The following is a 72,089-nucleotide window of genomic DNA, read 5'->3' as shown; positions in this document are numbered from 1 at the left end:
GAGAGAAGGGATGGGGTTACAATAGAGTCATAAAGTGAATAAAAATTTTTAAAGGAAAAAAGAAAAAAGAGTAGTGGGGCTTACTTTCAGAAAGAAACATCTTTTTGAAGGTATTCAAAATGAGCCACATGGAATATGAGGCCAGGACCATGAGTTAACTTACAGCCAATGAGAGCTTTCTTATCTTACACTTGTCTGTATGAATTGATGACTTTATGGACAACATGAAACACTTTTTGAAATGTGATGTTAGGGTTCCATATGTGGACACGGTTTCTTCTCAAATCAATAGAGAAAAAAGTCAGAGGTACATTACATGAAACTACAATTATTATTACAGATGCACTCAGAGCTCCTGTTCAAAGACAACTATAGAGGGATACACAAGACTTTTTCTATATTCTCTGCAGGAGTGTATATCTTCCAACAAAGCAAGTCCAGCACTCTGCGGTATATGGATAAGGGCTTTTTTATTTTAACTTTATTATAAACATTATTGCTTTAGGAACATGCAATGTTCAATTAACAAGGAATTTATTAGCATTTAAATTATCTTCATTGTAATTTTTATATAAATTACCTCAATGACTTTCTGTTTCCTATAACATCCACTGCCAGTTTTTAAAAGGTCTAATTCTATCAACTGTGTTTCTAAATAGACTATGTTTATATGTGTGATTACAATGCAAGTCATAAAAGTTATTCATGTCATCAGCAAATGGATATGACTCTATTCTATATGGCTTTAATATTCTCTCTTACATAATAGGGTAAAATTAAAGAAAACCAACAAAGATATAGACCAAGATTCACTTATTTTTAAATGATATGAAAAGTTTCTTTTTAAAAATAACAGTTTTCAATAGTGGAAGATAATTTGGTATATTTGCAAAGAATCACTACAGGCTTAATACAATTCCAAATTTAATGAACATGGTTAATATATTTTCATTATTTTTAAGCATAGACAAGAAAAATACAACCATTTATAGCATTTGTGACTTTCTATACAAAAAACAAGTTCATCAAAGTCAATTTCAAACTACCTACATAGGACATAAGAGCAAACACTTCAATGGCATTTTCAGAACATAGAAGCCTGAGTTCTAAAGGGGCCTTGATAGCACAGATGTGCTGAAATAATTAGGAAATGAGAAGTCTGAGAATTTATGTATTTATTCCCTTTGATTTTTAGCATAACGTTTAATTAAAAGTTGGTTCAAAATACACTTTTACATGTTTATTATTATTCATTGTGTGTGTGTGTGTGTGCATGCGTGTGTGTGTGTGTGTGTGTGTGTGTGTGTGTGTGTGTGTGTGTGTGTGTGTGTGTGTACTAGTTGACAAGTGCCTCTACCTGGTGGATGGTCTCATTGCTATTTAACAGTGGAATTCCAGTAAATAAGCAGTCACTTCTTGCAAGCCTATACAAGTTGCTCCATTTCTCATAGCTTCTAGAATTCATTTCCCCTTAATTGTTATCATTAGATATCAATAGTCCTCAATTTCAGAATAATTCTAGAACTTGTATTCAGTAAGTCCTTTGACCTTTAAATTCCTGTCAACATTTCCTGAACTGTAGCTAACCATTCAAGCTTAGTTCTGTGACAGTGAAAGAAACCCTTTTTGATTGGAAAGCTGAGGACATGCACAGGGCACTTGGCTGAGCCATCTTACATGCAGATTTTACACTTCTTTTTAATTCTTTACAATTTTCACACATGTATACAATGTATCTGGTCATATCTATCCCTTACTTCCTCCTCTAATCTCCTGGCCACCGCCCCCCCCCCAACATGCACAAAATCCTTTAAAATTTTAAATTAAGTTTTCACATCTTCTAAGGCAGCTGAGGGCTCCTGCTTCCCAGGTGTTTGTGACAATATTGAAGAAAATATAGATGGAAATGTTTTATCGTTAACATTAGGATACAAAATAAACAAACTCCCAGAATTCATCTCCGTGAGTTGAACCTTTCCCAGTTTCTTTAACTGAGAGAAGAAAGTTCTTGTATTTTACTTGCCAGCTACTTTGTTACAAGTGAGAATTTACGGTTAAAAGTGTATCTAGTTTGTAACACCAATTAGAGCCACCTACCTCCTGTTGGTGTTGCAAAATGGTAATTTTGTCCTGAATGGTCATACTCTAGAAGATACAAAATCCCAGGGCTAGCATTCTGGAAACTAGGGTGTCATAAGTAGCTCACTGAACAGATATTCACCAGTCTTTAATTTCTCTGGATTTCATTTTATCTACACATTGCAATGCTTCAGCAAGACGGTCTGATAAGTTTTCTAAGACCACACTTCACAACTGCATCTTTACAAATGTTCCAACTGATTCCCTTAAATATTAGGATACATTAACTAGTAGAGCTACCATGTCTAGTTTTCAGATTCCTAATCTCTCAAGAAGCCCTTAAGAATGGTTTTGTCTGTGAGTGCTGCTACAATAAAACACAATAAATGAAGAAGCTTATAAGCAAGGGAAATTTCTTTCTTCTATTTCTTTCTTTCTATAATACAAGAAACAAAGGGGAGAGCGCTGACAGTTTCTTTGTGCAACAAAGGCTTGTTTTCTGGTTTATATGTTGCACTTTCTTGTTGTGTCTTCATGTGTCTCTCATTACCCTTCATAGAAGGGCAAAGGGTCTCTTTTTGGCCTTATTTGCAAAAGTGTCTAATCCTATTTGTGAGCACTTGCTTCCCCCATCACATAATTGCTGCCTAGTGTGTACACCATTGCCTTGAGAATTCAGATTGTGTCTATGTGAAACATGTGCGTGTAGGTATACACAGATGTTACCTTTGGTTTTACTCCTCAACTACTTCCCTTGTTGTTGTGGTGGTGGTGGTGGTAGTGGTGGTGCTGGTGCTGCTGGTGGTGGTGCTGGTGGTGGTGGTGGTGGTGGTGGTTCTGGTAGTGGTGGTGGTGGTTGTGGTGATGGTAGTGGTGGTGGTGATGGCGATGTTGATGGTGGTAGTGCTGGTGCTGGTGATGGTGGTAGTGGTGCTGGTGCTGGTGGTGGTGGTAGTGGTGGTGGTGGTGGTGGTGGTTGTGGTGATGGTTGTGGTGGTAGTGGTGGTGATGATGATGGTGGTAGTAGTGGTAGTGCTGGTGATGGTGGTAGTGGTGATGGCAATGGTGATGGTGGTGGTAGTGGTGGTGATGTTGGCAGTGGTGATGACGGCAGTGGTAATGGTGGTGGTGGTGATGATGGCAGCAGTGATGGTGCTGGTGGTTGTGATGGCAGTGGTAGTGGTGGAGGGGATGGTGGTAGTGGTGGTAGTGGGGGTCAGTGGTGACAATGGCAGTGGTGATAGTGTGTTTACTGGACTGGCTGAGTGGCAAATCTTAGGAGTACTTCTGCCTACCTCTTCAGAAACGTAGTTCAGAAGCAGGTGCACTTTGCTGTGCAGGTATTCTACATGGGTGCCATCCTCACGCAGATGCACTATGCACTTTGGTGACTGAGCCATCTCCCAGGCTTAGCATTTCAACACAGTGGATTCAGGAAAACACATTCATTCAAACCATACCACATAGGAATATTCTTTGAAATGAACCACTTCCTGGTCCTAGAATGCACCAACTCCATTTACTACTAAAGCCACACAGTTTGGATCCCACTATTTTTTGTCACGGGAGTACATAGAGAAAAGATGTGAAAGGAGACAGAACAATTCAAACCCAAAAGATGAGAAAGTTATTTTTTAGATATAAGAAAAACAATAAAATCTAAACGTTGGAGTTTATGACTTTGGAATTCTCATCTTGTGAGGCCTTCATGCTTTGGGAGGAAGAAATAAATCCTAAAATTCTCACACATGCTGTGGAGCATTTAGAAACATCTCTCTTGTTCCCTTTTAATACATATTTTCCTTTTATTTTTTCTCAAGTTGTGGTTCCTCCCCCCTTTACTGGTGCTCAAACTTAGGGCTGCCAATGTCTGGGTCTGTCCCTAGCCCCTTATCTCCAGTTCTTTATGTGCATACAATTCAAGCAAAAAAAAAAAAAAAAAAAAAAAAAAAAAATTAAGGCAAACTCCATCCAACTCAAAGCAAACAAAAATACATTTTTTACAAAAAAAAAAAAAAAAAAAACTATTATGCATACAAATGAGTGTGATAGCCTCCTGACTCATGCAGAGTTTGATGAGGAAACAAAGGGACCCCCTGGGTAGGGCCTTGATGAGAAGAATCCTTTCTAGAACTTACTTATTGCTCAGAAAGCTGAGTAGGATGTTCCTTCTGAACACTGTTTCTTGAGAACTTAAAATGTAACCCTCTCCCGCTGACAAGGTGGCATTTTTAGATTAAGCCACAGGAAATCTAGCATGATTTACCAACACAACAGTCTACGAATAACAGTTTTCCCACCATCTGTGATTGGCACTATTATTACAGTCTCTATTATAATCGTATTTCACTGTCCAACAAAGCTATTCCTTCAACAACTAAGCTCTCGTTAAAGACAAGGTAGGGCCTACTTATTTGCAGGAAAACACTTTTGAAAACTAATCTCATTGCTCAGACGGAAGCAAGAGTGGACCCGGTATGGTGCAAGGTGCTTCTGCTATCGGGGGAGGAAATGAAGTTGAAACAGAAAAGCCAGCTGAGAAGGTGTTTAATCTTTGAGGTGTGAGGCATTACAGTCTATCACTCTCCCTGCAAAAACATCGGCAACATGGCGGAGGGGGAAGGACACTAAGAGGCCTTTGATGTCTGTGTTGGCAAAGCACTTCAGCATTCATGGGCATCTTTATATAAAACAACGAAGTGCCTGGTTTGGAAATATAGGACGCTAGAAAAGACCTCAGTAAGAGTGGGATCCACAGCCTACTCAAAACTCCCATTCCATGACACTGTGCACCTGAAAAACTCACTGCAACATGCGACATGCACACACACACACACACACACACACACACACACACACACACACACACATGCTTGCTTGCTCACCTTACAATTATTTGATGGTATATTTTACACTTGTATCCACTAAAGATCTGTTTTAACTAATTTTTGGATAATTTAACCATGAAAAGCTAGTAAATTGCTAAAACCCTGTAAGCCACCTTTTTCTTTTCTACCATGAGGGGAAGAAGAAAAACAAAAAACAAACAAACAAACAAACAAAACCAGTAGAGTGATCATATATTTAAAATACCAAAGGAAGTTGGATAACCCATCTTTTCCTGTAAGGTAGAGGCAGGAAGCCATAAACACGTTGCCAATCAAGCCAGTGCTCGTTTCTCCAGAAGGATCAATAAAACACATCCGGGCTTTTCAGCAGAAGTCATGAATTGACAGATTAGCCTCAAGTGGGGAAAAGGAAGTGTTCTGTAAATGAGTCAGGGACTTCACCAAGTGTCCAGAGCTCCAAATCTTTCAGAGCAGCAAGGCTCTGGAAATAACCAAATGTCAAGAACGGAAACAACCTTGGAAACCCTATAGCTTTGCACCATGGTGATGATGTCAAAGCTTAGGGCTTAAAGACGGAAATCCCTCCGCCTTGGTCAGTGATGGTTGCCATATGCATCCACACTCCACCTCAGACCATGACTGGAACCTAGGACCCATTCTCTGAAATGTGTGCCATTTAGCAGATCTCTTGCATTAACTCGAGACAGGTATGTTGAGTTTCTAGAAATAAAAATTGAAAAAGAACTCTGGGATCAAGTAATCCCTACCTCATCCTGTGTGAGGATCTTGTCAGGGCCCCCTTGGCAGTTGGTGGCCGGCATTTGGATTCAGCACACTGCGTACATTGGGGCTGGCAGTTGCAATGATGGTTCAAATCTGGGCCACTTAAGTGTTAAGAAAACACATCTTATTTTGAGCTTATTCCTTAAGGTTTGAACATTTCTGGCTGATCTCTGCAGAGGGCAACAGAAAGGATTTTTCTTAGACAACATTAGTCAAATATTTATTGCACTTTTTAGTTTTTAAATGATTAAATGATTGAAGTTATGAATAGGACAGTGTCTAAGATCTACGGATACATATGTACATCGCCCTCTTCTCTCCCGCTGCTATATATAATATGTATATTATCACATTATAATGGGTATATATAGGATATATCTACTACATACACACACATATGTTAAATATATATGAGAAAATTATCAGACACTTAAGTACAGTGCCTCCCAGCTAGTTAATCTTGTATGTCCTAAATATTACTGATGGTCAGTTTATGAGTGGGCTTGTAAATCTTTGTAGTAAACGCCAGGATGATTTAATTAAAATTGTAATGATTTTATGTAATAAGAGATTAGTGTCTCCTATTGATCCCTTGAAGTTTTTAGACTCTCTGACTTTCTAGTAGAAACCCTGGCTCTTGAGTCTGGAAGGAAAATAATCTACTGGAGAAACATCTACCTGCACATTGTACAAAATGGGGAAGCCACAGAGCTCTCTAACCTTTGCACAAATTCCTCATCAAATAAGCCTTATGATGTTTGATACTGTTCCAGGCTTCTGGCTTTATTTAGTGGACATGTGGTAAAGCATTCCTCATCTTAACTTTTACTCCTTCAATACCAAGCATCGTAGCATTTTCTGTAATACCTACAGGAGTTCTGGCAGCTCTTCTGTTTATTTTCCTTTAAAAGGGAACTATTTATTCTAGGAACTACTCCATCCTTACAAGTATCGAAACTGCAATGTTTTACCTTTTATTCTCAACTTTTGGAGTCCAGACTCTTTAACATGAGAGGTGAGTTTGTCTAGGGCTGATGTTTCTTTTATTCATTCTAAGATATTGACAGAACTGAAATTTTACTTTAGCATCAGAACAATAAACTCGTGTCTGGGCTCTGTGTGATGGCTGCCTTAGGACTAGAATCCGAGTGCAAGAGAGGTTCATAAAGACATTTATTAATGAGTGTACTTAAACTAAGATAAAAAGTGACATTGTCTAGCAGACAGTAAATCTGATTTGCATGATTGGCTCACAAAAGCAACAGTCTGTCAAGTAAATAGTATGTATTTCCTATAAACTAGCTAATTCTCTGGTTCTAAGATCTTTATCAGTAGTGCATACAAAGTCATAAAAAATATTTATTCAAAATTATTGATTGTATTAATAAATGCATTTTAAAATTAACAATAATAGCTACTTATTTTTGGGTAATACTTTCTTTTATATATTTCACATAAACAAGAGGAGAAACCCACTAAAGACAAAGTGACAAATATTACTGCAAGCTAGGATAAAGACTGAAGGGAAATGAATTGATGAATGGTAATTACTTTAAAATGTTTAATGACAAAGTGCTATAAGGTTTTACATCTAATTTGGAAGGAGTTAAAGAATTGAGCAGCATTGCTCTATGAGAATTCTCCCAATTCTATTCACTTATTGACAATAATTAATGTTCTAGTACTTACACATGCATAAAAGTATAAATATCAATATAATTAAAGAGAAATATCAGCACTCTATTAATATTCACTACAAATAATAATTAGCATATCATTTTTATTAAGAAATAAATTTTAATTATTTTACCTGATTATTATTCAATAATCATCAAGATTCATATTATGTGGCTTTGATCAGTTGAGTGTTAAAAAACAATGATGACAGGCAAACTAAAGAAAATTTTAACACTCAGAACCTTAAAAGAAGAAAATAAAGATTTTAAAATTTTAAGTTATAGAAGTATTTTTATCATCAGGAAATGTGATAGGTGGTAATAAAAGATATTCAGAAATTTTCTAGTGCATTGTATTAGGACAAATTTATGGAATATATGAATATAACTGAATTCCAGATAATACGTTTCTGTTAAATAAATTAATTTATGTATTTTTTACTATGTTTCTTGAAGCACAACCATTTAAAACTGGAAGGGAAATGAAAGTTTATCTATTAAACTGTTTTTGATACCTTGATACCTAAGTGAGTATGAATAATTTTATACATTTTCCAACAGTGGGATGATTTTAATGTTTTTACTCTAGGTTCAAATAAGTACCCAAACTGTAATTGTTAGCTTTGTACAAATATTAACTCATTCTTTTTAAATAAATATAATAATGAAATAATATTACTATAACAATGCACTATTGATGACATCATATTGGTGTGATATATTAAGATGTCTTCTATATTGTACTAACTTATTTTTTCCTTGTGCTTATCTGAGTCAGGAACCATCTAAATAGCCCTAGCTGGCTGGAATACACATTGGTCCTTCTGCCGCTGTGTCAAAAGTGCTAGTGGTTTAGATGTGTACCATCACACTCAGCATTAATCCTCCATGTTGTGATGATGTGAGAAAATGCAATGCCTACATGGTCGCGTGAAGTAGGCAGTGTTGCCTTTGTTACACAAGATCAGCTACGGAACTTTCTGGTAATATGTCAGCTAGTCCCATGCTTCTCAACCTTCCTGATGCCACAACCTTTTAACATCTTTTCTCACATTGTGGTGATCCCCAACCATTTTGTTGCTACTTCGTAACTGTAGTTTGCTACTGTTATAAATGATAATGTAAACGTTTTTGAAGATAGAGAACCCACAGATTGAGAAACACTGAACTGTAGCATCATGGAAACATGCATGATCATAATGGTTGACAGTGAGGACGGGAAATTACAGAAACAGACCACATCAAGGGGACGGTTGCGTATTTTGTAATCAGTCATTTATATATTGTGCCATGTATGTCAAATGTCCAATACAGCTTCTAGCTTCCTCTCAAACTGTAGCCAGTTTAAGAGATTATAATTTTTATTCAAATATTTTTGTCTATACTTCCAATTGCTGCACAGCATATTTGGACCTATGATATGTCCTACATAATCTTTAATAGTTATTCTATACATAAAATGTTATCACAGTATGATAGTTCACACAAGGAGCTTATTATGAATGGCCCATGGATTCTATCAAGAATTTAAGATGGATGACATTAGTGTCTGGTTCTAGAAAATGTCACTGCCCCTGCCCTATTCCCTCCAGGTCTTCAATCTCCCAGCTCCTTTCTAAATAAACACATGATTTTCCATCATAAAAGCTTATAATATTCAGATTTTTATCTTATAATTGTTAATACATAGTCTAATGTAAGTAAAATCACATTTTCACTCTGAAGGCTAAAATCTATTAATATGATTAATACATGAGTAAAATTCACTGCAGAACCAGTTATAATGAGTGGACAAGTGGAGAGAGAAGTGTAATTTTATTTTGCATCTCATGCTTCTTGAGGGAGAGAATACTGAAGATGCCTGAGCGGATGAGTAACTTATCCTAAACTCTCAGTTGTTGTCTGTATTTCATGCTATCTTGAGTGTTTGCAGCTGCCTGGTCTGTCTGCATTCCCTCCAGACTCTAATATCCACTCTCTTCCCCATATTTACGTTCTTGTTGACAAAAGAAATATCTGCCTCCTTGGCCAAGTAGCCAAGTCGTGCAGTTCTTAATCAATAACCCGCTGAATGGGCGATCTTTTCCTCTTGTAAGCAGTGCTCTTGGAGGCCTGCTGCTCTACTTTCTAAACTCGCGTGTTTTTTCATACTGACATCTCTTTTCACAGACTTTCAAGTTCAATCCCGTGTTCTCCTGATTTCCCTGGTGCCCTGTTGTTTACTCTCTACTTATATTCTGTTGGAGAATGCCCTTCTGAAAAAATCTCCCAAGGTGTGCTGGAGGTAAAATGGTGAATTCTTTTGTGCTTAAGTACACGTTCTTCTCCTGCCTTCATAACTGATAGGCAGACTGGATGTGGTAAGATACTTACATATTTTTCCTTAATGACAGATTTTTGTTCAAATATTTGTTTATCTTTGAACTATTAATTTTACTTACGAAATAAAGAAGATGGTTTTTGTACAGGCACAAACCAAACTATGACTTACAGAATGCTTTCATAGTTCTACTAAGTGTCTCTCACTGAACTTAAGGGCCCATTCAGGGATGCTCATTTCTCAGAAAAGAGGTACTGTGGTGGGTGTGGTTTACAAATGCTGATTCTAACGGCCCTGGATGGTTGTACAATAGTGAACAAACAGCTTTGTTCGTGCACTGTGAATGAGAAAGCAGTCAATCCTGTTCCATTTAGAAACAAAGGAGAACACATAGTAATTACAGTACTCTTCAAAATGCAGATTCCTATAACTTCTTGAGGTTGAGAGCATCATTTTCTCCCTTTGCAAATGAGATTTACCTATATTGCTTCTTCCAAAAAATCAAATGAGTATGATATATATATATATATATATATATGATATTAACTAAATATAAAGCATTTTCCACTTAATCATGTACAAATAAATGTCAAAATATGGAGGAATCATATGTAGTTTGGGTGATGACTTTAAAATTACTGACATGGTTCAACAGATGAGAAAATATTGGCAATCAGATGTACCTTGTATCCTTGAGTAATGCAATTTATTTGTCAATTGGAATTCATTTAATTCACTCATAAAGTTTTGTTGCTTCTTCAATACTTCCTGACATTCAGTTGCGGTCAGAAAAACACACTGGATATAGTGCCGCATCCCTATAATGCTAGCACTGGAGGTTGAGAAGGCAGGAGTTCAAGTCTATCCTAGACTAACTGCATAGTGACTTTGAAGCCAGCTTTATAAAAGGAGACTCTTTTCAACCCCTAGCTCCATACCTTTGAAAGAAAGATAAAGGAAAAGAGAAACATTCCTCATTTTCTCTCCGTATAAGTCCAATAATAACTTATAACCAACTCCCAATAAAAATAAGCATCTGTATCCCAAGAGAGCAAACAAAAACTCACCAAACCTCCCTTAGGGGAAATGGGGCATCATTCTCTTAAGGCTTTTCCAGCTGATTTGGGACAAATAATACTTTTGCAGGAGACCAAATAAAATTGGGAAAAATGGTTAAACAAGCCAGGAATAGCATTTGTGGTACAGGTTCTAAATGTTGAGAAATCCCAGGCTTAATAGAAGTCATGTGTGGACAGTCTGAAATGCTGGACCAATTGGGATCAGAAGCTTTCCTTCAAAGCTGTCTTGTTCTGATGAGTAACAGCAACTGAAGTGCCTGGGGCTGGAACAGGAAGGATGCAGAATGTCAGTGTCCTGTGTGCTGAGAGAAATGAATTCCGTCAGGTCTGATCCGATGTCAATTTCCTCTCTTTTCCTTTATCTTTCTTTTGTAGGTATAGAGATAGGAGTTGAAAAGAAAGAAAGGGAAATATAGAAATATATAGGGATGATAGAACAAAACGTAGATTATTGAATCTATTCTTCAACTTAAGGCCTTAATTGTTACTCACAAATAAGGCTATTTTTAATTCATTAGTATAGAATTTTGTATGTTGATGTAACATAAGTTCAATTTAGATACATTGATATAGAATTCACATTTAAGATTATTCTTCACAAACATTATATATATTTCTACTCTAATATGAGATTTTGTACCCATACAACTCAATTATAATACAAGGTTTATTTCCAATACCTTGAAAGTGGTGTTGTAGGTTGTTTAGGATAATTAAGTAATATAAGCTAATTGTTAGTTGATCAAATTATGGTCATGTCAATTACTACTCTATTTTTGTTACAAGAATAGATATTCTTGGTTTAACAGATAGATATGATTCTATAATGACAAAGTAAAATAGTTAGGTAGGTAAGGTCTTAAAAGCCTCAGAAACATACAGAATATGGCATCTAAAGATATTTTTATTATTTTAAAGATTCTTTGGCAAGACAGGTTAACTCCTGGCAACACCTATCCTACCTCAAAGAAGATGGTGATCATCAAATAATCTCCTCATAGAGATGGCATCAAATGTGGCAAACCAGCCACTGGGCAAATGTCCTCATTTCTGTCACAGACAGAATTCTGCCTTAAAATGGACAAGCTTGGATGCAGGCAGAGTAAACAGCCAAACTCTGCCAAGACAGGGTAAGCAAGTCCTCAACAGCTCCTGCCTCACAAATATGTCTGTCAGATTAATTGGGCCAGAAGGCTGAAGATGATGCTCCAACATCATAGAGAGTTTTGGATGATTATTCAGTCAGCAAACTGTCTCTGTCATCTTCTCATTTTGGAAGCTGCAACCTGCACTTCCTGTTCACTCAGGTAATTAAGTTTTATTCCTTCTAAAGTATCTGAAGACCCAGATTAAAGACCAGATAATTTATTTTTACAATTAAGCTTAGCTGTTTAAGGGTTAAGATGTTTTTAGATCTAGATAGATGTTTTAAGTTAATAGAGATGAGATATGATAGTTATTGATTTTCATTCAGAATTTTGGACTCACTAACATAAGAAAAATGTTTTCTTCAAGTTTGCCAAATACAAATAGTCAAGTCACTATGAATGTAACATTTATATAGTTCCTGATTGTTTCATGGTTCTTCCTGCTGTATGTAGTTTATTTTATTTATGTGTAATAACATAAATGTATATGTAAAAAAGAATTACAATGAAAAATTTAAATTAAAAAAAGAAGACCCTATCACAACAGCAACTAAATCCGTAGAAATGAGGAATCAAGGACTTCTAGACAGTGCCCACGTCCTCGTGCCGAAATCTTTCTCAGTTAACGTTCCCCATTGCATATTAACCATAGGCGCCCTAAGCCTCAAAGAGATAAATTAGAGCTAGGAATCATAGAATCTGACCAGGTGCCCATCAGCAGTGTCCAGTAGAAGGTACCATAAACAAACCTCTGGAAATAGAGCTAGAGACTAACATAGATGAGGTGGAATTTATAAGACAAAGCAACTTGAGTTACCTTCTTCCTCCACAAAGAATACTTATTACCTGTAGCTCCTCTATTTTTTTTTTCTTTTTACTGAAAATATTCTTTATTTAGTAATGGACATAGTGGATAAGGAAAGCCAAGTTAGGAAAGGAAATCTCAAGTTCTGTTTTTGCCGTGGAAGACATCTAGCGGAGTTGTACCGTTCTTGAATTACTCCACCATAAGGCTAGAGTATAACTCAAGGGGTCTGTGGTGATAAACACCATCAGACGGACAGGATCCAGTGTTATACAGAACTAACCTCCCCATGTATTTCTGAGAGGATTTCTGAGTTGGTTTATTGACTTGGGAAGAAGCAACATAAATGTGAATGCCAGTAGAGAGTGAGCTGTAGTCCTAGTCTGAATCACAAGAGAAAACAAGCTGAGCAATAAGATTCCTTGTTTCCTGCTTCCTAATTGTGCTGACAACATAACTAGCTGCCTTCTACTCCCGCCACTGTGTCCTCCCCTCTGTGATGGTCTATTCCTCCACCTGTAAACCCAGGTAAGCTTTCCTTTGCTTAATCTGTTTGTCTCATAGCAATGAGACAAAGAACAGAAGCATCCTTCACACTAAAAATTCTATAATATGTGTTATTTAAGCACACTTAAGTGATTTCTTTTACTCCTGGGACTGTATAGCCAAATCAAACATTAAGGCAGTAGGAATCATATCAATGCAAATAATACATCGACATATACATTTTATTAAACAAACACAATGTTTAACACTAATACCTATCTTTCTCCTCTCTGTCACACTACAATTCTTCTCCACATGAAGATTTTTATCTCATACATTCTATACCTGAGTGTTTAGGAACATAACATTCAAGGAGACCTAAGTCAAATTCTATAATACAATTAGCTATATAAGATACTGTTACTTTTAAATGCAAGAGCTAATCTTATACACATCTTTATGTTCTTTCTATACAAATCTGCCATCACATCATATTAGTAATTTCACCTTCACCATCTTATCAGTTAACTCAGACCTATTGTCTTAATAATTTCTGATGGCACTCGCTGTATCAGCTGCTATCTAACCTTACTGTCGAGTAACGCCATATTTCTTTCTAATGAAGCAAAAGGCTTCTATTTTCCATAAAATTGCAATGCCTTTCACATTCTTAATAATCACAAATGAAAATTACTTTAATAACCAACAGGTATGTATGTAGTCACAGACAGAAATAAAGGAACATCACGACTTTTTGTGTTTTCTCGGTCTCTTTATGATTTCATGAGTAACAGAAAGAATGAATATTTACTTTTGGTGATTTAATAAAGGCAGTTTATAATAACACAAAATTTGCAGAGCTTTTGCAAATTGCTCTGCTAATTTGAGCCTTTGAATTAGTCTGGAGTATCAAATGGCAAATGTCACCATTTTACAATGAGAGTAAAATGAAAGAAAGGTTCTCTGCCTTGTGTTGGTATGTCCATGTATGCAAAAAAAAAAAAAAAAAAAAAAAGACAAACAAAACAATACACCAGTCCTACAGGCTGCACTGCACTGCTAGTACTAAATAGCAAGAGGTACTTTTCTTGTTCCTTTCTAATATTGTCCCTACTACAAATCCCTTTACTCCACATTTCTGTCATGTTCAATACTCAATATAGGGTCACAATGACACACAAAGCCAGACATAACTCCTATCACCAAAATCACAATCATGAGGGGGGAAACGTTGATTAATTAATTATGGGAAAACAGATATTCTCACTACAGTAATGCTTCAGAACAGAAGAAACTGATAGCATCAGACCATGTACTGGGAAGACTAGAACTAGTCAGAGGAACTGGGAAACACTACCTCCTACCCTATTTCTGCTTCTCCCCTTAGGGTATCCAGTCTCACTGAGCTGGACTGGAGGGAATGAAGCTTAATCTGGGTGGGTGGGTACAATCAGAATCTTGTTCTTCACTGAGTGCAGGAGAAACAGCTTTCTTGGGAGACATCTTCAGTGAGACAGCTCATTTAACTGGAGAGAATAAAGTCCACTTAAATCTTCGGGGAGTGGGTAGAGTCTTTCTGAGGAAGTGTACATCATTAGCCACAGCCAAGGTGCTGGGGCTGTTTTTCTTACATGAAGAGGAATTCCAGGTGCTTGTTGGACATGACCTTATAAGGAGAGAGCAAGTTTAACCTGTAACCTGGCTGCCAGGCTTCATGATGATCTCAAGGGTAGCAGAGGTAGGGGCCAGGACTGAAGACCTAAGGCAGCAAGGGAATGGTCCTACTCTTGCCTATCTCAGGAAAATATTTTAGCTGTTTGGACACACCTGACCTCACTCTTACTCCAGGCCAGCATCCTTGGTTGCACAGCTCCATGGGCCTATAAGTATCTTTTATTTATTATTTATTTATTTATTTGTCCTTTTTAATTTATTTAGATTATATCCCAATTGTTATCTACTCACATGTATCTTCCCATTTCCCCCTCCCTCTTTAGCTTTATTCTCCTCCCCTAGACCTCTGACAGAAGGGGGACTTCCTCTCACATTATATGACCAGAGCCTGTCAGGTCTCTTCTGGATACAAGTATCTTCTAAAAGCAATAATTAGGCAAGCAGATTTTTTTAAATGGGGCAGAGTTTAGAAGAGAGAGAGTGACAGACAGACACACACACACACAGAGACACAGAGAGGGGGGGAGGGAGGGAGAGAGAGAGAGAGAGAGACTCTAAAAGAAGGACTGCTGGTGAGGAAGGAAGTCCAATGTGAATGAAAGCAAGAAAATAAGGAAGGACCCCAGGATGAGAAGTGAAACGACGGAGCTAGGGACAAGTTTTGTACTTGCACAATTTCAGATTTAACGCTAGAGCTTGGTGTTTATCTACAGAGAATGTAGTTTTATAATTTGATTTATATGACATATAAAAAAAAAGTACACAAATTCATTGAGGCATAAAGGAGATTAGTGGTGATCAGGAGCTCTGGTGAAAGAAGAGTGGGGAACCATCCTAGTGAACGTCCATTCTGGTGGAAAAGAGGTGTCGACAATGTCCTGAAACGGTACTAATGCTGCTCCTGCGTGCCTGCGGATACACTGAAAGCTCTGAAGTTTAAAGGAGGGAACCACAGCCAGGAAGCAGCACACTCCTTTAACCTCAGCACTTGGGAGAGAGAGGCAGGTGGACCTGTGCCTTTGGGGCCAGCCTGGTGTACAGAGCAAGTTTCAGGACAGTCAAGGCTATACAAGGAAAGCTTATCTTGAAAAGAGAAAATAGGTGGTGAATTTCATATTTTTCAGATTGTATATTAATAAAGGTCTTATTAAAACAAGTAGTTGGGCATTGTGAGACATATTAAATGTGGAATTCTATTAATCAAAATCTAAACAAAATGCTCTGTTTTCCAAGTGGATGATAAATCTAAGGATGACGAAAGGGGAAAACTACTCCAATAATCTAATAACAGAGATGTAGAAAGGAAAACAAGTGGAAATTCAGGGTGGAGTGCGGAAGTTGAATGAATAGGCATTTTCAAAGAGTGGCTCCAGCTCTCAGACTCTACCAGAGGAATGAGTATACTACACACCAAAACTAAAGGATTTGAAGAAAACCAGGTTTTGGAAAAGAATGGGCAATGCCAGAATTAATCATTTATTTCATGCTAAGTTTTGGTTTCTCTGGAGGAACAGCAAATAGAAAGTGAATACATGGGTCCGGGCCTCATGATACCATTCTTAGTAGAGAGAAAATAGTCATGTCTGTATGTAAAAACAATCTGTGAATAAGAGTATTGGTCCCTTTTAGCCAACCTGGTGGCCATGTTGATATGTGTAGCACGTGTTGTGATTTGGGGCCTTGTCAATGTCCATGGCCCATGGCCTGTGTTACCAGCAAAGGTCACATGGATGCCTATGGTTGATGCTGCCCCCTGAAGCCATGTTCTTGTCCCTAGGTCATGCTGCCACCAGAGGCTATGTTGATGTGCCTGGCCTGTGCTTCCCCCCAAGACTGAGATGGTACCCATGGTCCATACCAAGGGCCATGAAGATGTCTGTGGTCTATGTTCTTTCAGGAGGCCATAATGATGTCCATGGTCTGTGTTATCACTGAAGGCTATGTGGATGCCCATGATCTGTGCTGTCACCAAAGACCATGCTGAGGTTTGTGGTCCATGCTGCTCTCAGGGGATATGCTGGTGTCCGTGGCCTAGCTGTGTCCAGGGGCCATGTTGATGTCTAAGGCCCATATTATCATGGAAGCCCATGGGGATATTAATGGTCTATGCTGTGAACTGAAGCCATGTTGATGTCCAGGACACCAGAAACTATGTGGACATCTATGATGTGTGTTCCTGCCAATTGTAAAGGGAAAGGAAGCTTTGTTTGCAGCACTGTCAGTGGCAGGACTCACAGTTGAGAATGACGCACAGAAGGCTTCAGTGACATTCTCTTTCCCCAAACCACCCCCTGCACAACCCATTCCCCCCCAAAAAAACTTATAAAATGTGATAAGGATGCTGAAGTGCAGTTCTTCACAGTCAATGGCTTCTGATGAGGGTGGGGGTGGGGAAAGACTCGGTTTTCTTTAAGGGGCTGGTTATTGGGAGTATGACCATGCTCCAGTGAGTATATGAGGAACACAAACTTGAATTTTTTTTCATCTGAAAACAGAGGAGGCTTTCTTTTTTTCTTTTTTTTTATTAAATATTTTTTGCATTTACACTTATATTATTACACACATAGACAATAATCTACCTACAGCAAGAAGAACCACGAAACAATCAGGAATTATATTAATGTTACACTCACGGGGTTTTGACTATTTGTATTTGGCAATCTTGAAGAAATCATCTTTCCTATCTTGGTGAGTCTAAAGTTCTGAATGTAAATCAGTATCTGTCATATCCATCATTATCCACTTAAAGCATCTATCTAGACCTAGACCTCAACGCATCTTAGCCCCTAAACTAAGCTTAATTGTAAAACTAAACTTCTTATGTGTGTGTGAAGAGGAGTCAAAACTGTAGGAGAATAGTCGTTGGAGGACTGGTAAGTAAGTGTGATCGGAGATGTTACGTGAAATTCCCCATATATTCAATTAAAATATTATGTTGATGGAAAAGTGCTCACAGCTCTTCCAGAGGGCCCTGGCTCAGTTTCCAGCACCTACATAGTGACTAACAGATGTCTGTAACTGCATCTCCAGGGGATCCGATGTCCTCTTCTGAACTCTGCAGGCTCCTGTGTGCACATGATATACATAGATGCACTTACACACACACACATCTGCACAGTCATTCAAGCAGGGTCTTTTAATGCCTATATTATAACGCATGCTGCAGTAGACTCAGGGTCGGCTGCAGGTCCGTTGTGTGACAGATAGAAGAAGAGCTTCTCTGGCAGGTTTCACACTCACATCTGCATTAAAATGGTAATACCTAAGCTCACACATGTACGTATATGTCTAAATTATATGAGGCACCATACATGAAATATCTTCCTAGTTGCAATGTAAAAATGTAAATTCATGAGGAATCGGTTTTGAGATTTCAAATGACCATTCAGAATACCGGGAGTCATGGATGATTTAACGCAAGCCATCAAATTGCTGTTCGTAGAGAGCCAATCCAATTCATTTTTCTAAAGCAATGATTAATTTGGTGGCCTTAGGACTTTCGTTCTTTTGCATGAATGTCATAATCACTTTGTTTCTCCATTGGGTGGGCTAGCCAGGGCAGTGCTGGAAGCTTGGCCTGGTAGTGTGGGTGCAGGAGAGCTGGCAGGCTGACCAAATCAGTTACCACCCAGGCACAGATCAAGGACTTTGAGTTGGCTCACCCCAACATTTATCCCCATCTACGGATTTCTGCAGCACAGGAAGGGTTCCAAGCTTGCATATCCAAAGCTGCAGGAACACCACAATCCAGGGCAACAACAAGATAACTAAGAGGAGTCCTGGTTAGGATTCAGTATGGACAGTGTAGCAGAAGCCAGAGGCTTCAAACCAGATCAATGACTCCTTGCAATGAACATTTGCAAGTAGAGATGTGTGGATAAACTGTGTGACACACTGTGGTATGTACACTCCAGCTTCCACAATATGATTTTTGTTTTGTTTTGGAGGGGAGGTTTCAAGGGTTGAGGCTAAACATGAAAGGACAGGGAGATTGGTGGAATTGGGGGTGCATGATCTGAAATTCACAAAGAATCAATAAAAAGTTTTTGAAAATGGCATTAGCAGCCAGGCATGGTGGTGTCTACCTTTAATCACAGTACTGGAGAGGCAGTGGCAGGCAGATCTTTTGATTTCCAGGCCAGCCTAGTCTATAGGGCCAGCTCCAGGACAGCCAGGACTATGCAGAGAAACCCTGTCTCACAAAGCCAAGCAACTGGCTGGAGAGGTGGCTCAGAGGTTAAGAGCACTGGCTGCTCTTGCTCAGGTTCTGAGTTCAATTCCCAGCAACCAGAAGGTGGCTCAAAAACCATCTATAGTCGTCTTGCTATCTCTGATGTTGGGTGGTAGCTTCTAGTGTCCTTCACTGGAAATATAATTCAGTGGTAGAGCATGAGACTAAATGTCTGAGGCTCCATGTTCAATCCTTAGCACCACAAAAATAAAGTTTACTTTTACAATCCAATCATTTCCCATGAGTCTCCACCTCCTCGTTCTATCACACTGAAAAATAGTATTTTAAAATATTACATTTGCAAGACATGAATATTTAAACTGCGGCAGAAGAGAAATGAACTAGGACCAATGTTGCGCACCTAAAATCATGACTGGCCAGATCTCTCCTGACAAGCCTACAATGGGGAAAGAAACAGAAGGCTGAGTGCCCATCAAAGAGCCACTGGAAAGCATTACAAAAACAACAGCTTTTCTGGGTGGATATATTGGTCTTAAGAAGCCAGATGAACTAAAGAATAGATAAGTTATGTGTCAAGCTGATAACAGTATCAAAAGCTATTTGTCTTTGGAGCAGCCCAGCCAGAGCCACATTATGGCAGGTTAACCCATGAATGGGTAGCAGCGAAGGAGACGCGAGCTCTCGCTGCTGTTGCTATTGTTTCCACAGTGTGTAAATTACATGAAGGAAGGTACTATGTGGTTACAACTGGTGTTCTTATTGGAGTGAATATAATAAACACAATAGAATGTCTTCACCTGATTGCTAGAAACTAAAACTAGCTAAGCAAACAGAAGAGTCCAGGATATATATGTCCAGAAAAAGTGAGACTTATGAGTCCAACATCCAAAGGAAGAGATCAAGCCAGTGCTCTAAGAAGGGAGACCAAGACAAGAGGTGTAGGTCCAAGTTGTGTTGTGTGGTGTCTGCCTGAGGCTGGTCCCATTGGATGTCAGCTTTGTAATAATTTGTTTAGGGTGTTGAGAATGGAAGAGGATCAAAGAAAAAGCTGTTCTCCTGAATATCACTAAAGGTTCATGGTACCGTTTATGGCTGTCTTAGAGAACTGTTAAGTGGTGGATGCTTAGTCACAGGTCAAAGGTCTTATCTCCTAGACTTCTTAGAGAACCTCAATTTGATTCTGGGATAGTAAAAAATAATAATCACAAACTACAGTCAGCCAATACTTATTAAAATTTCACATTGTAAATTTCCCACATTTAATGATGAAGTGTAGTCACAGGGAAAATCAGAAAATAACATGCAAAAAAATCGAAGTATTTGAATGTTAGTTTTCATTGTATTTCATTGTTATGTTGGTGTTATGTTCAATGTATAAAAAAAGAGGCATACATATAATAAATTATTATTTCTTAGACTTTATGCTTGTAGATCAGCAATATGACAAATGAAATTGTCATCAAGATTGCCTTGTAACTTGATAGAAATTATATGAACTATCACAAAATAAATGCTACTATATTTCTAGTAATCAAAAGGGCAATATATGTTAATGAAAGTCATAAGTAAAAAGTATATAGCCTATGAAAATGTTAAATGGAATGTGATTTTCAAATGTCTAATGATAAAGAATAAAAAATTATAAAAAGTATAAATAATTTTAGTCAATAAGCATATAAAATTATAATTAATATCATCCATTTTGGAAAATTATTTGAAAATGAAACCTTTTTTAAAAAGAAAAATATTGAAGTAAAAATGATGCAAAATAATCACCTTGCTATCTTTCTTAGCTATATATTATTATTTCTCTTATTTTTAATATATCACTTTTCCCTTTCTTTTTTCTAAAGCCTCTTGCATACCTTCTTTTGTTTTTTTTATGGTCTTTTTTTCTTTTTCATTAATTATATGTGAAACTAAGGAATGCTGAGAGTAAGAGAGCTTATCTTCAATTGGTTATAAAACATCAAATGGTCAGTTCTGAAAAAATGCAGAAAGTAACATACAAACTGAGCAAGCTATACTAAATTTACATTGTGAAATTTCAATAACTGCTGGGCTACTATGGTTTACGATTATTTTGTGTTTGTTGATTTTGGCTTTGGATTGCTGATGGTGCTGGTGCTGGTGGTGGTGGTGGTGGTGGTTTGCTTTGGTTTTGGGTTTTTTTTAATCCCAGAATCAAAATGAGTTTCTCTAAGTAGGCAATGAGACAAGAGCTGTGCTTTATTTCTTTGACCTGTTACTAAGTGTCTACCACTTAACAGTATACATATTTAGAAATATGTATACATACTTATATCTAATAACCTTTATTTTAAAAAGGAAAAGGAAAAACAGAAAAGCTCTCTCTGTGGGCTCCTTTAGTTGGTGAGAGTTTTTTGAAAATTGTGATTTAGTCTTGTGTATGTTTGATCACTCTTTTGTATAGGCTTGATATATGTAAACTTTAATCTTTTGAAATTAACATGCTACACAGGAAAATATGTGGGCCATGAAGAAAAAAATTATTGGTGATCAGAAAAGTGATATCTAAATGTGTCCTTTCTAATAATATATGGCTCTAAGACTAAACTAAAACATTATCCTTGTAAAACCTTCCCTGATTCCTGCCTTCATAATTTTTATCCAAGTTCTCAAAATAACAATTTTTTTTTTAAAAATCTATTAAAGTGCAGTGTATGTTCGTGATATATTTAGGAGATTTAAATAAAAAGGATGGCGCTTTTCTACATTCAAAAAAAATCTATGTAAACCTCATACTACAATATTAAATAATTTTTAAAATTTGTTATTTGAGAAAAACCTTAATTTTAACCTGCCTTAATCTGCAATCTACTCGCTTGTTATATCAAAACACTTGAGGCTGGAAAACCTATAAAGAAATAGATTCATGTTTATGGTATCTGGATAGTCCAAACATCACAGTGCTAGTATCCTGGCAAAAGTTACCTGACTGCAGGACCACATAATAGAAAGTAGAAAGTCAAGTGGCAGAGAAGAAGCCAAGCATGCAGAGGGTTTGCATTATGTAACAGCGTACTCTCAGAAAACTAACCAGATTTTGTAAGAACTGTGTAAATGCCTACCTAGGGTGGTACACCCAAACCTACTCGTACCTTTTCCCTACGCTCCAACCACGACTGTCCATGTCTCAGTGCAACCACTATGGGGAGCAGTCTAAGCCGCAAGTGTAACCCCATCCAAGGATGCATCTGTCAAAGACCTACCACAATGCCCTATGCCAGAAAAAACGTTGCTACAGTGGAAGAAAGAAAGAAAAAGTCACCTTTTCTGACTAAATAGAAAAGTGTCCACCTGCGCAGAAGAGAGTGAATGCACAGTGAACAAAAAACGGTGGTGGTTGAGGGGCTAATGGCAGTGACAGGCCAGTGACGGCAGTGACTGTGGGAAAGGCCAGCGTGCTTGGACGATAAGTTTGGAGCTCAAATGAAAAGAAGAAGGAGTCCAATGGGTCAAAAAGCCACACCAGAACCAGTTCAGGAAAATGAAAAGGACATCAGTTGGTAAAGCTGCGGCCGCGATCTGGCTTGCGTTCCTAGGATTCACGTAGAAGGGAGCATCCCCAAGTGACTAGGAGGGTTCCTAAATAAGCTTATCTGCAAAAGGCATATGGAAGAGGCACTCACGTGTTCGTAATCACAGAGAAACACACCCAGAGTTATATATGTATGTATTTAATTTGCAATTCATTTACATTGTTCTTTTTATATAATTCCTTTCAATTCCAAAGAGTCCCAGGCTTGTGGGAAAGTCTGCAGATTCCTCCCAAGATTAGGTGCCTACAACCAGAAGACAGCTTCAAAAATGCCACCACCGCGAGGTTGCTGCGTGTGACGGGGCTGAGTTTTACAAATTCCCCCCAGCAAGCTTGCCTTAGGGTAGCAGTGAACGCTGCAGAGACCGTCAGGAGATGGCTGGAGAACGCATGGCGTTAAACATTTGCCTAATCCAAAGAATATTTTACTTTGACAAATATGACCCCAGCAAAGATTCTGCCACTTCTCTCTGCTACTTCTATACATGAGAATGTCTGGAATCTATTTATAGCTGGGCTGAAAAGCTCACCCTAGCCAGACTTGCTTGCACAGTCCTTGTCAGCTACAGCTTGCAACTTAAAACAAACAAAAAAACTATGTGCTGCCATTTTTAAAAAACTCACTACGTCCCCTTCTCTCACTTTAACCCTGTCTCAAACTTTTACACATTGTGCATCACGATATGCACTTTGAGGTGAGAGCCCCTAACTCTGATCCTTTTATCTCTCTTTGCTGTCTCACCACTTCACCTGTTTCTTTGACTCATTTCTTTTGCTCTATAATCCTGCAACATCCACCTACCTACCTCTAGATGCCCTGTGTTAAGAGCTTGGAGGAAAACTATGATGCATTTTTTAAAAATGTGTTTATCTTATCCAAAAATTAGTCACTATTCTCCCATTTATGTTCTTTCAAGAGCCCTTTCTCCCTGCCACACAGGAAGTAATAACATGCTCTAAATTTTTCTTGTTTTCCACAGCAGTAACACTCTTCTAATATACTCACTTTCTGTTCCGTAATTTTCTTGTCACTCAAGCTGTGCATGTTTTGTTTTTGGGCCTACTGGCCTATAGACACAGACACTCTATGATTTTTCATTTCTTTCTCCTGCTGAAATAGGGCCACGTTTATCTGGATTATTGTCACCTCTCCTATTTTTCCCAAAGCAAGAATGTAAAAGGCCAGGCACTGCCTTTCTATTTATTTTCCAATTACGAGTGAAAGTTCAGAATGCTAACTCATAAAGGTGGGCACTCTGGAATTTCAGTCAAACCCGTTCTGTTGCTCTCAGGACACTGGGTGTAAAGGGAAAACTAGTGCTGTGGAGGCTGAGCGCTGCTGAAAAGTCTTCACTTTGCTTGCCAGAAGCCAAAGTTCTAGTCAGACATTCGACCCAGCACTTTCAGTTAGTCTGGGTCAGACAATGCAGCTGACAGACCATTCCCTTCCACTTCCTCTAGAAGAAAAATACATTAGTCCATCTTTCGTTATTATAATTAAATACCTGTGGCAGATTGTAAAGAAAGGAAAGGTATTTAGCTCACAGATTTGGAGCTGAGGGCTCAAACAATATTATGTAGCTTCTGGTGAAACCCATCACTTCCCCTGGTTGTAACCTATTGTGATTAGGACAAGTGTATGTCTCTTAGTGACCTCTCTCCTCTATATAAAACCATTATATTGAAAAAAGTGAGCTCAGCCCTATCTAATCTAACCTAGCCACTACCAAATGACTCAGCCTCTAAATAGCATAGGCAGGTTAAGTTTATCCCACTAAGACTGAGGGAGTAGTTCAGCAGTAGAGTACAAACTTAGCTTAAGTAATTCACAGCACCACCCAAATTAACATGAATTGAAAAAGAGCTCCCACCCTCCCAATGCCATTAACAAATGGTTCTGGGAATTACATAGCTGTATGAGTTTGCCAGGGAACAAATACCAAGGCACAGCAAAATGTTAGCAGAAACAGCTAGGTGGCATTATTTCTAATCCATGCTAAAGACAAATCAATAATCAAAGAGTCTAGGGAACTCTGCTTATTACTTCCTTCATAGATGTACAGAAAGACAAATCTAAGACTTCAGGGAGATCTGCTAGGGAAAAAAAGGACTTATTCTGGTTTGTTTCACTGTGGCATTTTGTTTTTAACTTTGAGAAGTGTGTGTGTGTGTGTGTGTGTGTGTGTGTGTGTGTGTGTGTGTATTTTCTGTACATGTATAAATGTAAAACTATTGGCCAAACAAGCTTGAAGAAAAACCTGAAATATTTGGACTAAGAATTAGAGCTACTAGTTTAGATTAAGAATTTCTCTATATTTTATGACATAAGGAAGTTGTGTCTTCAGCAATAGTCTATTACCATCAAGTTAGTAACTAATAGCAATGGCAATATTCCTAGTATTGGGGGCGTCCATGCGATGTTTGACCAATGACTTATTAAGAGGTAACATGGTCTTGGTACTGGAGGTACACACGGTAGCATAAGATTTCTAGTTGGGTATTGTCCCCTCCATTATATTATGATTGCATTTAACTCATTTCATATATGAAACCTCTAACATAGTAGGTTTCAATATGGCTTCTGCAAAGGCTTCTAGTGTTACTTGTCCCCTCCCATACTCTCTCCTTTTCCAATCCTCCGATCACCTTCCCCATTTAATCCTCCTCTTCTATTTCCCCTATTCTCTCATTATGACATTATATCCTCTTTCTCTTTCCTAGAGAGATCTCTCTCTCTCTCCCCTGATGCCTTACTAACTTCCTAACCTAAAGTGGTTTTTTTTTTTCAAATTGAAACATACATAACTAAAGTTTAAAATCTAATATCCACATCTGAGAGAAAACATGCCCTACTTGGGCTGAAGGTTCCTAGCTCTATCCACTTACCTGAAAATTTGATAATCTAATTTTTCTTAACAGCTGAATAATATCTCACTCTGTAAATGTACCGTATTTTAATTATCCATTCACCAGTTGATGGTCTCTGATTATTATGACAAGAGTACAATGAACACAGTTCATCTTTACTGCCCCCTTATGGTGTTGGAAGGTAATTACACTCTACTGGAGGAGAAAAGAAGTCATCGATTTCACTCAGCTACAAACACTAAAGCCTATACAGAGACCTGCCTGCAAGACAAACTGATATGGTAGTGGCACAGATGTTATGGAGTAACCAACCATTTCACTACTGCCACTATTACTATTATTATTGTTGTTGTTGTTGTTGTTATCATTATCATTATCATTATCCATTCTATGAGACTGAACCCTTGTTTGACTCTGTTAAAGTGGCCAAGAACTGAAAAGTAGTTAAATCATAAGCCTAGGGGGAACCATACTATTATTATTCTGCCAAAGAAACATAGCAATAAAATGACTCCTAATTACATATTGGCCGCTATACATCATAGAGTAGAGCATTACTCAGGTCTCATCAAAGAAGCATCATCTTCCACTAGGTGGTAAATAACAAAGAGATCCATAACTGGAGAACACGCAGAGTGAGAGACTTTGGAGAATTCAATCCTAAATGGGATGCCTTATCAAACCCACTCCCTCAATGCACAGAGATACATGAGAGAAAGGAAACAGAAGGATTGTAAGAGAGAAGGGTGATAGGTGACTCCACGAGAGCAGCGTCTTCAGATACAACAAGGCTGGTACACAAACGAACTCACACAGGTTGCATTAGCATGCATAGCACCAACACAAGTTCAAACCACAAAATACTCCAACACAGAAAAGGAGACCAGGGTACAAAGACCCACTCCTGATCAGGAAGCTGTTTCCAACTGATATCCATTAGGACACAGAAAATCAGTACTGTACAGAGGAGTGTCTCTGGGTATACTAACTGCACCACAGGGCAGGCTCTGTCCAGGAACAATTGGCCAATACAAAACAGACTCTATGTTTTGTACTCCTCCCAGTTAACCCCTCCCTGTGCCCTAAGTCTGGATCTACTCCCTTTCTGTCTCTTAGATACTCTCTACGTACCAAGAAGGAACTGGGTGATGTGAGCTCCTATCTATCCCAGGAGTTTAGTCTTCATGTGTCCCATAATTTATATCTAACCGCAGCCACCTGAGAGACTCGCCATACAAATGTGGGCAAGCAGTGATGGGTTCAGTTTCCTTCTGAACTCTCAGACCAGCCACTGTCCTTTATCCTGTGTTTGTAGGGTTGTCATGTCTTGAGCCTCTCAAGTAGAAGTTATAATAGTTGTTCCAGAAGCAGATGACAATGTGAAAATAACTAACAAGAATAATTAGGGAAGAGGGCTTTGGTTCTATCATCTCATTTTATCTGATTAAGCGCCCAGATAGAAAAGTTACCCTGGGGTAGCACTATGGAGGAAATGGATTTTTCATCTTCACTTTGTTTTACTGCCCTTTTTTCCACCAACAGGAAGCAGACATGGTTCACCTGGCCACTGCTTCCCTGTAGTGGAAAGCCACCTAGTATCTCTTACGGCACATCTCCATCTGACTGAAGACAGAACACACATCAAATAAAGCACAGAAATGGTACATCCGTTTCTGGCAGCACAACACTCCCAAGAGCTGAGTAGTCAGCGATTACCATGGCACCACCTAGGAATGGGAGGAGAAGAAAGACAAGGCAGCCCACAGCTCAGGATTTTTCAGCTCACTGCCGCTTATCACTCAACTTGCCTAAGAGCAAGAAGAAAACACGCTGGTAATAGAACTGAGGCCCTAACTCTCACTTCCAGCCTGTAAGGTGTTGCAGCACTGATTGCTTTATAATTGGACAAGACAGGATACAATTTTATCCAGTAATTTCCCTGTTACAGGGAAGCCATACACACTCAAGATTGGTCCCCTGTTGAGAGAAAAGCCCTTAGTTAAACAAGTCAGCCAGACAGGAGGAGCACACACTCCGCAGTTAGTATCAGGCTGTAATCCTTGTCTCTGCCTCACACTGATAGTAGGAGAGTCATCTGGGAAAGATAATTTCTCTTTATGAACTAAATTCAGCATATCTGCAAAATGTGGGCAATCCCTCCTGGGCCTGGTATTCACATGGCCAGGTCTTTGAATAAAGCTCTCCTCTTTGACAATGGCAATGACCTACTGTCAACCTACTTTTTCTATCTAAACCTGTCCCTTGACTTGCAAGGTGAAGGTCACACTTCTCTACTGGGTGCACTACAGATTAAAATGGGGTCCTCAAAAAAGACAATACCCTACACTTTTATCCATACTCACTAAATGAAAAGTACTGGAGAGTTGAAAGGTAGCGGAATCTTGAAGTCGGCTTACAAAGATTTAAAAACGTAGCCAAGAAGAGACTTTATACCCTATGAGAATATACAGGGGGAGGTAATCCCCCTCAGGAACAGTCATAGGGGAGGGGAATAATGGGAAAATGGCGGGGGGGAGGAGGGAGGAATGGGAGGATATAAGGGATGGGATAAACATTGAGATGTAACAAGAATAAATTAATAAAAAAAAAAAAGGAAAGTGCAAATAAAAAAAAAACAAAAAAAAAAAAAAAAAAAAAAAGGAAATGTTCCTAGAAAATTTGAAGGTATTTTCCTTTTAAAATTGATTCTCATTTAAAAAAAAAAAAATCTGAAGGCACAGAATAATCACAGACACAGGCTTTTGCATATTCTAAGGATCTGCAGATAGTGATTGGCAACAGAAAATAGTTTGTGACAATGTGCAATCTTTGGATGAGTTTTTCAGGTTCAGTTGATCTAGAGGACATTTGCAATGGAATTTACTGAAGACAGCAACCAATGGCCTGGGAAAAAAATAGGAACATGGTCAACTTGTTTGATGCCAACAGGACAGAAAGACTCTCTTGGTAATTTGTCATCTATCAGGAAGATCTCGTGACTGTAAGCATGCTGCTCTTGCAGTCTGATATGTAAATATTCTATATCCAACTATATCTTGAAGAGAAAGGGCTTGTAATCCAACAGGAGAAAAGGCATCCCTCTCAAAGAAAAATTAAGAGGGATTCATGTAGAATATCACTCAGTTGCCATACCTACCACCATCTTATCATAAATAGTACATATACTCTCAGAGAGACTGAGAGTGCAAGAGTCTTTTCCCTCTAAGTCAGTGGTTCTCAATCTGTGGTTCATAATCCCTTTGGGAGTTGCATATCAAATATCCTGCAGATCAGATATTTACATTATGATTCATAACAGTGAGAAAACTTCAGTTATAAATTAGCAATTAAATAAATTTATGGTTGGGGAGTCACCAAAACGTGAGGAACTATATGAAACGATTGTTCTATTAGGAGGGTTGAGAATCACAGCTTGAAGTAGTAGAGTTTGCCCTGGGTGTTATGCAACATAATTCATTAACCCTGAAGAAATTGTAGAAAATTCTGATTTATCCCAACATAGTAAAAATAAAAATAATTATCAAAGATCTTCCTGTCCTAAATTCTAAAACTAAACATCCCAGATCAGATGAGCTCACCAAACTTTCATTCCAGTGCCTAAAACATTACACATACAGATTATCAATTTAATAAATAAACACCAAAAGGCCTAATGATAGGAGAGAAGATGGAAAGACTGAAGAGGACAAAATGTTCACTGCAAAAACAGGAGAAACTCAAGTCAGGCAGACAGGTTGCTTCTCTAAACCAAGTATTTTTCAGACTTGGGTTCAACTCCACCTGAGATCATCCCTTTCAGAACAGCCGCAACTATTAAATTAGCTCAAGGCTGGAGGCTACTAAAGCCCATTGCTAATCGATTAGAGCAACACTCAAAGCCAGGGGGAGAGGCTGGAGTGTGTTAACATGGTAGTCTGGTAGCTGGTGTGCTGCTCATGATTCTGAACCTGTAAAAGCTAATCCCTTCCTTAACCAGCCTTCACAATGCAAAACACTGAAAGTTTTATTTGTCATTACAATTTTCACCGTGACCTCTTCTCATGACAAATCCCCAGGCCTACCCTTGTACCCATCCCACCAAACAGCCGAACCCTACTTTCTTAGTCTACCACAACTCATCAAGTACTCTGGCAGGAATTGTTTTGTTTTGTTTTACTGATATCATTATAAAGCGATGACTTCCTGTCCTTCAGATCTATAATACTGACAAATTGTCCTTCTGACAAACCTCTAACTCTCATTTTCTTCAACTATTAGCTCCAAGTCTCATTTATGCACTGTTTCCTAGAGGTTTTTTTTTTTTTTTTTTTTTTTTCTTATTCTTAATGATCAAATTCACAAGTTAAGTTAGATCTAAAAATATTCTGTTTAGTTGCTCATCCTGGTATCATAGATGATTCCCACCATGCTATGCTTTCTCATTTCCTAACAGATTAAACATCTCTTGTTCTGCCTATGGCGCCTATCAGCTGGCAACCCACCTCCTGGTTTTTCACTTCACAAATCATCTCATCCATTTGAGTCAACCTTCCATCAGTATAACTAAATACCTGAGATAACCTACTTAGAACAGGAAAAGATTTATTTGGCTCATAGTCCCTGTCCAGAGATGGCTGGCTCTATGAGTGACTGGTCCCATTGCACTTGTCCTGTGGCAAGGCAATACCATGGCAGAGATACATAGATCTGGAAAGCAAACAATAGGAATAATAATTGACTGTGGTCCTATGATCCCTGCCAATGGCAAATCCCTACTAACCTAAGGACCTTTCACTAGGCCCCATGTCCCAGAACTTTTCAATCTCAAACTGCTAAACTGAAAACTAAGCCTTTGGCACATAGATCCTTGGGCTTCCTTTAACACTCAGACTACAGCACTATTCTCTGTATTGCAGACTTTTCCTATGTAGTGATTATTGAGAAGTACGATCAAGGTTCACATAGTGAAAAAAAGGCAATAACCTTATATTTCTTTAGATATCTTAACATATATTACAACATTTGATTTCCAGAAATATTATGATATTTTAAACAAGATTTTCTTAGGTCATATCCTCCCAAACCTGCTACTGTAGCATATAGAATCTCAAAGCACTATGTAATACTTGGCATCATTGTATTCTTAAAAATCTTTCCTCCCGGAAGAGTGTAGTAGCTGGGCCCTGGCAACACTGTGCTGGCTTCTAATTGACCACCCCGTCTTCTAGTTGATCTTGGGCATAGACAGGGTTGGAAAAGTTCATGATCTGGGGCCAACTGATGGTCTTAAGGAAGAACAGAAGGAAATAAATTCTCCAATGCTGAATGAAATCACTCACATAAACTAAATAATCAAGTGCTGCGTTGGAACATCAATTCAATCCTGGAAAAATTCGAAGTCATACTTATTTGAAAAATTAACTCAGCTGTTTGTAAAGTAGTTCTTTGTAAGAATCGGAGGAAAGAAATGTTTACTTAGTTTCACAGAAATGATTTGGACATTTTGAGTTCTCAATCACAGTCCATGGAGGGACAAGACTTGGAAATTCTGAGTTAGTGGTGACACTGGCAACAATGGCTTCCCCTTCCATTCTGCCTAAACAACCTAAAACACAAACTCATCACTGCCTGTTCCTAAGATGGACTGATTTTAAAAAGAAGAGGCACACTATCCTCATTCAATCCTAGATTTTTCAGATATCTTAGGGAAAGCTGATTGTGGTATTCTGGCTTATTTCCATAACTAAAGCAATGTGATTAAGTTCCTATAGGCTTTAGATAATCACCCAAGCTTTTTGGTTCTCATGATCAAGTCAGAGGTTCAATCAATGAAGCTCTTATACTATTGAGTGAATAAGGAATATCATCACCAAAAGGCAAGTAGTACAGTGAGGCCGACTCACAGCCTTTGTGATTCTATACTAATAAGGCAGAAGAATCTAGCATGACATGAGCTTTCCTGCAGTCATGCTTGAAGGACAGGGGAAGAGTTGGTGGTGTTGATGGGCAAAACAGAAGGAGTCTACATGTTACTTTATTTCCTACTAATTGTAATGTTCTTTCTTTGAGACAGATTCCTTCCTCATCCTAATTAAGCTGTCTGAGCTTTAACAGCTTCTAGTCTAGCCAAAATTTGCTAGGTGAGTTATTTGGCCAATTTAAATCATGTTCAAAGTACCACTAATTACCCATAAAACTAAGTCTATCAAGGTATCTTTCTGCTATAAAAAGCAAAAAGAATGAAACAGAAGTGAAAGCAGCCTGGGTAATGCGCTCTTCATCTACCCACTCACCATCAATGAGAATATCGTATTTGGGGCAGAGAAAAGAGGGAGATAATTGGAGGCAAAGATTAGCAATGTGAGAGTTAAAAAAAAAAAAAAAAAGTTCTAGTGCCTGTCAGGGGAGACACTGAAGACATTAACTCCTCTCTAAGACTATTGTGCTGGGTGGCTCTGGGGAAAAGCTCTAGGCAGCCTTTCTCTGCTGCACAGGGAAGAAAAAATGGAAATAGAAGAGAAATGTGTTGGGAAACAAAGAAGTGAGAGGGGTGGGAGGAACAGGCAAACAACAAATAAATCTTCTGGTAGTGTTTTAGATTGATAGATAGCACTCCATGCGAAAGCATTTCTCAAAATCCCACACATACAGTTTTACCAAAGAAATGTAAGCCCGTCAGGAATAGAAGAAAAATTCGACAGGAGGAGGAACAGAACTCCTTTAGTGAGCATGGAAAAGGGGGTAATTCAGACCAATTTCTGTTGGCCAAAACCTTATAGGAAAGATTTGGACTCTTGAATTCTCCCAAAGTCTAAGCAAAACCCTATTTTTTTTTTTTTTAATTGAATCATCTGGCTAGCACTCCATTTGTTTGCTTGAAAGGTTGAGTCACAGGCCTTCTGGGAATAGACTCTGTCCCAGAAAACCATGCTATAACAAATGTTATGGTCTGTTAGCTAAATCACATGTTAGGAAAACCTTGACTTGTACTAAAACCGTATTTCCGCAATGCTCATTATCTGAACCTGGTTCCAAGCATCCATTTTATGGTGACTTATTGTCGTAAGATCCTCCCCAGGAGCAGGGAGCCCTTGGAACATTTCAAGAGTTCCTGTTCCAAGGGGGATAAGACACCAAGATCACAATGTATGGCTAAACATTTCACTGCAACCAGAATAACATGCTTGCTCCCACCTACATGACTTTGTATGGCATCTCTGTATGCTACTCCTTATTCCTTGTGCGGAGAAGAGCTTGGGTGTGTAAGCCCTTTGTACTGCTCTGCAGCACTTTTGCATAGCTTCATATTTATATGCTTTGTCACGTTTAAGAGCTGAAGCATTATTTTTCAGGCTACCCAAGCACATACCCACAAAACAAATGTTTCTACTCCTCTCCCACTCATTCATTGAGAACACAATGCATCCTCCAAGTTTCTTGGAAAATGTTCTAAGCAGAAGCGGAGGATTTCCCCAAATGCAAACCAAGACATAATCAATTCTCCTCACCACTATCCCACTTTTAATCTCTGCCGCTTTTATGTTTTGTAACCAGCACCAACAGTGGGATCTCTGTTACTTCACGTCCATCACCAAAGATGGAATATGCCATGGGTAGTTCTTACTGAGATGCTTTTGTTGGCACTGAATAGGATACCAATGACTACACCATGTCTGATACATGAATTTCCATCCCAACTAATTCCATGATTCCCATAACCTGCAGTAAGAATTTCAGTGTCTTTAAAAACCCAGTTATGTTGCGTAAATGTGTTTTTATTTAATCCCATGTATGGATATGGAGATGCCTCAGACTATCCATAGCAAGAAATTATTTGCTGGGCTGGAGAGATGGCTCAGAGGTTAAGAGCACTGACTGTTCTTCTAAAGGTCCTGAGTTCAATTCCCAGCAACCACATGGTGGCTCACCAACCATCTACAATCCAGTCTGATGCCCTCTTCTGTTCTGCAGGTGTCCATGCAGGCAGAGCACTGTATACACAATAAATAAATACGTCTTTTTTAAAAGCCTCTGGGAAAAAAAAAAAAAAAAAGAAAGAAATTATTTGCCTTCTGAGTGTTCTGGCAGCGGCATGATTCTGCTCACTGAAGATGGTTTCATTCTGGGACTTAGAGAGGAGATAAAAAGACCAGAGCCTAAAGAAAAGAGGAAGGGCTATTTCCCCTGCTGGTTCCTGTTCCTGCTGCTGCTGCTGGTTTGTCAAGTGGTCAAGGGGAAAGAAACAGGAGGAAGTTGAAGACATTCTGATAAGATGAAGATTGGACTTGCCCCAAGGAACTCAGTGCCCTTGATAAGCAGAAAGTAGTCTGAAAAGATCTCAACACCCCTCTCTCCACTAAACTTCTGTCTCTCCTACCTAGTATTGGAGCATTCAAAGTGATTGGGGTTGAGAAGGATAGTATATATAAGAACCCAAATAAAATAGCTAAAACATACAGCTACAATTACCCACTCTACTATCCCCAACATTCCCTTGCTAACAAACCAGTTAGCCTTTGTAGACAAGCATGCCACCAACAGTGCAAGTATCATGACGCTGCTCTAAGGACTGTCGACTTCATTGTGGCTTTCTTGATAGCGATGATGAATTTCTTTTTAACTTTGATCAACCTTTTATTGTAATCCAATTATAGCAAAAGCAAGGTGTGTGCATCTCCACCATGGTAGGCTGACAGAGAGCTGCAACAAAAACACAGTTGCTGCTGTGGCAGTTAGTGTGCAAGCCCCACCTCCACATCCAAGGCTTTTTAATGCTTCCCAATCTGGAGGCCAGCTGCCCCTACATTTCTATTGCTGCTTCTCCCATCCAGTTCACGGTCACCTGGACCGTGACCTGTGGAGAAAACTCTGAGGTTGATGTTTCTACTCCTTTTGTTGCTTTCAGAAATCTTTCTCTAAGTTACAGCTAGATAGTTTTACTCAAATATAACTCAGACCATAACACTCCCTGTTTCGCAAATCTCCAGTATTTTCTGTTTTACAATGAATCACAAACCCTGTGTTATGAGCTCCACCTAACTCACTTCACTATCCATACTTTTTTTTTTTTTGCTCTTTTTTTTCTTTTTTCTTATAATTTATTCAGATTACATCCCAACTATTATCCCCTCACTTGTATCTTCCCATTCCTACCCTCCCTCCCTCTTTTGTCCTATTCCCTTCCCCTAGACCTCTGGCAGCAAGAGATCTCCTTCCCTACCATATGACCACAGTATCAGATCTCATCCTAATAGCCTGCTTCCCCTTCCTCTGAGTGCCACCAGGCCTCACCACCAGCGGGCAGTGATCAAATTGCCAGCACCAGAGTTCATGTCAGAGGCAGTCCCCGCTCTCTACACAGCTGTGGAGAATGAGCTGTCCATTGGCTAAATCTAAACAGGAGGTCTAGGTTTACTGTATACATTGTCCTTGGTTGGTACAGCAGTTTGTGCAGGCCTCTCTGGGTCCAGATCCACCAACCTTGATCATCTTATGGGGCTCCTGGACTCTCTGGGTCCTTCTATCCCCCCATTCTTTTATAGAGAACTGAAAAAATTAAACTCCACCAAACCAAATAACCCAATTAAGAAATGGGGTTCAGAGCTAAACAGAGACTTCTCAAAAGAGGACTATAGAATGGTTGACAAACTCTTAAAGAAATTCTCAATATCATTAGTCATCAGGGAAATGTGAATCAAAACCACTCTTGAGATTCCATCTTATACCCGTCAGAATGGCTAAGATAAAAAAATTTAAGTCACAGTACATGTTGGTGAGGATTTGGAGAAAGAGAACACTCCTCCATTGCTGGTGAGAGTGCAAACTTGTAAAACTGCTTTGGAAATCTATCTAGTCCTTTCTCAGAAAATTGGGAATGATGCTACCTCAGGACCCAGCTATACCACTCCTGGGCATATACCTGAAAGATGCTCCACCATACAACAAAGACTATGTTGTTCAATTATGTTCATAGAAGTCATATTAGTAATAGCCAGAACCTGGAAATAGCCTAGATGTCCCTTAACTGAAGAATGGATAACAAAACTGTTGTACATTTACACAATGAAATACTACTTAGCTATTAAAAACAAAGAAATCTTGAAATTGACAGGTAAATGCATGGGACTAGAAATGATCATCCTGAATGAGGTAACCAGACTCAGAAAGACTGTACACATGCCTGATGGCCCCAGCTTGTCTTCAATCATTTGGCCTTTCCTGTTTCCCAGATAGACCTAAAGTACCTCTGCACAGCTTAAGCCTGCTGCAGGTTGGAAAACTATAGTGAGAGATACACAGATTTACTTTCTTTCTTTGTTAGTTCTCTAGATCTCTGGGTAATACTTATTCTGTCCTCTTTGTTGTGTATGCTAGATCATTCCATGGTGAAAGAGAAAAAGAAAGAAAAACATACAGAGAATAATCTGCCAAGACTAACACCAATAACATCTCCACTGGAGTCTTCTGTCCTAAGAAGACATTTTGGGATGTTTGTTTGTTTGCTTGTTTGTTTGTTTGTTTTCTCTCCCTGGAACTTCAATGGATTCTTCAAAGCCATAACTATCCCATCCTGGAAATGGCACTATCCCATCCTGGAAAAGGTACCTTTGAACTGTTCAAAACTAAATATTTGTCACCAATTCAGGTGCTATGGAGACCCTTCTGTAGGTGTAGGAATCCATATAGGTTCCTTATATTGGGATAAACTTTTTTATTCACTTTGCATGCCAATTGTAGCCCCTCCCTCATCTCCTCTCAGTCCCATCTTCCCTTCCTCATTCCCCCCTCCCTAGTCTTTAGAAAAGGGGAAGCCCTCCTCCCCTATCATCTGAACGAAGCCTATCAAGTAATTTCCTCAGACATTCTCAAACCCTTCTCTAGAGAGGCCATGATCTAGGAGGCCATTGTAGATCTGAGGTAGCTTTCTATTCCCCTTATTCTCAATGAAAGATAAAAAGCCCCATGGTTGTTCACACCTTTTTTTTTTTTTTTCTTCATTTCAGGAAGTCTAGCACCTCACGTTGCAGTGTGAGCCACTTGAAACTGCTCACCTTAGCCTCAGCTGAAGCTGCACTCTTTGCTTTTTCATTCTTATCAAAACACACATATTCTGTTAGTTTCACTCATTAAAACGTTTCCACATAGGCTTAGTATATCACTTTTCATTAGCACCATTTTAGTCAATGAAGAAAGTAGGGCATACTCAAAATTAGCAGGTAATAGTCCAAAATAAGAGATCATATATACATATATATATATTCATATAACAAATATAAGTAAATGAAGTTGTGGAAAAGAATGTTTGTTTGGTCCATTGGCATAGAATGCTAATTTATGAGTCCACAAAGGAGAGAATAAGAGCATAGATTGTACAAAGATTTCAGAGTTCTTGTTTTCAGGGTTTATTATAGATCCCAGTAGAGCACAGAGCTGACATCGGCATCTAAATAAAAGTGAAAAATGAGCTGGAAAGATACTTAACCCACCATTTTCATAGACCCTGATGTATTGGTTAGCTTTTCATCCCTGACAAAGTATCCAAGATAATCAATTTATAAGGAGGAAATGTTTATTTTGCCTCATATATTCAAAAATTCAGTTTGTATCAGTTGGCACTCTTCCTCTTGGGTAGAGACAGCACCCTGCCAGCAACTGTGTGTATAACAGAGCTATTTTTCTTACTTTCTAGATTGTACCCAGACCCAAATGTCAAGGTATTTCTCCAATGACCTAGACACATCTCTGTATGCCCCACTTTCTAAGGTTCCTCCAGTGCCATAAGCAGGGTTCTAGATCTTTAACTAATGTAGTAGAAGGCAACACTTAGCTGGACCACAGCACTCCAGCTTCCTGGTTATGGAATCATTTGTAATAATGCACAGGCCTCCCAAAGCTCACCTGGAGAGAAAAGCTTTATTCTCAGGTGCTCAGTTCTGGAGAAATTCAAGTCACCTTGTAACTCTTGTGCTCCCAAACATCAGTTTTCTTGAGTCAGAATTAATGATAGATTAGAGTTATATAGACAGTATCCATAGTAACTTACAGTGCCACATAGTAGAGCAAATCAAACTAGTTCTTCCCCTTAAGCCAGTCAGTTAAGAACCTCTCTCTCTCTCTTTGCTTGTTAGGAAATATCTTTCTGACATGAGACCATCAATAAAAGTATGATGAAAAAGGCGGAGGAGGAGGAGGAGGAGGAAACAAGAAGAAAAGGAAAAGCCTGATAAAAATATTGTGGTAAATCTCCAATATTTTCTTTCTTTCCACCGTCGATATATAGTATACTTATGGGAAAACCTCAGAATTACATATGCAATAAAAATTCTAACTAGGCCAGGCACAGTGGTAGACACCAGGCTGTTATCTCAGCATTAAGAGGTAAGGAGGGAAGACTCTTAAACTCCAAGCCACCCTGGACTACAGAATATAGTACCTTTGAGGTCATATTGGCTTATATAGACTTTGTCTTTAAATTTTTTACCCTAACAAAGAGAAACTAAGTTATTTTTCTCTCACAGTTAAGAGTCTTTTAGGGAGGTTATATTCTTGATTAAGGAAGATAAAATGTGGGAAAAATATAACACCCAGTACTTAAAACAATTGGTAGAATAGAAGTTAACTTTTTAGCCCAATATTTTAATCTGGGTGCGATGGCTTCCTTACCAGCTGTGATGCTTAATCTTGATTGTCAACTTCATTGCATCTGGAGACTCATTGCGTCTGGAGGCTACTACAGCCCAACCTGCTTCCCACTTCTGGGATGGTATTTCTTAATCAGAATATTTGAAGGAAGAAGAGCTATTCTAAATGTGGGCCGCACCTTCTGGTGGGGACCCTGACAAAAGGATACAGAAGAAGGAAACTGCACTTTTGTTGCCTGCTTGCTCTCATTGTCACTGGCAAGTGCATCAGTCCCGTGGCTGATGCATTCCTTTCTTGGTATCAGAACCCACATCTTCGGGAATCCACCTTAGATTGACGCTTGGCAGGTCTCCAGGAATCCTCAGGCTTTTAGGTTGGAGCTACTGAGACATCTGGCCTCATGGACTAAGCAACTCCTATGTTCTTTGTCTCTCCGGTGTGAGATAGTCATTGCATGTTGGACAATAAACCGTGTGTGTGTGTGTGTGTGTGTGTGTGTGTGTGTGTGTGTGTGTGTGTGTGTTCTATTGTTTCTGTTTCTGTTTTTTAGAGAACCATGCCTAATACACCAGCCACCTGCTGTCGTCATATAATCAGGTCTCCTCAGATGTATAACAGGAGAATTAACTGTCTACTAAAACATTGAGTGACTCAAGATGTGATACTTGCAGTCCAGATTTTAGAAAATCACAATTGTGATAGGATGGAGGGGTTTTTTAAACCTGCCTTTAAGTGAGTGAGGTTTAAGTCATTTGTCCAATTCAGAACTGCTCATGAGCATGTCTTTCCTAGAAGAACAACCCAGGGCAGAGCACAGCCACAGCCTTTCCTCAGGTGCCTGTTTATAGACCTCAGAAGCTTCAGGAACCCATTTACCTGATTGGCTCAGACTCACACCTCAACAAAACGTGTCAATGGTAGTGTGCTTACTCTGCATTGCTTCTAGTAGCAGAAATTTCAAATATATTTGTGTGGTTATTTTTTAAAATGAAACACTAATACTACCTCTCAGGGGCAAAATGAAAGACATTTATTTCCTGAGTCTGATACCTTTTTAGAATATGAGAGGGAACAAGGGGAAGGCAATGCTTCAGACTAATTTAAATAATAACTTTTAGCTACCTAGGAGCAGCAAGCTTGAGGCTAAGCCACTCACCTTCCATTTTCTGGAACACATTACAAATTACTCTGCACATAAATAGGAAGCTGGCTCCCAAGCCTGTCCTGTCTTGGATCTATGGAGCTCTAAAGAGATCAGCCCCAGATGGATGCACTGCTCAGGAGGAACTTCCAGAATACAGATAAACCTTGCCATGTTGCTAACTAGCAGCGTCATACACGGGGACTGGAGGCAGAGCATGCAACAATGGCTGCAAACCCCAGTGAGCTGCCAAACAGGAAGCCAACATGGGTGACTTTACCTGTTTGCCTTGTTTGGTCTGAAGCCAGAGGAGAGGCAAGCACCAACCATAAATTCAAACAAGCATTTAAAGCTTCTCAATTGATCACTACATAAAAAGATGGAGAACAAGTGTATAATCATCTCACACACAGGTAACTAAATATATTGCCTTTACAAGATTTAACTGGTGTAAAACACACAGCCCAGCCCCCGTCCCCCACCCACAACCAATATTTAAAAGCACCTTTAAATTGCTTTCTTGCAAACATAATGACTAGCCTAGCAAATAAATGGCAGTCCTAGACACCAGCTCTTTGGGGGCAGTGAATGACATATATACAATGCAATTGGTTTATAGTGGACTAATTGTTACAAGTAAAACAGAAATAAAGCCTGGTTGCTCTTCTGTCTTTTACATGTGGATTAAAATTGTCTTTGAAAGCCAATAATAGTATTTTTTTTTTTTAAATCGGGATTCTTCCCCAATTGCTTGGCTTCTTTTGTTTAATTAAAATATGTAAACTAGATCCTCAAAGTGGCATAAGTTGGGACAGTGACATATGGAATATATTTGAATTCACAAGGTATTTAATTAACACCTGAACATACACAAATTGCCATATAGTATAGCAATTAAAAGCAAAGATAACTCTCTCATATAAAAATCAGAACGAGAATATTCTGGACAGCACTAAAACATTCCTCAGCATACTTTGTAAAAATTTAGGTAATTATAAAGTTAAAGTCATGATCTAAACTCTGGATTTTTATACTTTATTACAGAAAATATAAACACAACTTTCAGAATCTAGAAAAGCAACATAAAGCACCCTTTTCTTCTTTCTGATAATTTAAAATGATAAAAGGAAGGTTCCAATACCAATGGCATCTCTAAATGCTTATGTCTTCTCACATGATTGTTCACAGAAAAATCAGCTTCCTCAGACCGTCATGAGATTTTAGGGGTCCTTTTCTCTCAGGTTGTCAATATATCTAGTAGTCACATCTTCTCAACTCACAGTTCCACCTTCACTGTAGTAGTCATGTCTAACGGAATGGCTAGACATGGACCTTGGCCTATCTTAAATGAGTAGCAATTTATTTGATTTCTAAGATATATAGCCAGTTGCTAAAGAACTCTGAGTGTATTTGCATGAGAGTCATAAAAGCTGGAACTTTTAATGACCTGGTATTTCCATAGCAGACTGAGACTTTAGTAACTGTCCTTCTTATGCACCTTGAAAGTCATCTAAGGTGAATTCAACTTGATTTTTATAGCTATCGTGTGCACAGTGAACACACTTTTCCATAGCAGAGTACATTGTATTACTGGATGACAGGGTTATAGTAGAACTGGGAGGTCAATATTTTGCAGGATGGAAAGAACAGGAAGCCAAAGAGAAGCTTGCCGCTCCCAGTATAAGCTCAGAACAGTGGTGTCATCATGACCTGGAAATGGATTCTAAAAGCAAAATCTTGTGCTCTGTCCCAGATCGACTGAGCACAGTAGCTCAGAGATGTAATCCCAGCCCTTGGAAGGCAAATGTGTTACCATGGAGTAACTATAGAGTTCCTAGCTAAGATGAACTACAGAAATGACCTTGCCTCGAGAGAGAGAGAGAGAGAGAGAGAGAGAGAGAGAGAAAGAGAGAGAGAGAGAGAGAGAGAGAGAGAGAGAGAGAGAGAGAGAATGAGTTGTGTGCTCTGGCTTTGAAAAGTCTGTCTAGAGGTGGAAGAGTACATGCTGTGACCATAATTGAGGAGGTCATGTGACTATGGAGAAGAAGGAACAAACAGGCATGCAAAAATAAACCAACCGAAAACCATAGTCTCAAATGAAGGCATTAAAACAAGATGGAGGGGGCTAGAGAGATGGCTGAGTGGTTAAGAGCGCCGCCTGCTCTTCCAGAGGTCCTGACTTCAATTCCCAGCAACCACATGGGGGCTCACAACCATCTATAATGTAATCTGATACCCTCTCCTGCAGATAAAGCACTCATATGCAATAAATAAAATAAATAAATATTTTTTAAAAAAAACGAGATGGAGGTACATAAAAAAATATACTCTCTGCACATTGTCACTTGGCTATGATTGAGCATGTGTAAGGTTCATATGTAGGCTTTGAAGATTTGTTTCTTTCTCTTTGCCATACGCATTCAAGTATCATGAAATCTCATTTATTTTATTGCTGAATATAGTCAATTCATGCATGTTGCAATGGTTGTTTATCTCCTCAACTACTGATGGATCTCTTTGTTGCTTCTTATTTAAGGAAAATATAAATACAATGCATATTTTGTACAGTTTTTAGACCTGTAAAAGCTTATGTCAATTGGGCAAAAACATATGTCATTTCTAATTGTATGGTAAGATTAGTGTATCTCATTAACAAATTTTAATATATGTTCTAAAGCATCCTTATTGTATTTCCTTTGAAATAGAATACATGTGATATTTTTGTAATTGGAAAAAAAAACCAAGATGAAGATAAGTTTAAAGGTATTCGGACGGAACTAGATGTCCTTTTTGGGTAGGTACTCTTTATCATACCAGAAAAACTGCACATTTACAACCGAGGTTCATGACTCAAATTCTATTTCAATTTTCGTAGAACTGACATAAAGCTTTAACTTACTACCTTCTGTGTCTCCATGATCTTCATTCTTTGTCATGTTGTGGTCTCCAAACAGAATCAGGTTTAACCACGTTTTAGTTAACCTACACAATGCCTTTCTGTTGAAACATCACATAGATTTCTTAGAACTTATTTATATCATGTTTAAATCTTTTCTATTAGATTGTAGGCGAAAAACTATTTTTGATGAAAAGTTCCCAAGTCAATCAGCTGATGGGCAATTAGATGTAGTAAACCGTGCATGGCGTAGTCAAGTACTAGATACACAAGTTCAGCAGCAACAATTCATGAGTTAAATTAGGGTTCTCTGTCCCACTCAAGTTACAGCTGCAAAAGGAGGACCCAAAACACTAAACAGAGTCTTAAGAGTGATTGAGCTAGGGCGGCATCCAAACCCAGGTGCTTAGCCATCACCTGACACTAAAACAAGAGTAATAATGAGCCCAACTTGTCCACTTGTGTTCTACCTCTTGGGTGTCAAGCCCTATAAGAAACTTGAGCCTCACAGTTTTCAAGTGGCCAGTGAATACCATGTCTGTGACATAATGGAAAACCTTTGAAAGTTTTAAATTTTCAATTTGAAACTTTCTAGCTTCCAGGGACCTAATCAGTTTCCAAGTGTACTTTTTAAATCATATAAATTACATGGATCTGAGTATATAAAGTAGCATCATTGTTAATAAAAAGAAAAAAACAAACTCAGGAGAGTCAGAGTCACCGTGCTCCACACTCTTGCCATAGGTCTGTTTATCACCTGACACATAACAGAAAAGCCGGCCCTTGGCACCTCTTTAGTCATAATTATAATTATAATTATGACTGTTAGAACAGAAATCTGGTGTCACAAACTTCTCCCACAGAGATTTGTCTTATGTTTGTCATACTCTTTTCTTAAACAAAGACTTTAATTTCTGATTGTGAAAGTATCAAGGAACTTTGTTATTTCCTCATATCAAAAATATTTTAAAAGATGCAGGAAAACTGCAAGCTCACCAAAAAAAAAAAAAAAAAAAAAAAAAAAAAAAAAAACACATTAATTCCAAATTCAAAGAAAGAGCTCAGAGCTAAATTTGTCCATATTTGGGTGGTAATACACAATTAAAATTCTCCCCCATGGAGAAATTAGACCCAGCTTAGAAGCTATTACAGAAATTGCTGCTGTAGCTTCTCCAATTACGTACAAACTATCAATCATTTAGCAAGCCAAAGACATTGCCAGACTCACACGAATATATCCTATGACATAAATATTGTTTTAGATATGCTTATACACTTTTTCTTTTTGCTTGCATCTCTTATCTGTGCCCGCCAAGTGAGTGTTTTTGCTTCCCCGAATCATAATAAATAGATCCATCCAAACACTTAGATGTACTGTCTTCATTAACCTTCGGTTGGAGATGATTGCATTATCTAGTCTTCAACCCTAAGGGACAAAACCAAATGATAAGAGAAGAAGCTGATGCCATATGATTTGAGAGAGCCATTTCTACTGGCTTCACTTTCCTCAACAGTGCGGGAAGCTGTGATGCTATGTATTGTCACTATGAATCATATTGTGTTAGAATCAAAAGAGGAAATTCAATTACAACTAGTATAAATTAGCAAGTTGGATCCAAATGTTTTATTTCTATATGCTTCAAAAGACTGTGCTAGCACTAATTAATCAGAAAACTCTGTGAACTCAAATTCTTTGTTCCCTGATCCTTTTGCTAAGCTTTAGTAAAAAGATAGGAGACAAAGAATAAAATTAATCAAAATGTCTCAATAATGTTGCAAAAATGTATCACATTATTCTAAGAATGCACCACTAAATTATATAAATTTATGTATTAATTTAGCTTTTCAGTCCAACAATAGGATGTTTTCTGATCTTAATGTCTTCCTGCTTATCTAGGACATGGAACCACTTATCTTGATATGCTGTAGGATGCTGTGATGGTCTGAGATAAAGTTATGCATCTTCCCACAGTCCCATGGGATTGGCTTACAAAGCTGATTGGCTTAGAGATCCTCATAAAATTTTCAGCTCACAAGCTCTTTTACTCAAGATGTTTTATCTACTCAGTACTCCAATTCGTATTTTGCAAATGCTCTGGTAAGATTTTAAAAGTGAGGAAAACACATTCTTTACACTAATTAGAATGGAACACACTAGGCCCTTGACAATCCTTTCAGGAAGTTCCTGGAACTTTTCACAACCTTCAGATTTTTAAGTATCACCACAGAGACTCTGAGACCTGTATAGAAAGCAGCCTGTCTGATCAGGGTGTGGGGTACTGGGGAGCCAGTTATGTTTAGTCACTGTGCTGTGCTTACCTAATCACCACCACATCAGCTTCTAGGATCTCATAAGGCAAATTCATGCCCCTGAAAAGTTACACATTATTTTCTGAAACGCGTTTTCAGTTTCATTATGAAGAGGAAAAACAAAATGGTAGCATGTGTAGGTCAAAAATTGCAGATTATACAAGATGCTACTGAGGAAAAAACAAGGCGTTAAGTGGACCACTACTCTCTCTGGAGCCATTGAGGGATGATGAAAAGGGAAGGCAGGAGAAATGTGATAGTGTTCATCACAGTGCTTTTCTGTGCTGAAATGACAAAACCATACATGTAGAGAGTTTAAAGGTTGTATTAGAACACCAAACAGCTGAGTTTGTGCCAGTTTAAGAGAGAAAATGCAATGGCCACTTAAGAGAATATATTTCTGAAGAAAGAATAATTGAATATTTTCAGTTAAGATGAGATTAATCTGATTCAAAACATACTTACATAAACATAAATTCTGCTATTCATATAAATTTTTTTTTGTCATGAGCACATGTTTTTAAAAGCACCTCAATAAACCAATGGTTTTGAAAACATCTAGTCTGGTAATGGACTTTATAATGAACCAAGTTTCCAATTGAAAGTAAGAAAAGAAAGTGAATGCAATACATTTTTTCATCTGTTTGAAGGAATATAAAGCAATAGAGGATTTTTAATATGGAAACACAGTGATCCTAAATAGTGATTCCACATGTTGGCCTCTCTAGGATGATTGGTTGTCAAAGTAGTGGCTAAGATGCTGAAAGGTTGAATAAAACATGGGATGGTCTTGTGAGACTTGAGAGACAATGAATAAAGTCCAGCATTCACCAAAAGAGACTTTTTGTATGTATGTATGTTCAAGTCTCTCATACATGATACATGATTTATAATAACCTTTCATTCATTCTCCATGAACTATAGATATTTTAGATGACTTCCAACAACTAATCCATTATAATTTCTATGTAAATAGTGGCTATATTATTTTCTAGGTACTGATGAAAAGGAAAGGGTATAAACATATTCACTTCAAATGTATTTCTAATATTTTCAGGCTGTGCTTATGTGAATCTTCAGATAAATAAGTGGATATGGAGATCAAAGTTATGAGCAGGTCATGTCCAGGAATCCAGCAATAAATGTTTTAAATGTGTAGCACAATATGATGTGCTATGTAGGAGAAGAAAGAAAGAGAGAGCAAGCACATACTGGCCACAGCATGGGTCAGAGGTCAGAAATTGGGTGTCAGTCCTTGATTTGTATCTTTTTTTTTTTTTTTTTTTTTTTTTTTTTTTTTTGAGGTAGGGTCTCAGACCAACTAGCTGGACCAGGATCTTTAGAGGGTTCTCCTGTCCATGCCTCTGATCTCACTGTAAAATGCTGAAAGCATAAATGTACACTACACTAAGAATTTGAACTCTAATCCTTGTGTTTACACAGAAAACATTTCAACCACTGAGCTGCTTCCCAGGCCAAATGTGAAGTGCTTTCACATTCCAGTATCAATACATTCCCTTACCAAAGTCAATGATAGTTAATATACCTATCTTAAGGAATACCAAAATGACTTTTGATAAAATTCAAAGCACATTTATTTAAAATTGCCAACAGTGAAAATATATAAAAACGCTTTTTTAAAAGATTTATTTATTTATTATTATGAATACAGTGCTTTGTCTGCATGTACACCTGCAGGCCAGAAGAGGCCATCAGATCACATTATAGATGGTTGTGAGCCACCATGTAGTTGCTGGGAGTTGAACTCAGAACCTCTGGAAGAGCAGTCAGGGCTCTTAACCGCTGAGCCATCTCTCCAGCCCCAAAAACACCTTTTATAATATACCATTTAAAATCATCGTAGTATGAAATATTAACTTACTTTATGATCAATAAAAATGTTGTATGATATCACTTACTTTTGCATTGCATTATAATTGCTAACCAATAGACTATGGCAAAAAAAAAGAATATTATGATGATAAAACTATCATTATTTATAGAAAACTTGAATGTATACAGATAAATTCTAAATATTGATCACTTTAGCAAATCAATTGATTTGCAAGTTCAAATGCATATCTAACTCTCATTTCTTTTGTATATAATGATCTTGGCACTTTGACTTCAAATTTTGAATAAAATTATCAAGAAAGTCAAGATACCTTTGCAGTAAAAATAACAATAGGAATGACTTAACATATCTAATATCAAATTTTAGCATGCTATTTAATTATAAAAAAGATCAGATTTGTCAACAATTAAGATTTATACCATTGGGGTAGAACAGGAAGCCAAAATGCATAGTTAGCTGATTACAGTTAATTTATATTGAAGGAGGTCTTCAAAGGGTAAACTAGATATGAATAAGACTGGATAACTGTGTAGGTATATCTCAATAAAAACCAGTGATTCTCTACCAACATATTGATATAAAAACCAGTTATAGTTACATTGTAAATATAAGACTAAAACAAAAAGTTATAAATTTAAAGATTATAGTATATTGTGATCTCAGGTAGAGAAAGTCACAAAAAGTGTAAGTCATAAAAAGATAAAACATTGAACTTCCTTTCATCAAAAGACACATTAAGTGGGAAAAAGGCAGGTCATTTATTAGCTGTACCAATTAAACAACATAGGCTTCATGTCTAGAAAAGATACAGGACTCATAAATCAACAGAAAGAAGTTATTCAAGAAAAAGTGGGTAAGATATTTTAATAGGCATTTCAGGAAACCAAATAGCAAGTAAGTTCATAACATGCTGCTCAGTTTAAATGAAAATAGGGAAGCACAAATTAAGCCTTCATCTTTGACATTGTGCAGATTTAGTAGAATGGCTAAAATTAAAACCCTGGCCATACTACGTGTATCCAAGCATGTGGACTAAGGAGTAACAGATGGAGTCAGACATTGTCCATAAGAATGTAAATAGCTATGATTTCTTGCTTCTTTGAAAAGTGCTTACACCTTAGCATCTTAATAAACACAAAACTATAATGCCAGAGTTCCTAAAGGCCAGATAGCATAGTTCATAGTTTCTGTAGATCTTATCGAATGTTGCTTGGTATTTATGCAAATGTTTTCTTTGTTATAATGCATTAAGCTCTATTGGCATTTATCCTCAGTCACTGTTTAGACAGGCAGGCAGACAGATAGATAGGTAGATGATAGGTAGAGAGATAGATAGATAGATAGATAGATAGATAGATAGATAGATAGATAGATAGATAGACAGGTAGAGACAATAGATAAATAGATGATAGACAGTAGATAGATAGTAAACAGACAAATGATTGATAGATGGATAGATAGATAGATAGATAGATAGATAAACAGGTAGAGACAATAGATAAATAGATGATAGACAGTAGATAGATAGTAAACAGACAAATGATTGATAGATGGATAGATGGATAGATAGATAGATAGATAGATAGATAGATAGATAGATAAACAGGTAGAGACAATAGATAAATAGATGATAGACAGTAGATAGATAGTAAACAGACAAATGATTGATAGATGGATAGATAGATAGATAGATAGATAGATAGATAGATAGATAGACAGACAGATGACAAAAGCTTGATAGAGGTGTAGGCTTAAAGGGATTCCAAATCATGTTATAGTGAAAGCACTTATTTTTTTCCTAGTTCTTGATTTTAAGACCATCTGAAGGCACTGAGTCTCTGTACACCAGAGCTTTCATAGACAGGTAAGCGAATGAAAACAGGAAACACTATGCTGTATATAAAAACCCAACATAGAAATACTGATCTCCAGCTGATCTCCCAGTATCTAAAGTATTAGCCTGATCCTGTGCCCAGTCTGTGCCCCGGAATTTCTCAGCTCTCTCTCTACCAGCCTTATCTTCTCATACACATGTTTCTTCCAGAAGTATTTTTGAAGAAGCCTCTTCCACCCCAGTTCCCAACACTACCAGTCCAGAAAAGGGTGTCTCAAGACCGTGAGACAGGCACCACCTCCTGATCCCCAGACATGGATTCCATCTAGTTCAGAGCAGTGCTTTTCTAGGGACTGGTAGCACATACTTGTAATCCCAGCCTGGGAGGCTGAGGCAACAGATTCAGGAGCCAAAGATGTGTCTTAGCTACAAAGTAAATTCAAAGTTTGCCCAGGATATATGAAACTTTATCTCAAGAAAAAAATGTTATTAAAGCACTACTTTTTTTTTTTTTAATATTTTCACTATTCTACCAATCACTTTATTAGGACAATAATTTCTACAATAAATGCCACCAAGTAAGTAAATGATTGAGCTAATAGCTGTGTTCTAGCCAGATCCACAATTTCCTGGGCTTGCTACTTTGAGAAAGTTTTAACATTTTTTCATTTCATTCTCATTTTACAAATGAAGCCAGTACCTGCTTTACAAATTTTACAAGCTATTGGGTTTGTTTAAATTTTTAGTGAAAATTTTAAATTAAATAGATAGATATATGATATATATCATATGACAGAATGATCAACAAAGCAATATCACATTAACAAAAATTATTTAAGAATGAATGAGATCTTTTTCGTATAATACTATACTTCATAATTAAGTACTGTTCTGAAGTTGTTTAGATTTTCTCCTACCTCCTAGAGAAAGGACATGCAAAATGAAAATGTTTTCTAATGTTGAGGGAAAGTACCGTAGTTGTCCTGTTAACTTTCTATCTGTCAAGAAAAAGTCTATGCATCTTCAATACAACAGTGTCACTCTGTGTAGCCACCAGAAGTCTGTCCTAGAATCACTGAGTTCTCAACTTGCAAGTCACAGTTTGAAATCTGGGTATCAGATACGGTTGAGTTTTTTTTTAATGGAGGCATGAAAAAAACTATACTTTTTAACACTGTTGTCATTGTTGGTGGAACTGAGTTCCTTGCTTTTAAGGACAGGCTCCTATTTCCTGTCTATCTTTAGGCCAGTCTTATCTCCTTACAGAAGGTCCATAACACTTTCTGGGTGGATCAATTCAAGCTAAAGTAAAAAACAGAACAACAGAGTCTCATGATCTGAGTCCCTGACTTCCATTTCAGTGGTGACCTTCACACAAATACATGGCTTGGGTGGTTATGTCTGATGACTATATGAAATTCCCCCAAATCAAGTAAGCCATATGATAATTAGCCTGATGCAAAATTCATGCCCTTAGTCACTGAGGAATACATGGGAGGCAAGAACATGAGGTAGGGAGGATACTACAGACCATCTTAAAAAACTGCCTGGCCAGGGCCTTGTCACTGGTGATTATGGAAAGCATTCTCGAATAAGCACTTGCCAAGACACTTATGAATCCAGATTTTTAAAGAAAATCAAACTTTTAATATGAATTTAGTGCCTTGTACATTTCGTTGCTCTACTACAGAGATTTTCAGACTATTGGGTTACAATCTATTAATGAGTAGTTAAGTTAATTTAATGAATTGCAACCGATTTCTTTTTAACTAAAATTAAAAAAAAAAAGAGAGAACTAAAAGAAATATCATGAAGCAACTGAGTGAGTGTGATGAAGTTCATTTGAGACCTTGAAATCAATAAAATCTCAAGTGAGGAGTTCCACTGGTGCTGGTTTCAGTTTCAGTTATATATACTGTACTCAAGAGGAATATATGCAGTGGCTTAAAAACTAGAAATTTGACCACGTCCCCTGGATGGGGAGGCCTGGTGGCACTCAGAGGAAGGATAGCAGGCTACCAAGAAGAGACTTGATACCCTATGCGCATATACAGGGGGAGGAGGTCCCCCTCAGTCACAGTCATAGGAGAGGGGAGTAAGGGGAAAATGGGAGGGAGGGAGGAAAGGGAGAATACAAGGGATGGGATAACAATTGAGATGTAATATGAATAAATTAAGAAAATATATTTTAAAAACTAGGAATCCACTATTCTAGATGATAGGAAGTATGTCATTATCAAAGTTCTTAGTCTAATCAATAAATATGATTCTTAGTATCAAGTTTGACAATACTTTCTGCTATTAGAAAAAAGCTCTCCAGATTTAAAAATTATGTGGCTTTACAACATTGAATTACTAATGTAGTAATCGAAATTACTCTTTATTTTATAATGTTTGCACCCTACAATGCAGTTTCCCCATGTGTCAGCTAGGGTAGCCTTCAATGCTTGCCCTTGTGGATCTCTTTAAATAGTTTAAATAGTCATAAACTACTAAGAATTTCTATTGCTTCAGCCAGTGACAGGTTTCACTACTGCTTCTATGCCATCTGAAGGGCTCTGAGTTCTACTAATAGATCTTAAGGAGATGATGATTTCCCACCAGGCTTCTCTGTCCGTAGGAATCTAAACAGTTGCTTGCCTTCTAGCACACTGTATTCGCGTTGATATACCCACCAGTTAGATTCTGTGTCCATGAACCAGCGTAGGGGGAGGGTCTCAATCAAAGACTCAAAGAGGAACAAAACCAGCCCCTGGGTTCAGGATCATAGGCCCTCTGCTAAGGACCTCTATGTACTCTGACCTTCAAGTAGCTGCCATGCTTTTACTTGAAACGTCTGTTCCTTAATGTTCAACTGGTTAACTTTCCTCTCAAACTGTGTCTCAGCAAATATGCTGCTGTTTGCTTTACTCCACAGTAAGGTAGAGAAATTAAGCAGATCAGCAAGATATTTTCATTCACCAAGTTCTCCCAATTTCAATCACCCATACATAATCCAGCAGCACACAATGGAACCTCTTAAATTCATGGTAGTTTTTATGAAGAAGCATTAGATAGAAGCCCCCCCTTTGAAAGAAAGATTTTTAGGAATATGAGCATTAGTTTACATGTCCATATATTTATTTGTGCTTGCAAAAGAAAACAAAACAGTTCATCTCCATAGGCTCTTATTGGTCAGTATGTGACTGCTCATTGGTTCAATTCAATCTAAGACTAAAACATAAGAATAACATAAAGACGGTAAATGAAACCCACTGAACAGTGTGTACCTATCACAACTGCTATAATAATCCAGATATATCTATTTCTAATCTAGCCCACTGAGTGAAGCAAAACATCAAGCTAATATTTCAGTAGCTCATAAGCAAAAGAAAAATAATAGCTGCTGAGAAAGCGCCTGTGTAGCAGACTGACTATGGTATTTTTATACATACACACTGAATTATAATCACTGACCATGTAACCCACTGCCAGAAAGATGAAAGTCAGCAAAGAAACACAAGTTGGTTAGATCTCAAAGAAAACCCAGCAGATCATAGTATTCTCATAGCAGATGGAGATCCGAAGGACAGCACGGATGCCTCTTCATAAACTAAATACATGTACAAAAGTTTGGCTCACTTAGCTTAGCTAGTGTTAATACAAAGAATGACAATGTAACAACGTAGCTCTTAATCTCCCGTTCTTCACCATCTTGAACCACACCAACATGAAGGACACTTGCAATTGATTTCACTCAATGGTGATCTAAATCGCTAGGCCAGACAGCATCACTTGTATAGAGTGTACTTTTCAAGCCTATCCTGGCATTTTGTTTTGTTTTGTTTTCTTGGTGCATATCAGAATAATGCCACTGGAAATATAAATATTTTAGAGAGCTTTGAGAAGAAAATAAGGAGATGGAACAGGAAGCAGCAGCTAGACTACACTATCGAAAGTAGGGCCACAAATTCGAATAGCATCAGGGACCCTGAAGTTCAAGAAATTGCGGAAAGATGAGAGAGACTCCAAGGGCTTGCACCACATTGGAAAGCAGCTGTCCCCCTTGAATGTTCAGCATGACTGCCTGGCATCGTTGCAATGAACAGACCAGGACGGCTGCTACAGGATCTTCCACTTTTTCAAAGGATCCTGAAGAGCAGAGGATTTTGTAACCGTTCTCAATGTTTATAAAATGCAAAGGAACAAAACCACCTACTACTTATAAAAATATAATCCGTTTTCAGCTCAAAGCCTGCTTTGTGTGGCTTCTCTTCTAGAAGGAAATAATTACACGGCATAAGGAAAAGTCTATAATTCAGTTGATAATAACAAAAATACAACAGGATTTTTGGGAAAAGCTGTCATTTTTCATCATTAGCTCCTGGGTACAGCCTAATTTCATTTTATGGTTTCAGTTAACGTTGACTAAAATTACACAAAATCTTCCTGAAAAGTGTGCTGCCTATCAATATATGGAATCCAAAGTCATCAGGAGCCGGGGTCAAGTGGATGTTGGTCTCAAGGCCCAACAAGCCCTTGGTGCAGAAACAGACATTAGAAGTCTAAAATTCTTCACAAAAGGTTACGTTCAAATCATTAATGTCGACATATACCCTCAAGAGAGGGGTAAGTATGAATAATGTCTTTCTCCCTATAAATGTCACTCAATTGCATCAGCTTACTTGAAGGCAATGTTTCTGTTCCTTCTAGTTCCTTCATGGCCTGAGTCACTGACAGAGTCAATAGCTTATTCCTTGTTGTTTTAGATCAGAGGTTCTCTCCCTTCCTCATGTTACAGTGACCCCCAACCATAAAATTGTTTTTGCTGCTACCTCATAACTACAATTTTGCTAGTTATAATTTTTAGTGTAAATGTGTTGAAATGTAAATATCTCTCTTAGGCAAAACCTATGACAGAGTTATTAGCCGCACCCCAAAGGGTCACAACTCGCAGCTTGAGAGCCACTGTTTTAGAGTTAAACTCTAAGTGAAATCACAATTTCACTTTAAAAAGTTCCTCATTGGACAGGGACTGCTCTGATTCTGCATCTGCCTCTAGTCCACTGGTTCTCTCTTCTGATTAGCCGTTCATCTTCTTGTTAGCATCACCTGAGTTATTTTTTGGGTCTTCAAAGCTGATAGACTGGAGATGAGTTCTCCTTAGTGGAGGAGGACTTATATTACCCTGAACACAGCCATCTTTCCTCAGTTCATCAAAGAGCAGCTTGTTCAACGTCTTCTGCACACAACACATGTGCAGTGATTTTTGTCTCTAGGTGACTTTATCCATGACTTCTCCTTGTCTAAACTTGCTCAGTACGATCATGCATGGTGTAACAACATTTTGATTAGTAAAAGATTCTCCATATAGCAATGGTCTCGAGAGTATAGGAAAGCTGGAAGTCCTTGTCACAGCATTATAACAGCACATTCTGCAGATGTGTGCAGTAATACTGATGTAAACAAATCTACTGCACACTAGTTACATGACATATAGCAGAGAAAAACCATGTAGAGTGTATAATAGTTGATGATGGCAAACAACTGTTGCTTGTTTATATAGTAACTTATATAATATAGGGGGGTGTTTTTTTTCAAGACAGGGTTTCTCTGTGTAGCCTTGACTGTCATAGACTCACTTTGTAGACCTGGCTGGCCTTGAGCTCACAGAGATTCACCTGCCTCTGTCTCCCTGAGTGCTGAGATTACAGGCCTGTGCCATCATGCCCAGTAAGTATAAAATGTTTTTTTATCATTATTTTAGAGAATTCTTCTAATTTTTCTTTTAAATGTAGTCTCCTAGGAAACACTGTATCATGTTACAACATCAGCCTCTTACTTCTTTTGTTTTATCATGCATGTCTCTTGATCATGTCAAGAGTTCAGGTCAAGTACCTGACACCCACCATGCAGGCATGTGGGAATATATTCAGTGACATTCATGCGGTGGCGACGGAGCTCGATGGCATACGTTTTACACTGTATCTTACAGGTTATTGTGAAAAATGGGGCATTATATACGGCCTGAAAGTAGAAGTAAAACTCTGGGGTAAAGGGAACTAAGGGAGCAGGAGGGGTGAGAAAAATGGAGATTAAGAGGGTATAGGGGAAGGAAATGTCTAATTGCTACATGAAGAAAAAAATTATAGAGAAGGGCACATGCACCCCAATTTGATCTGAGGATTATTGAAGAATTGCTTGTAGCTAAGATCACATCTCTTAGGAAGAAGTATTGTGCTCTAATTTAGAATATTTTCTTTTTTGTGTAATTTTTTTATTAATTTATTCTTGTTACATCTCAATGGTTATCCCATCCCTTGCATCCTCCCATTCTTCTCCCCCCACCCCCCCCATTTTCCCCTTATTCCCCTCCCCTATGACTGTGACTGAGGGGGATTACCTCCCCCTGTATATGCTCATAGGGTATCAAGTCTCTTCTTGGTAACCTGTTATCCTTCCTCTGAGTGCCACCAGGTCTCCCCATCCAGGGGACATGGTCAAATGTGAGGCACCAGAGTTCGTGTGAAAGTCATACCCCACTCTCCACTCAATTGTGGAGACTGTTCTGACCATTGGCTAGATCTGGGAAGGGGTTTAAAGTTTACCGCCTGTATTGTTCTTGGCTGGTGCCTTAGTTTGAACGGGACCCCTGGGCCCAAATCTGCCTATCATAATGTTCTTCTTGTAGGTTTCTAGGACTCTCTGGATCCTTCTACTTTGCTATTCTCCCATGTGTCTCTCATCTAGAGTCCCAATAGGATGTCCTCCCCTCTGTCCCAGTTTCCATATTCTTCACTTTATCCCTCTTTCCCACAAAGATCTCCTTATGGCCCAGTGCTATCATCTACAGTAACATGACAGATTTTATGAGCTCAGCAACAATGATGGATACAAATTTTCCCAAGTTGTTGCTAACTACTGAATAATTGGTGGCTAAAACAGATACTTCTTTGCTTATACTTCAGATAGCTTTGTGTGTAATAAGGTTATGTTATCAGAGGCTTCAGTAGTGAGTGAATAAATGATCATGTTTTTAAAAAAAAGAGGATATAGGGGAATATGCTCAACACTCAGTGTGCATATGTATGAAACCTTAAACTAATAAATTGAGAAGTAAAATGAAGAGAACCATGCCCTGAGCAGGCATAGTTGTGGAGACTGCTAGAGACTGTCAACCAGCTAGCTTCAATAGCTGTCTTTGGTGATCTTGAAGAGTTATAGTGTGTGTGCACACTGCTCCACTCTTTTCTCTCTCTCTCTCTCTCTCTCTCTCTCTCTCTCTCTCTCTCTCTCTCTCTCTCTCTCTCTTTGTGTGTGTGTGTGTGTGTGTGTGTGTGTGTAGAGACCAGACGTTACTGTTGACTGTTGGGTGTCTTCCTCAAGCTGGCTTTCCACTTCAGTTTTTGAAAAAGGATCTCTATCTATCTATCTATCTATCTGTCTATCTATCTATCTATCTCTGTCTCTCTCTCATTTTTATTAAAATACAATTAAATCATTTCCTCCCTTCTCTTTCTTCCTCCAGTCCCCCCAATGTGCCTCCCCACCCTCCCATCCCAACCACCTTTGCTCCCTCTTAAATTGATGCCCTCTTTTTCTTTCATTACTATTGTGACATATATGTACAGTGTTTTGAGTTCATTTAGTGTTATTGTCTGTTTATTTCAGGGCTGATCACTTGGTATTGAATAACCAACTAGGAGACTAGCCCTGGGAGAGATTAATTTGCCCCTTATCAACAGTCATTATCAACAATCATTATTTGCCTACAGGTCCCCATCTAGGGTCAGGGTCCAGTGAGATTTTTCACCATGCACATTAATATGTCTAACGATGTTGTCATTGATCAAGTCTTTCTTAGGCAACCATAGTGTTGAAGAATCATGGGTATAGCCTCCTATCCTTTCTAAGAGATATAATCTTGGAGCAGAATTCCTGGCCCTCTGGCACTTATAATCTTTCTGCCACCTAGTCTATGATGTTCCCTGAACCTTAGATGCAAGAGTTGTATTTTAGATGTATCTGTTGGTGATGGATTGATCTCTGCATTGTATTCAATCATGGTATGCTATAATGTTTGCCATCTATTACAAAAAAAAAAAAAAAAGCTTATGTCCTGGATTCCACAGGAGAACCTATTACCACCTCTTTACTGGGACAGCATCAGTTTTCACTACATTCTAATACTTATCCCTGAACTTATCCTTAAGCTTTATCAGAGACAGGATGTCTTGATGAGCCTAGAACTCATTTAACTGCCTAAACTGGTGGCCAGAAAGCACCAAAGACCCACCTATGTCTCGCTAGTGCTAAATGTGTAGACATAAACATCATGTCCAGGTTTTTACATGGGTGTTGTGAACCCAACCTCATGCCCTGATGTTTGTACAGCAAGCATGACATAGGCTGAACCTTCCCCCAGCTCTGAGATATTTATTTAAGCCTACAGTCCAGTAAATTCGTTCTCTCTCTCTCTCTCTCTCTCTCTCTCTCTCTCTCTCTCTCTCTCCATCTATCTTTCTATCTATTCATATCTATCTATCTATCTATTACACACACACACACACACACACACACACACACACACAATCTGATGTTTGGGCTTCATATGCATACACACATATGCCCTTGCACACATGAATTTTACACATATAACCAGCCCATACATCCACATATTGATATACATAAAAATTAATCAGTCTACTAGGCTATGATTTCTGTAGACATAAGAAATATTGATTTGTCACAGAGTCCTATCTCCAAGCCTTGAGCCTGCCTGGGACACCATCCTTATCTATAACTTTAAGAGCTAAACAACGTAATTCCTAAGAGTGCTTTCAGCATTTTGGTTTCTGTTACTTTACCACCTGTAATCTTATTGACTAGTCTCAATTATTTATGAGCAAAGTGAAAACTACATTGAAATATTTTCCTATTTCATTATCTGCTTCTCAGTAGTTTCCCATTTATACCATATTTTGCACTAGAATGGCAACACAAGCTATCAATTTTTCTGCCTCTTATGTGTATGTCTCTGTAATATGCATGTGTATGCTTGTTGACACGTGTGTAGGCTCATATATGTCTGTGGACGCACTTTCACACATATGTCTATATGTATATGCCCAAGTGTGATACTATGAGTCTCCACCCATCATGTCCCACCTAACCATTGAGGCAGCATCTCTTCTTTAAGGCTAGAGCTTGCAGATTTGGGCATTCTGTCTAGCTAGCTTGCTACAAGAATCCTGTCTCCACTTTCCAACAGGTGGGCTGCTATGGCAATACTTCACTTACATTGCTTCTGGGGATCCAAACTCTGATTGTCATGCTGACACAGCAAGCAGATTAACCACTGAGCCATCTCCCCGGGCTCCAGACTATCAAATTTTTAGCTAATCATCTCTTAATGTTTTTCCCCCAATGGTAAATACTTAGACTGTCTTCCCACATACTTATGAAAAATTATAATCTTCTTTAACAATGGTCTTATTTATACAGCAGGGATGTCAACATTGAAAATGAGTGGCAAGATAAATCTAAGCCTCATCTTTGCCTTTGTATAAGAAATTACTCAAGTAAGTGATCAATAGAAACTTGTGGCTAACACATAAGCCGATTGTTAAAACTGAATAAGCACTTACAGCACACCAGGTATTGAATACATATGAAGAAGAATACTAAATCGTCCGTGTTATTTTTTAGGAGGCCTTGACAATAAGATTTTCCTTCTCTACATACTTAAGGAACATAAGATTGTTAAAATAAAATAAAGCACTAAACTAGATAAATAGCCAAATAGATGCGCACTTGGGTGGTATTTGTAAATTTGTATAAGAATTATCAGAATCTCCAATGGCATTAATGAGGAGAAAAGTAGAGAAAATTTTCTCAGTAACACACAACTGATGCTACACATAGCTTTACCTTCTGGTTTTATAAAGTCACATGTTTTTAGGAGATCTCATGATTGGATGTCTGCCTCTTAGAGCACTGAGCTTTCTCATCCCCAAGATCTCCCTAATTTTGGATGTTAGTGACTCCGTTATACTGAGCTACAGAAATAGGAGAAAGCAGAATTATTTTGCTTTAGTGGCAAAATTATCTTATTTTTTCCCTCATTTTATATGAACTTTCTGTGCGTATTTGTAGTACATATCTATAGCATCACATATTTCTATTGGCTGTGGCTTTTCCTTGACTTCATTTGAACTAACAGAGGAACTATAACTTTGGGATTTCTGATACATTAAGTAAGAAGCCACGGGCCTTTATGGCACAAATAAGCCCAAGCTGTAAAGATGGTGGACAGGCAGGCCAACCAACTACAGCACATCCTAAATCTAACTGGCTATGGTGTGTGGACTTCAGATGCCCCCATGTAGAAATGCCATAAGTAGAAAAACACATAAACTGTGTGTTGCCTAGAAGGTCCATTGATGCTATCTGCAATGCTAAGACCATCATGGTTGTTGCAATCCTTCTGACAATGGGTAGCAAAGGAACTTTACTTGGTGCAACTTTGAAAAGAATATCAATGATCATGGGATGTGTGGAGCTCCCTTTCCATTATAGCACTAAAAGTCTTTTTTAAAAAAATCTCTCTCCTAATGCTATTCAGAAGGCAAACTCTAAAGTTGTTTTTCATATATATATACATATATATGTATATATATATATATCACTTATTCTAATTAGCCAATTAGCACATTGTAATAATTAATATTATTTGTAATGGAGCCCACATCCAAAATGTATTACTTGTTCCTGGTTTAACAGGCTCTTAATGAAGACCAGATAAGCTAGAGATCACAGGCTGGAGCATCAACTGAATTTAAATTAGAAGGAAGCAAAGTTAGCCGCTTAATAGCTTGGCCAGTTCATAGAAAATGCTGCTGAAGTCATCCTAAATGTATTAGAATGAAACGGAGTTGCTGCGTCAGCATGTTTGTCCTCTGTGGGAATAGAAATGCTTTCTCCCACACCAAAACAAAGAAACTAGACAGAGGCATGGGACACTCACCACGAGCACTAATTATTTTCCCAAATCTTGACTCTTTACTTTAAAATAGTATTCCCAATTTGTACCAAGAGCCATTTAATGGATCTTATGACACTATTAGTGAAGTAAAACTGGGTCCTTATGTCTTCTTTGGTTGAACTAGCCCTTAATATGAAAAAAAGAAATATACTTTTCCATGTAATTATGTCTTCACCCCAACACCACTGTAAAGTAAACAAAATAGTGTTTTTGATAACCTTTTAACTCACTTATAAAATTTAATTATAACTTGGTCTATTTTGCTTCTCTGTTGCTATGATAAAGCACAGCATATAAAACCAACTTGATAGAGAAAAGGCAACTTGATAGTCTCACAGTCTATCAACCAGTAGCCTCTCCTGGCCTCTCATGGTACCAATTTCAGCTGCTTTCTATGACCACCTAGTTTTCTACCTTCAAAACCAGTACCTCATAGCACACTTCTCTATATTGACTGGCTTGGCTTCTGGCTTGGGATGAATCCTTGGCCTCCTCTCAACCATAACATCTGTGTGCTGACACTGAGGAAATGCTTCCCAGAAGATTTCACTTCAGTGATACTGGCCTCTTATTAATTTCAGCTGAATTTTCATCACCAACATCCATTGCCCCAGGAAAGCAAAGAGATTTCCCTTTAGTGATGCTTGGTCTCTTGTTAATCATAGCTTATTCTTCAGGCCCAGCTGAACAGAAACCAAGATCCCCAATTCAAAATATCATATCAATAGGCCCAGCAGAGTCTTTGAGGAACCCTCTGAAACTTCCCCCAGTGAGGCCTCAGTCACGTGTTTCCCCTCACCATTATCTCCTAAGTTTCCAAAATGTCTTATAAAGCTCTAAGCACTCAATGGCCTTTCTAGCCCAAAGCTCCCAAATCTTCTACCTTTCCCCCAAAAACAACAATGGAACATCCCTTGTAGGAATATACAATTCTCTGGTACCAACTTCTGCCCTAGTTTGACTTTCTGTTGGTATGATAAACATCATTACGAAAAGCAACTCAGGGGGAAAAGCTTCATTTGACTTACAGACTAGAGTCCATCACCCATGGAAGTTGACGCAGGAGCTCAATGTGGGAACCTGGAGACAGGAATAGAAGCAGAGACTATGGAGGAACAGTGATTACTAGTTCGCCTCCTAAGGCTTGCCCAGTTACTTCGCTGGTATAGCTGGCTAAGGATGGTACCGCCCACAGTGGGCTGGGCTCTCCTGAGTCAATTAGCAATTAAGAACATGCCGCTACAGACTCATTTGATGGAGGCATGTCCTCAAGTGAGTGTCTTTCTTCGAGTTTGGGTCAAGTTGACAATAAATACTAACCACTGTACAACTTATACACTAAGTACAACAGGAGTTCCACACGTACAGAGGTGATGCCATCAGTTTGGCTGTGAGGGTTCTAATGAGATCAGCATTCTCAAACCTCAGTTGCTCAGGACAGTAAAAGCTTTGTTCTCTTGTGCTTTCTCTCTCATCCACACCACAGCCCAGTGAGGTTCTGCCCAGTGTTATCTGCTTACCAGCAGCCAGGCTGGCAGAGTCACCTTAGTCTTGAATGGTGTCCACCTCCCATGAAGCTGACTCTGGCTTAGCATTTACACATGAAAGTGACAAGCCTCACTTTTTGTTCACTTGTTCTTGGCCAATGGGGCTCATATTGCACAGCGTAAGGTCAAAGGGATTTAAATCTATTATCTCTCCACCAGAAGGGACACAGCAAGAAAGGACTCAACAAGGAGAACATGAAAATAATCGAACAGTGTTATCAGTGTATCATAGATTGCTCTCTTGCAAATAGTCAACATTAGCTTTTTACATATAAAAAATATTCAAATGCTCAAACCAAGATGAAAATCATATGGGAGTTTCAACATGAAATGAACATGAACCTCATTTTGAGCCACAGATCCAGAAAAAAAAATGAAAGTATCATCTATCCTTACCCACTCTCAACACACTGAGTGCCCCCTCCATAACAAATGAATTCTAAACTCTTCCAAGCATACATTATAAGCACCCTGCCCTGAAGGTAGTTATAAACAACTGAATGTTTGGATATGTTTGCCCCCAAAATAATAAATTGAAAACTTAATCCTCCATGAGGCTGTATTTGGGGATAATGCCTTTAAGGAGGTAATTAAGGTTAGTGAGGATATAAAGCAGAAAGTCCTGTCTGAGTATGACTAGTGGCCTTAGAAAGAAGACAAGAAAATGGCTTTGCACTCAGCTATGCCACTCATTCATCTGACTGTCACACACAGAGAGAGAGAGAGAGACAGAGACAGAGACAGAGACAGATGGAGAGACACAGAGACACAGAGATGGAGAGACAAAGAGACACAGAGAGCAAATGCAGGAAAAGGCAATGTGAGCGTGGTGTGTTCAAGATAGGATAAACGGCCTCACCTGAAACTCACTGTGGTAGATCAATACCTACCTACAGATGCCTACCCTACAGAATTGGTGAAAAACATATATATTGTTTTTCAAGTTATCCAATCTGTGAAGGTTTCTTTGGGTTTGTTGTTGTTGTTGTTTTGTTTATTTGTTTGTTTTTGATTTTGCAATTTTGTTGTTTGTGGCAGCTTTATAAGAAAGAAGGAGAACAACCCTGACCCTGCTTCTGTCTGGGGAGGGTTCTCTAGGCCACTGCTCTCTGTAACCCTTGCCTTTGCTCTCTGAAAGTTGTTTCAGCAAAATCCCCCTTGCATTCTTTTGGGGGACATAAATGCATATGACCTTGGAAGTGGAGCAAATTTCACATCCTGTTTCCTTCTCATAATATAGGTCCAGCAGGCATAGTATGTTCTAAAAATTAAGTCCATTAAGAATAGTCAATTCTTGGATCTCACTAGTAGTCTAGAAAAGTTTTCTTAACTACAGTATTTCCTGCTTTATCTGCCAAGTCCCAGAGGATGCCGAAAACTAACAATCATACTGAAGCATAGTCTAGGGGCATACTAAGAAATTAACAAGTAGAATGCATCCGTCTGAATGCAATAGTGGTAAACTTAGAATACCCAAGGTGCACTTGGTGTCACATTAAGGAAAATAAATAGAAGCATTTTCCAGTGGAATAGTTTAACCAAGAGTGAGCCTGGGTTTGATTTCTCTCCATCTCTCTTCTTGCGTCTTCCTCCCTCTCTCTCCTCTGTAATCTACCTATTGTAGGAGTCTGAATCTGTGTCTGCCAGAATGATGTCTTGTAAATCTGTCTGTCCCGAACAAAGAACTTTGTCCTGTATTTATTGAACAGAAGAGGAAACATCACATTAAGGAGAAATCAGGGATATACTGCAGAAATCTTTAACAGGGTTTAACAAAGGGATTGAAAGTTTACTTATGCCAGCTGACCCTAAGTGACCCAGATAACCAACAATACTGCAAACAGATTTATGAAGCTTTACTCCTGTTGCTTCCAAAGTTTATGACAGGTATTTCTTTTATAAGGTTGTTTTCAACCTGTTGGCCATTTTCAGAATTTGTTACTACAACCTACATACATGTAGGCATTACCCTCTTGTCTGGGCATGGATTCAAGCTATACATAAGTTTAGGTTGTAAAATAAAAATACCTGGGAAATCCAAGGAGATTTAGGTTGGTCATCACTTTGTTCTCTATGAGGCAGGTTAGCCAAGCAGGCTGAGTATGCAGTAGGGCATTGGTTTTAGTCTTAGGTGTATTATTGACTTTGGCTATGAGGTCCAGCAACAGCTTCACTCTTTTGGAATGGAGGAGCTTTTTCGCATTCTCCACAGCATAGCACTACCCATTCTAAAAGAATCACTGTCCCACGGTGAAGCCCTACCAAATAAAATCAGGTCTTCTTAACAACCAGTGTGATTAACATGACAGCCAATCTGAAAAGCAACAAGATGACCAATGGCTGAATGACCCACACATGCCGAGCAAATACAAGACCCTTATCTCAAGCTCAACAGAGAACTGATGCACACAACTAGTGCACCACTTAAAATGCAAATGGCTTTTAAGTGATAAGTTATTTATTGCTAGAATTTTTCCACGTCATATATGGGGACCACAGTTTGATGGAACTAAAACCAATGAAATAGAAATCACAGGTGAGAGAAGATGATAGATAGCATGTGACACATACGAGTATTATTTGCCAAGTTCAGTATCAACATGTCAAAAATCAATCTTCACTCTAGATGTAGCTTATCAGGCTGTATGAAACAACCATGATTTTGATGCCATCATCCTAGGAAATGTCATCTGACTGACAGAATTTAGTGGGTGTCACCTCTGGCAATTGCAAGATCTTTTAACAGAAGGACTTAGAGCTACACCCTTCATCTAAGTCACTGTTACGTTTTGAGGAGCTTATGTTGCTGCAAGGACTTTGTAGCTTTATCTCTTAACAGTTGGTGCCTTGTTAATATGGTATGTGAGCTACTCCCGACTGTGTTTAGTACTAATTATGAAAAAGAGATGAGCTCGAAAAAGAACTGGCCAGTTTGCAAGCAAAAATTAGAAAGAACAATGACAGAGAGAAGAAATGGAAAGAATCTGTTCCACACAACATTTCAGCCATGCTGTCATCGTCGACCAGAGTAGAACTTCTATCCAAGTCACATATTAGTAAAAAAAAAAAAAGGAAAATGAAAAAAATAAATCCTCCAATAAACGAAGGAGCAGATGATATAATTATATTATAATCTCCAAAAGCAAAAGAAATAATATTTTTAAAAGAAAATTATGTTTTTTAATCCTTCAGTGAAAGATGTTGAAGTTTTCTAGTTTTCTCCAACCAGGGATACAAATCACTCTTAAGGCCAGTGTCCACACGCAGCAGGAGATGGCCAATGAAAAATGAACTCAATTGTATTTTTAGAGGCTTCTGGGTCTCATAGCACTTTTTCTGGGCATTTTATTTATTTATTTATTCTTATACTATAGGCCTTTTGCTTATATGCTATGGTTTCTAGTTATGTTATTTTATGGTATCTATGTGTTTGCCAATGTCTGCTTCTCTTCTTCTGTGTATATTTCATATAGTTTTTCTTTGGCTCCTTGTTTTTCTGTCATTTATTTGTTTTGTCTTACTCAGGGTAATTTTTATTTTACTCTGTTATTTTTTAATTTTATCTCTTTTTTTATTCCTGTTTGTTTTCTAATGAGAGATACCAAGAAAAGATGTGGGTTTGGGTGGGTAGGGAGGTGGGAAAGATATGAAAGGAATTGGAGAGTGAGAAATCAAATAATCAGACTATCTTAAAGGAGAAGAATATATTTTCAGTAAAAAAAAAAAAAAAAAGATACTGGAAAAAAATGAATGACAAGCATTGCTGTAATAATAAAAATATTGAAACACAGAAAACAGTGAAAATTTCAAACAATTATACAATCCACTAAAAAAACATAAAAATTTACAATACATAAAATTTTCATTGTATATATATTATCTTGTCCCGTCCAGCAGTACCAGTAATTACGGGGTCGTGAGGGGAGCCATACCTGAAAAGAAAGAGACGAGACCAAGAAGCGTCCCTATCAAGGTCCGTTTATTGAATCAAAAGCAAACGCTTATATGGGGTGGGGGCAGGAACTAAGCAGTAGGAGGGGCCCAAGAATGTCTAGCTAACTATCTCTCAGGAAGTCCCGAGCTAAGCTGCTAAATAACATCTGCATAAGCTGAAAGGAGGAAGTTATGCAGAGGCTGAAAAAAGGAAGTTATGCAGAGGCGGAAGGAAGTTATGCAGAGGCTGAAAGACGAAAGTTATGCAGAGGTTGAAAGGAGAAAGTTAGCTTTGGAACGGGGCATCAGTATTTTTTCATAGCCAGTAGACTTTTAGCCTTGAATGACCCCGGGCTGGCTCCGTACATTATCTTAGTCAAAAAACTGGATAGGGTGAGAGATTCATTTAAAAAGGTTGCATGCTCCCGAGTCTTTGCCCTTACTTTCTATCTCTCTTTAATCTTTTGTTCTCAAGGAAATTTCATCCTGATGTTCTGTTAACCGGCTGCCTGAGGCTGGAACCCATTGCGATGTTTCTATTGGAGCAGGACTTGCCAGGCCCCTTTGCAAAACCTGCCTGGACATGCACATACCTTCTCATGTCCTAAATACTTCAAAGCCCCCAGCTTGACGCATTCTCATCAGAAGCAGCCCAATCAACTGGCTTAGCTCAGAGACATGTGGAAATGGAAGAACCACAGGAAAAAAAAAAAAAAAAGTAACAAAACAGAACTGAACTATCACCTTTATCTCCCCGTCTTTCCCCTATGCGTTTAAGAATCTGTGTTTTCTCTCTACAGCACTTTCTGCAACACTCCCTCATCTTCTCAAGCCCATAGAAATTGATATGTGGAAACACGTGTTATGCAGGATTAGTGGTACATGCAGGTAATTTGAGCCATTGAGAGGGAGAGTCAAGAGGATCGAGAAGTCAACATTGTCCTTAGCTACATAATGACATAGAAGTCAGTGACTTGTGAGATCATAGGTCACAAAAAACAAAAACTAAAAAAGATAATGTGTCAATCAGAAAACAACATGCAGATACTGGCCAAAAGAAGTAAAAAAGAAATGGGAGGCAAGTTGTGAAGAGGATGACTGGCCACCATGGTGGTTGTTGTTTTATTGTTGTTGTTGTTGTTATTATTATTATTATTATTATTATTACTGTTGTTATTAGTCTCTTATATATTATATCCCAACTGCCATTTCTCCTCCTTCCTCTCCTCCTATTCCTTCCCCCAACCTCTCCTCTCCCCACATCCATTCCTCCTCCATTTCTCTTCAGCAAAGGGCAGGCCTCCCAGGGATATTAACTAAACAATACATATCAAGTTGCAATAAAACTAGGTACTTCTCCTTGTATTTTGGCTGGAGGAAGCAACCCAGTAAGAAGAAAAGTGTCCCAACGTAGGCACTCTCCACTCCCACTGTTAGGAGTTCCACAGAGTACCAATCTACACAGCCGTAACAGATATGCAGAGGGCCAAAGTCAGACCCACATCATGGCCATTTATTGTCCCCTGTCTAATGATAATGCTTCATACCCAATAAAGATCATTTCACCCTCTTGAAGATGTACATGTGACACAGAAAAGTCACTTCCATCTATCCCAGAGCCAGCTTGATTAGGCCTACTTTGTCCCATCAACTTCTGCCTCCCAGTTTTTCTGTAGAGAGCCAGTCAATGGAGAGCAGACTAAGCAGTCTGAGTTTGGAGTGGTTTATATTCTCTTTAGGATGAACCAAAAGACCAGGAAAGCTTAAGTCAGGACTAGAGACCTCACTGTTATTAAGAAACTGGAAAATTGACCAAGAAATTCAAATGTCTACCATTAAATACAACATATGTTCCCCTATACCAAGCTGGCTCTCAGGAGATACAAAGGATGTACAATTCATATGGATGAGCATGAGTGGCTCAGGATGCAGAGGAATATCAAAAATATGAACAGTGCTTAAGAACCAACAAGTTTAGGCTCCACTGCAGCCTTGCAAGCTTGAGTCAGTTTCCTGGGATTCAGTGTTATCTGCTGTAGAGTTTGTAAGTGTTTTATATGGTTCTCACATCCTGAGCAAAAATGCACATTTGAACAAAGTATTCAAAATCCACACAAGAGTGTGACAAAGGAAACCGGAAAGATGAAAAATATTGATAGAGCATATTTTCTTAGACTTGTGTCTCTAAATAATGCTCATTTCTCTCTTTAAAAATCTATCTTTAAGGAAAGATTGAGATAAGACTAATCACTTGGAACCATTTGTGAAACAAACAAGACCTATCAAGAGCAGCCATTTAAAATTCCTGATTTTTCACCGTCAATGAGAATATAGGATTTATATAATAAGAAAAAAATTTTTTACAAGAGTATGCACTTCATTTCACCAGATATATGGACATGTTAGATTATAAAAACATTGTTTTATGTGTGAGACAGAGGTAATATTACAATCAACACTTACTAGATTAAATGACCCTTGTGCCAAGAGGATAAATTACTTACGTATTAAATTGTTGGGTTCCTAGAAACCATTGTGTGAAAAGAACTCAGTAATCTCGTTCTAGATAAACATATCTCTGTGGTCTCAGACATAACTGATAAAAAATTTACCCACAGTTCTATGTCTTATCAATTCTTCCTGTGTACCTACGAATCATCACATCATAATATCCATCTCACACAAAGCTAGAGAAAATGAATTTTTACTACAGCAGTGTGTACCGTTATAAAACAGAAGCATTACTACACATAGCTTTACATCTTAGCCACCTTTCTGTTACTGTATTCATAAGTTCACTGGGATTCCTATACTGTGACATGGGAGTGAGGGGAGCCTTCTATTATTACTGTGAAATCCTGCCTTGAACATATAGAGAAATAATGCATCTGGTAGAAGTTTAAGCTACCAGTATCAAATGACTGTTGAGTTTGAACATTTCTTCTCTGATCCAGTTGAAATTCACACACACAGAATTCACAGTCATATACACTGCTGTACAAAAGGAACTGCTAAGGAGAAAAATATCCTAAATAACAGGTACAGTTAAGTGAATTTTATTTATAAAGCTATAAAAATCATCACCTTTGAGTCAGGAAGAAATAAGTTCCACCTGGTGAGTCACAAAGAGATTAGCATCAATCTCATCAGAAGACAACGAATTTTCCCTCTTGGCTAATTCCAGGGAGAGAGGGGCCACACGGTTCTAAGGAGAACCAGAAACTCAGGCCACTGCATTACAGGAAATACATTGACAAACATATAAGATTCTCAAGTCTGCATATGAAAAACAAAAAGCTTGTATGCTTGGAAATGCCCTTCCTATCATAGACTCAACCTTTAAAGAGTAAAGTTTAAATCAAAAGTTTCTACTGACTAAAACAAAATAAAAGAGCAAAATATTATTATTCACCTATAATTCCTCCTCATTTGTATAGAGTATACATTTTGATGCTGTTCAATGTGGAGATAATGGAATTATTATTATCATAAGCCAGTGCCTATGTTGCAGGGTTTGAAACTGTGGAGCTGGGGAGCTGTGTGACCTGGGGAGCTGGCCTAGAGCAAGAGTGAGGTCTAGGTGTGTCCGACCCCAAAAATCTTATCTTGGGACTGGCAGGATCAGGACTGCTCCTTCCCTGTCCTGGGACTTCATGTCTTAGCACACATAGCCTTATGGCTCCCACTTCTGCCATCCTTGAGGTAGCCACGGAGCCTGGTGGGCCAGCTTACACGTTAAGTTTCCTCTAGTTTTATAAGGTCGGGCATTGCCAGCACCTTGGCACTGGCCAATGATGTACACTCACCCTGAAAGCCTCTGCCCACTTACCAAAGATTTAAATAGCACCCCTGGCCCCATTACAGGAGTTGGCTCCTGACAAGGCTGTTTCTCATGCACGCACTGCCAACTGGGATTCTGCATTGCACCCACCTGCCCAGGCTAAGCTTCCTTCCCTCTGGTCCAGCCAGGTGCACAATGAGCTTAGGGAGAAGCAGAAATGGGAAGGCATGAAACAATCTAAATACATTTTGTATTTGTCCTATAGAAATACTCCAAAATGCAAAGTTGCATATCATTATGAAATCATAGGGCTATTAATTCATTAATTGAGAATGAACTAAAATTTCACTAGTAGAAAGATTTTAATGTAAATTAAGCTGCACTTAATTTATGTTAAATTAATATAAATTAATTTACCTTATAAATATAAATATTTTGTAATGGCTACAAAATATCCAGTGATTAAGAAGATGGGGAAATGGCTCAGTGTTAGAACCCTTGCCTAGCATTCAATAGGTTCTTGTGTCAATCCTCAGCAGTAGGGGAAAAGAAATGACAGAAAGATCAGACCTTGCTACACATCGGCTTATCATATATTGCAGGAGTCAGAGCAGACTACAGTGTGTTTGATAATGTAGAACACACACAAATTTAAGTGTGGCTTAATTCAGAAGTAGAAATGCTAGAATCTTCTATGCATATACAGAACAAAAGACTAGGCCAGATCAATCGAAAAGGATGCCAAAAGGCAAAGTTCACCAATGCATTGCCATACTTCTGGCTACGTTTTTGTGCATTTTGCATAAGATTTACCTTTAAGTACCAAAATGTACTCTCATTATACAGTGCCCTAGATGGCCTTACATCCTATTAATCTAATGCATTAACATGTTAATGCAATACATCCTATTAATGCATTTGGGGTAAGTGAGGGGGGAAATATAGTGTATTTGCAAATTTATCATACATGTATCCAACTTCCTTAAGCATTCCTTTCATGAATGTGTAGAGCAAACTCTGCTAAATATGAATATGTTATGTAATGGATAAGTAATAAGGTAAAGGAAAAGGATTAAGACATGAAACATGCATAGGCTTAGCCTAATAAAAGTGCTGTGTACGTTTAGGTCCCAACATGCATGATGAACTTAGTTTTTGGTGTTTGATGTGTGTGTGTGTGTGTGTGTGTGTGTGTGTGTGTGTGTGAGAGAGAGAGAGAGAGAGAGAGAGAGAGAGAATGAGAGAGAGAGAAGATGCTTGCATATGCACATGTGCATATGCATGTTTGTGTACATCTGTCTTTGTGTGTCTCTTTTCTGCTAAGCCTTGGGTTATCTTTATTCTTAAATGTTACACATGACACACAATACATTTAAGGTCCCTTCATCAGGCTTTAAGTAGAATGGAAAACCCTGACCAAATCTCCAACCTATGGAGATGACCAGAAGCTCATCAGACATATGCAGGCTTGCAAGAGATGCGTGCATTTCTGCCGAGATGATTTTGCAAGGTTACAATATTTTTCACCTCTATTAACTTAATAAATGTCTCAACTATGTCATGCACATCACAGCACGGGGAGAAAGGCTCTGGCGGGCCCACTCTGAGATGGTAATAGAGTGTCTCAGAAAATAAATATTACGTTTGCTTATCTCATTAATCTTGGCCATCCTTTCCTTTCGCTCAGCCAGCCTGTTGCAGAAAGGACTTTATCCATGTGGCAGAATTATAGGAAAATTGCCACTCAGACTTAGAAAATGAGCCTTTTCCACTTTGTGACAACCATTTATCTCTGTGCCATCAGGAAATATCTAAAATATTTATGTGGGCCTTATCTGAAAGATGAATTTCTACTAAGTCTCAGGGCTGTCAATATGTTTTTAACCTTTGAAAGAAATGCTATCTTTTCAAAACAGCCACATCTTATTTGCCAAGGGTCGTACTGTGGCCACTTAGAACAATTACCCAAAAACTTTGGCAAGCTAGTGCAGTCCTCTCTGTAAAGCATGACCTCATTCCTAAGTAATTCACAAAAAAAAATATGTTTGAAGTATATTCAGTCTCACTGAAAATTAACACTCAATGAAGCAGGCAGAAAAAATGGCAAAAAAAAGATTACTCAATTTAGCTTTAAGTTAGTTCAAATGGCCAAGGCATAACAGATTTTTCGACAAAACTTTCACTTTTATACGTTTTTGCCTAGTAAAGAACCATACGGAAAGGGCATGTTGCATGTAAATCTCTCCAGCATTCCAACCTTTCCCATCTCCTCTCCACCTCACAGCGTTTGCTCTGATTTGGCTGCCATTTGTGGGTCTCCCTCTGACCCCCATACACATTCATTTGTATTTATTTTTAAGCTCCTGTAGTTCTTTCTGCTCTTCCAGGGGATTTTCTTTCGTTCTTTCTTTTTTAACTGGTGATTTATCCGCGTCTGTTTTAATAAGACTTCATACCCGGTTTGCTTGTCACAGCAGCCTATTTCGTTCACTGCACACTGTTAGCAAGAAACCCCTGAAATTTATGTAAACACGGTATGACCAGGTCCATTGGAAAATCTTAAGTCAGTCTATCTGTATCTTAAATGTTAACTATAACTGAATGTCCATGTGTGAAGGCAGCCTCAAGGCACTCAAGTCCCCTGCCTTTGCGTCTTCCTTTCACTGCCTTGCTGTTTTGCATCTCAGGCTCCTCCCACTGCTCTGCTCTGCTCAGCACCTGGGAGGTAATCTGTATCCCCAGGGAAGAACCATGGGGAGCGGGGAAAGGGGGTCGGGCGGCTGGCTGGAGAGGAAGGTAAATTAGGACATTTTTCCTCTTGCTTCCTCCTTCTGGTCCTAGAGTACCTGGTGGCCCTGCAACAAAATATGCTCCACACAGCTGGCGTTATCTGGTTCTGCAAAGTTTCTATCCTGTTGTCACTTGGGGATCTAGGAGTGTGACAGACCCTCACTTTGGTAGCCTTGGGGTTCTGAGCTAACTCTGCTGGGCTCCACTAAGTACCCTGTACAGATTCATGTTCATGAAATTTTGTTTTGTACATGTTTCTTTTATCATCTTGTTTGCTCAGTCTCTTTTGTTTGTTTGTTTTGTTTTGTTTTTTGAGACAGGGTTTCTCTGTGTAGCCTTGGCTGTCCTGGACTCCCTTTGTAGACCAGGCTGGCCTCGAACTCACAGCCATCTGCCAGCCTCTGCCTCCTGAGTGCTGGGATTAAAGGTGTGCGCCAACACGCCCGGCTGTTTGCTCAATTTCTTAACACCAGGCATGTATAGCAAACATTTCCCTTTTGACTTCTTTTATTTTTCTGTCTGTGACATTTAATACAGGTATGTATTTGATGGTTTGGACTAAAACCACATCATAAGGTATTCATGTTTTAAGTTCTAAAAATTATTTTCAGTACCTGGATGAAAATCTTTTTATATTATCTTTTAAAAATTTGTTTCCTACATGTATACAAGGAAATATGATCATATCCATGTCCCAGTTGTCCCCTCCAAATCCCCCTTAAAGCCCTCCATTATGCCCCATGAAGTCCAGTTAGTGCTGCCCAAATGTGAGTCCAGTGGGACCATTCACTGGAACATGGCAAGGCTATCTGTGGA

The sequence above is a fragment of the Acomys russatus genome, chromosome 21 (assembly GCF_903995435.1).
Source record: "Acomys russatus chromosome 21, mAcoRus1.1, whole genome shotgun sequence".
Lineage (NCBI taxonomy): Eukaryota > Metazoa > Chordata > Mammalia > Rodentia > Muridae > Acomys > Acomys russatus.
The sequence above is the reverse complement of the archived record's forward strand: the minus strand, read 5'-3'. Positions refer to the sequence as shown.